The following is a 72,089-nucleotide window of genomic DNA, read 5'->3' on the forward strand; positions in this document are numbered from 1 at the left end:
AGCCTCTCATTAGCCAACCATTTCATCAAAGTGCCATCTTCAAACTCACAGCGTGTTGAACAAGGATATAATTTACTCTTATTAAAAGCTAAGAGACGAGAATGTGGTGATACCAAGCAGGCATTTACATACTGTTTTGTCATGCACTGGCCGCTGCAACAGGAAATAAATTGGCATCACGTTGACAGCGCAAGACTGAAGTCTGAATCTAAGAAAACGGAGCTGAAAATACCGTCATTTTCAGGGACAAAAATTCGAACTGTATAGAAACACTTTCAAAAACTGTTAGCGCAACTTCATCCGTAGTGGTTATTCAGATTGTGTATTCTGACATTCAGTGCACAAACACATAAACGCATGCTAACAGGATGCTAACAGGATGTGCAGTGCTCCTGCTGGCCTCTTTAAAACACGAGTACCACAAAGCGGCCAACAGTCAAAATGCTTCATACAGACAAGTCCATGAAGCCTACATAATAATCAGCTAACCATCAATACACATCAGTCCACAAAATACCCCAAACTTTTATATTAAAACCAGAAGCATGTTACCTAACATCACTTCTGAGAAAATGTGTCATTGTGCATTGCCTGAACAAAGACATAAGTCATTATTTCAAATACAGTGACGCCTTTAAAAACAAGGCAGTGTTCACAACCTTAAGACTTGGTTTAAAAAAAAAAAAAGGCATTTGAATGTAAATGACAGTTCTAATTCCCCTCACATACCTCTGAGATGTTGCGGCTTTATTTTCAAGCAAAACTCTTAATCCAGCAATGCTTACGAGCGACATTCAGTACCTGTGCTTCCCTCAGGGACGAGTGGAGTGGGAGGACACGCACAATTAACTAACTGTGGTTGTTGGTCAGCGTCAGCAGCTTCTGTGCCCTTAATCGATAGAGGCATTGTGATTTTTGCAGAGGAAAGTCATATTTATGGTTTGTTTAGCTGCCCAACCACAACACTAGCCCTTACATATCCCAGTGAAAAAGTCAAGTTGTTAAGACGGACAAAAGATGGGGCAGATAGATGACAGTGGTAAATGCTTCCAACAGAGAAAAGGGGGGGGAAAAAAAAAAGTGTCAAAACTACATTTTTCCCTTAGCTTACAAGAGCGTTAAAGGCTCTCTCCTCAGGACAGCATAAGTAGTACATTTCTTATTTGAAAACCACTGCAGTCCTGCCAGGAGTTAAATGTCAAAGCTAGAACCAATTCCAAAAATCTTGTATCATGCAACATTAGGTGTTACCTGCTGTAAGAACTCAATCATTTAAAAAAAAAAAAAAAATATTCAGCTGTCCTCAAATACATGAGGCAAGTGAAAGGATGACAGGTGGAGAAAAGAGAGAGAGGTAAAGAACAGGAAACAGGGCTCGGATGGTTTTCCTTACACAATTCTTTTTGTCACAGTTGGCTGAGCAGCTCATATTGGCACTTAAACAGGAAGTGAACTTCAGGCTCACTACTGGACGGTAAGAATTGCTTAACTACTCGCTCTATGTATAGGAAACCTCAGACCTTTCCGTAGTGGCACCTTAGGACGGTTTTTTTTTTGTCTCGAGTTTTTGGCTGGAACCTTAGGTATCTAAGCAGGCTCTCTTTCGTTCCAGGAGGTCCCTGTAAACAGAGGAGTTGAGGAAACGTGGGAATGAGTCTCTGTGCATGAGCATGTAGATCTGGAGCTGGGCCTCCTCGTACATCAAGCTGCTGGGCTCTGCCAGGCTCTGGTTGATGCCCTCCCTCACCCGGGAATCCAAACTGACCTACAAAACACAACATGTGCGTCAGTCCACCAGATTTTCAAACCAGATGCTCAGATTATGGATGGAGTTCTATCTGCTACCTTACACCAACAAGCATGCAGGAAATACATGTATGCAGGAAATACAAACCAAAGTGAAATTGGTTCAAGGGAAGTCACTGTAAATCTGACATGAACTCATGCGCACGCAACCCAAAATGACCCATTTTCCAGGTAGAAAGCCTTCAAAATGTCCAAGATGGACATCATGTTTCAGCTAGGTCTAAAGTGCATTTTTGAACCAGAATGACGCTACTTTTACTATGGACTGGCAAAACAGTGATAGGTAAATTTACTATGATGCCTCACTGATTAATTGGCACCATGCCAAATTCATTTTTGGCACTGTGCCAATTATGTCAGAATATCAGTCGCTGATGTTCAGTTTCTAACATGGGACCAACTTTAACCTGTACAAACCCTGTGTCCGAAATCGCTTAGGGAATTACTATATAGAGCGCTCACAGGTAAAATGAAAACATTTTCGGACACTAGTCCATCACGCTGGTGTTTACGTCATCATTACTGTCGCACAATTAAAACGTGCCAGATCAGTCGGCTGGTATGTTTTCAAAATAAGTACACACGTGTATTTTTGGGATAAATACATATTATACTGAGCGCATTTCCCCATATTAATCAATACAAAGTCCCTGCATCTTTCAGTTCTTTTAAAATCATGGCTGAATACTTTCTTTTTTGCCACTGCCTTTTAATTTGATTTCTTTCAGTGTGACCACAATGCATGATGGGATATATTGCTTTGGTTAGTGACCATCAGTTTTACACTATTCATGATGCATTGTGGGATACTTTGAGTGCACTATATAGGGTGTAAATAATCCTCACTAAGTTTTCAGACAGCACTACAAAGTGGTGTTCCCACTATACCAGGGGTTGGCAACCCTAGGCACGTGTGCCACAACTGGCACGCCGAGGAATTTCCAGTGGCACACTGACGATGATACACAAACCTAATTATTGAACACATTAAAAATGTGAACTGTCATTGGCTGTTGCATGGCGAGCCTGCTCTTTTAGCATGACTACACAATATAGCGCCCCCCCTCCCAGTGTTGCCAGAGACTGCTGACGTTTTCCAGCCCAAAATATGTTCAAAATCCACCAAAATGCACTTAAAACTGCCCAATCTGGCAACACTTCTCCCTCCCCATGTTTCTCACGAGATGGGCCCACTTAATGCAGCAGTTGCGCTAAGATGGCAAAGAAGCCGACAGTTCGGGCTTTCCTCTCCTCGTGGACCAAAGAATATGGGTTCGTTTCTCAGAGGGACCGTGCTGTGTGCACGTTGTGTTTTGAAAGTGTTTTGTGTCGAGCATCCAGTGTTAAATGTCATTTCGAGGCAAAGCACGAAAAGACTTTCCGAGATCAGACAGATAGGGACGAATCAATCTCACGCACAGTGTGCAGATATGGGAAGCAAGCCCACACTTTAAAAGTCTTTACCTCAGCTAAAAACAATGCCACTGAAGCTAGCTATACAATTTCTCACTACATACAGTAGCTAAACATGGAAAGCCATTCACAGACGGTGAATACATTAAAAGTGCCCTTCAACCAAAAACATTTAATACTGGCTCTTTTTGAAATACCATAGTTCACTCCGAGTTGCATATGCATGCTGCATGTGAAAATGTAATTCTACTCCCATTCCCTGTATTAGCTTATGAAGGAAAAACGAGCGAATCTGAAAAAGCCCTACGTACTTGCGTCACTTCAAAAATTAGTATTCATGGCCTCGCCCACCTTGGCTTGCGACCACCCACGGGAAGAAAGTTAGGATTTAAGCGTGAGGAGAGATAGAGCCCATCTTGTCAGTAGCTAACGAAGAGGACCTAACAGCAAGTTGAAAACATGGCTGAACAAGTTCGTGCCTGTGTTATTTGTGGCAGTAACACATCAACGTTGAATGTTTGGGGAGGCTGAGACCTCCCCTGCGTGAGTTACGAGCGTTCAAAGTCAGGCTGGAGTCGCCGACAGAAACGAAACCTAAGCGGAGCGCCACGGCTCGCCTTGGGGCGAATTACGTCCCGAGGCACGGGACTAGCCCGCCCTGGCAGCGCTGGTTCATTAGGGAGAGGGCAGAGGTCGCTGGCTGCCAATTTGGGGAGGCTCAGAGCTCCCCTGCCTGAGTTATGAGCGTCCAAAGTCGGGCTGGAGCCGCCGACAGAAATGAAACCTAAGCGGAGCAACGTTGCAGGATAGAAGAGCTGAAGAAGAAATGATTGGAATTTTTCTTTGGAACACCATCAGCGAAGTATAATGCAGCGTTAGTACTGTGTTCTGATCATTTCAACCACAGTGACTTTTCAAACTTCGGCGCCTTCAGTAGTGGTTTTGCTTCGAGGTTGTTTTTAATACTTGGATCTGTGCTGTCAAGACGATCGACCACCAGCTCACAAACTGTAAATAAAACATGAGCTTTTTGTTCGAAGGTTTTTGTTACAAAATAGCATGTTCATATTCTCCACGTTAGCATGCATGACATGGTCACAAGCTAGGCAGGGATGAGAGTTTTCCGCTTTTCGGCAGATTTCCATTTTTTCTGAGTAAAAAACGACCTTTTTATATTATGCCAAACCCGTTGAGAATTGTTTTTTCTTAATTTCGGAGGGTTGGGGTATGTTCCTTCATGCTGTTCAAACTTTATTAACTCCAACGATGTTTACACATTATTTGCAAGTCGCCATCTTTAGTCTCGTTTAAATCTCGTTGAATGTGATGTAAAATTCGTGGTTATCTACATTGTTATTGGTCAAAACCATAATAGCCAATCAAAACAGTTTTTACAAAGACACCCACATCCGCTTGTTCTGACCCACTGGAGGTAGCGTCACAATGCTGTTAGCCAATCAGAGGTAACACGTTTACTGATTGCTGTTAGCCAATCAGAGGTAACACGTTTACATGTCATGAATATTCATGAGTAAGAGCTGAAATCCTGTCGTTCTCCCACCACCCACTCCTCCACCAGACTAGAACAGCCTGAAACAGGAGAACCACAGCATTTTTTTTTCTTCACCAAAACCGGCTCACAGGGCATTCATTCATACTAGAGACCACCGCAGAATTAATGAAAAAACGATGCAATGAGACCTTTAAGGAGGCCTTTCTCTCCGGCTCGGATAGTCTTTTTGAGAGGCTGCCAAATAAAGAGACAATAAAATCAAGAATATAAAAAAAAAAAAAAAAAAAAAAAAAAACGACATGCCCATATCAGCCAGAACTGTTGAGCGACGAATTGATGAAATGGCAGAAAACGTAAGGGTGCAGCAAACAACTGGCATAAAGTGGGTTAAAGTGTATGAGGTTAATGGCATAAAACAAGTGCAATGGTGTTTTACATTTGCTTAATGCATTAAATATCCATATGCGTCTAAAATGTGTGGTGTCTAATTACACATAGTTAACAACACCTATTTGAATGGCACACTAACTAACAAGAACATTTCTAATTGGCACTACCTGGCAAAAAGGTTGCCGACCCCTGCACTATACAGTGCCCTATATAGTGAGTAGGAAGCGATTTCAGACACAGGGAAAATGTTCCCAACAAAGCTAGAACTATTGTTGATACAAGATAGTCATAAAATGAGTTTTTATTCTTTCTAATCTCTGAACATGCAGTGTTAACCATTGAGACCAGGACTCAGAATCGGTCAGTACACGTACAATGAATAGACGCTGTCGAGTGTTGACTCATTTCCGGTTCTGGACAGTAACTACATGGTAGTCATTTAAAACGAGTCCCTGTCTCAAGTCCTCTAAAACCAGCCTCAGTCCAACACTGTCGTGGATATTAAAAGTGGTAAATGTATCCTGTAGGGGCGCTATTGAGGTGATTATTCATTGATAGCTACTGGATCAGCCAGCGAAAAATATTGCGAACTTCTCAATGCCGTTTCTATGCATTCTGTAAACGGAGCATCTGGTACAAAAATCCTGTGGTGCGACACAGAGATCACTTACATATATAGTAACAAACAGTACAAAACAGATTGTTTTGATTTTAAAATATGATTGGCTGAGCCATGTTCAAAGCTGTTGTAAAATTGTATATGCACACTTGTGACCACATCACAATTACCAAGCTCTGCATTAAAGGAGAACTGAAAGCAAATTTATCATCAAAAGTCTCTCTCATTTTATTAAATACAGGAATGCATTTTTTGGTAGCTATTTTGTCACTGCTATAACAAGTTCTGAGTGTTTGAAATGCGCTATGTAATATCAGTCCATATGTCAAAGCAATGGCCGTAAACGAGATTCGTTGAGACCTGTGTGAGACATCGTAGGACGGAAGTAAAACTTACAGCGGAAATCAAAGTGACCAACATCTGCCAACGTTGTCAAAAGACGCATGCACCGTCTTTCGAATGCTGATGTAATTAAGCCGGAAGTTTTGTTTGTTTTGATAGCGATCTGGAAAGTTTGAAAAACGTAGGCAGTAATAGTCATTTAAACTCGTTTTTGTGCAATATTTCATTTGGAAAACAGTTTTCAAAATGGCGGCACTGACACCTGGCTGACACTTCACGTTTTGAAGTCTCGCACAAATCTCGAGAAGATCACGCGGATAAGCGACGCCTGCTGCGGATCAAACGAACCAAATTCAACATGGCTAAAAACCAAATAGGCCGATAAGTATAATATTTAAATTGCAATTAGTTGCCAATACGAGGTCACGATATAAGGTTACTAAAACCAAAAACGTAATTGAACACCACGTTAAGAAATAAAGCAAGTTTAAAAATGACTTCAGTTCCCCTTTAATGCACTAGGATTTAAAACTAGTGATTCTAATCAAGTCAAATCTGTCCGTTATGTTGCTTTACAATAATTGTTTATGGTGACATTAGTAATAAAATAAAATAAAATTCATTTATCATATTGCTTTGAGGCCACAGGGCAGCGTAACAACTCTCAAAGGAAAGCACCATCTGCCCTTTTCTACATGCATGAGCTCATCAATGCCCATGACAGGCTAGGACCAATGTAATGGATGGTGAGGTATAGGCCAAGTTTACATTAGACCGTATCTGTCTCGTTTTCTTCGCGGATGCACTGTCCGTTTACATTAAAACGCCTGGAAACGCCGGGAAACGGGAATCCGCCAGGGTCCATGTATTCAATCCAGATCGTGTCAGCTCCGGTGCTGTGTAAACATTGAGAATACGCGGATACGCTGTGCTGAGCTCTAGCTGGCGTCGTCATTGGATGACGTCACTGTGACATCCACCTTCCTGATTCGCTGGCGTTGGTCATGTGACGCGACTGCTGAAAACCGGCGCGGACTTCCGCCTTGTATCACCTTTCATTAAAGAGAGTATAAAAGTATGAAAATACTGCAAATACTGATGCAAATACTGCCCATTGTGTAGTTATGATGGTCTTTAGGCTTGCCATCCTTCCACTTGCAAGTGGTAAGTGACTTGCGCACAGCGGCTCAGTCCCGAATCACTGCTCGTGCACTACACTCGCTCTATGCGCTGCGCAGGGCCGTAGTGCGCACCCTCCAGAGGTCGCTCGCTGTTCAGGGCGGAGTGATTTGGAGCGCAGCCGCTGAGGAGGAAGCGATGAGCCGCACTGACACATTTCAACTTACATGCCAAATTAGTCATGTGATTAGCGTATCCGTGTATTGGCATTGCTGTGTGCACGCGAATCGTGTATTGGCGTTGCTGTGTGCACGCTAATCGTTTTTAAAAACGTTAATCTGATGATCCGCTGATACGGTCTAATGTAAACCCCACCATAGTATGGCATTCCTCCCATGTAGAGAGCACGGCCAGTTTTGCGCTCTTGGACACCCGGGCACTGATCACTGTGGCATTTTTGGGATTCGAACTTACAATCTCTAGATAATAGAGCCCTTGACCAGGCTGTGGAGAGCAAACATTTTTAAGTCTTTTTCTAAATAAATCATTATTTTGTAACATGTTAAATTTCACAGTTCAATGTCGACATATTTAATTTTAGTTCCCCCCCAACACCTCTTACGGGCTGAAAGTGTAATTTTTTTTTTTACTATATTTGGGAGATTTTTTCAGTAGCACTCTTAATTTAACCATGTTACCCCTGTACTTGTCACTACCAAACTCAAACCATTCTCCATTTACCTTGAGAGAAAGTGAGGCCACAGCATCAGAGCATCATTCACATGAGGGAATCGAGAGGAGATTACTAATGTGAGATTGGGGAAGGGCTTCTAGGTGTCCATTAATATCATAGTGTTTAAAAACACCTCCACAGCAGTCAGTCAGTCACTCTAGATTCACATGATTGGATCAGAGAAAAAGTAAACTGTACTTTTGTGCATTTTTGAGAGATAAAACGTAGCAGTGTATTCCGATGTTACAACACATAGTTCCTATACAAAATGTGCAATGGTTATTAGGTCTGTCTATGTAATAATTATTAGTCACGATGTCCTATTTAAACTGGAAACAGTAGGAATGCATCAAAGTTTCACTGACTTAAAAATACACAGTATAAATAATAAAACCTGCTGCATTTGTGATTTTCAGCTAGAGTTGAAAAAATGGCTTGGAATAGCAGTTGTAAATTTGTTTTGGTTACATTTTTGGGATGGTTTTGGCAACCCTGAAACTGTCACAGCCTCAAAATCATTCAACCCCCCCCCACTGTGAATTTATACTACAAACCTCCACATTTCAGTACAAGATTGTATTCAGTGCATCACCATGCTACAAACATGCTAAAATGCAGTATTAGGAATTTTATAGCACAAAGTAGCTTTGAAGAATCACTGGCCAACTTTTTCAACATTTATAAAAAAAAAAAAAAAAGTCAGAACGCTTGAGCTGTTGCCAGAGCTGCATTTCAGACGGTTTCTAATCCAATTTATATGGAAACAGAATATAACAATCACCAATTAGAGGCTTTGTTTACACCTACATCTTTGGCAGCAAGTTCTAATGAATGTGTCAGGAAATGAAACGATGTGCCAATAGAGCTTCAGTCTCCGTGATGGTGGTTCTATAGCCTTTACAGACATGCCAGTCAGAATAACAAAATACAGAGTCGTGTATTGACATCCTACCTCTTTTGGTGACAGGATAGATACATAATCCTCATAAATGATCCTTGCTTTCTCATCTATAGCTGTTGGGTTGGTTTCCTTCTTTAATTCCTCACAGGCTATCCAGAACATAAGGTTCTCCTCACTGTACTCCGACCGGAGGAACTGCCTAAAAACGTCTCTGCCTTCTGATGAGTGCATCATGAGCTCAAAGCTTCGTGCCCAGGCTACAACTTCATCCAGTGTGGGATGCCTTCAACATGGGAGGAAACAAACACACAGGCAATAAGGCTATAAATGCAACGTCAAATCTCTCATCTCATCTCATTATCTCTAGCCGCTTTATCCTGTTCTACAGGGTCGCAGGCAAGCTGGAGCCTATCCCAGCTGACTACGGGCGAAAGGCGGGGTACACCCTGGACAAGTCGCCAGGTCATCACAGGGCTGACACATAGACACAGACAACCTTTCACACTCACATTCACACCTACGGTCAATTTAGAGTCACCAGTTAACCTAACCTGCATGTCTTTGGACTGTGGGGGAAACCGGAGCACCCGGAGGAAACCCACGCGGACACGGGGAGAACATGCAAACTCCACACAGAAAGGCCCTCGCCGGCCACGGGGCTCGAACCTGGACCTTCTTGCTGTGAGGCGACAGCGCTAACCACTACACCACCGTGCCGCCCGTAACGTCAAATCATTATTATTATTTTTTTTTGGGGGGGGGGGGGGGGGGGGGGTCACATTGCATCCACCACTGAAATAGACCCCTGACCAATGTTAAGCTGAGAATTTAAAAAAAAAAAGGGTCACTGATTACTTACTGTTCTTCTGTCGCTTCTATGCTGTCCATTTTTGTACATGTTTGCTGCTCGGGACGTTCTCTACGCTCTTCATTCCTAAAGGGGAAGAACCAGTGGGGCTGAATAAAAGCACAGTTCTGTGAGGAAAACCAGTCAGTCAGTCAATTATAATCCAGGAAGAAAAAAGAGAACACATTATTTTCAAGTAATATTTTGATTTAATTTATCAGATTAAAATAAATAAAAATATGCATCCTCTAACAGATTGGCATCACACACGCCATTTTCATACAGACATGCACTACATCACACTTCCTGGCAATGCGGGTTCTGCATCACGCATGCATAAACATTTTACAGCAGTGGCTGGATGACAAAACCTTCATATTCATGTGTTTTTGTAGTGCTGGATTTTGTGCTGCTTGTGTTGAATAAATATTATTGATTTTATCTTTATTAGGTGATCTTGTACTTTTTATATTATACATATAAAATTTCATAAAAACAACAACATGTACTCAGTGATGTGATGCAGCTTGACACAAAGCAGAGCCAGAGTTACCGCCCTAAAGCCATATTATTTTCCTATTACAGCACTTCCCAAAATATTTTATTGTTCTTATGCCTCAGAAATTTACCCACGTTTAGAATTTTCAGGTTATTAATGAACAAGCTGTGCCTTTTTGTTACATTTAATAAACAAACTGTACATATGCGTTCAATACTGCTAACTGTACATACAGCCTTGCATACTAATCTGGTTCACTTCCCCTCTGTAAATATGCATTTAAATATTTACAAACGATCCATTTGTATACTGTAACGCTCCACTGTCCATCGCTATAACACATAGCATCACTATGCTGCAGTGCTGACTTCTGGCATTTATCTGTAAATAATTCTATATTTTGCACTTCTGGTTAGTGCTAACTGCATTTCATTGGCTTTGTACCTGTACGCTAATGACAAATTTAAATCTAATCTAATTAATGTTGTGGAGAGGAGTTTGTTCCCGGTACCATTTACATTATAGCAGCTATAAAAAACAGTCATTCCCTCAGCAGCCTCTCTTTTCCATTCTCGAAGTTAATAAGACAAATAAATAGGGTTGCAAAGGGGTGAAAAATTCCCGGAAAGTTTCCATGGAAACTTTGGTATGGGAATTTTGGGAATTTTCAAAAAAAAAAACAAAAACCCAAAAACAACACTGGAATTACGGTAATTTAGGGGAATTATTTAATTATTTTATTAAATATGATTCTGCATTTTCGTAGCATTCTTAACATATTTCTTGGCACAATATTTGCACATGAACAAAGATTTCCTGTCTATCGTCACAGGTGTGAAATGCCTCCACACATTGGATAGCACGCGTGGCATTTTTCTGTGAAATAAGATGACAAAACATTTACACTTAACATTTTAGCACATCTGATGTCCCATTAAACTAGCACTAACACATTTTGCTGTAGCTATGTAATGTTCTAATTATCTTGCATTTACATTTATTTTTACCAGTAAGCTAGCATTAAATTTAGTTTTCTTACATGAAATGTTCATAGGAAGCTTTCATTTAGCTTATCTGGTTTCCCATTAAGCTAGCACAATTTGCTGTAACTAGCATCACAAGCTAACTACTTCAATGAAATGGCACAATTCTAATTTACAAGTAAATTGGCACTAGATTTATTCTACTATACCTTTTCATTTTTACTTAAATACCATAACAGATAAAAAAAAAAAATCCTCAAACATCCTCAAAACTTACTTGATGGCATGTAGTCCTTTGTCTGTAATGTGTGATCTCGGTAGTTTGTATTTAAAACAGTTCTAGCTCTTCAGAATTCTAGAAGTTATTGTGCATGTGATAGAGGGCTGCAAAATGCATGTAAGGGGTGTGGCTTCAATAGCTTCTGAGAAAATAACGTTTTGTCCATGTGAGTGAGTAACAGCGTGCTATGCACAACTTTATTCCCATAAATCTGCCTCTTTTAACCAAGATTATGCTACAATATTTTTTCTACTTACTTAATTGACGTCCACTTTCAAAATTCCCAGTCTTTTCCCAAAAATTCCCATGGAAAGTTTCCACCTTTGAAAATTCCCGGAATTTTGCAACTCTACAAATAAATAAATACCCCCAACAAATTGGAAGTGCTCTGTCCTAAAGACTTTCCCTTCGTAGAAAACTCCCTTCATACGTGCATGCACAGACGGACTTCCTTGGTCTCGCTTCATACAGTCAAGCAGTGATTCCATGTGCATTTGCTCGAGAATCCCCTCAAATTAAATAACTTCCCTGCCACAGAATGGCCTGTTAAGATATAGAAATAAAAACATGCATTACAATGGCCAAATTTCAAAGGGAAATAAATTTCACCGATTTTATGAAACCAAAAGGCCGTCTACTTTTAATTCACAAGAATAAAACTTATGCCATTTTACAGAAAGGCTAATTAAAAATCCAGCACAGGTTTTTTTTTTTTTTTTGGGGGGGGGGGGGGGGGGATATCAGTTACGAGGAAGATTTTTATTTTTTGGGCATTAAGATAATTTGATGATTAAATAATTATTTGATTCACATGGCTGGCCTGTGAAACATAGCCTAAAACTTTTCCTGATAAATTTGTGATCAGACATGTGGGGGCCACATTTCCCTTGAAAGTGAGGCTCGTTAAGCTATACGACATGTTTCTTTTTGGCATGATGTTACAGGCCCAGGGATGTACTGAAAGGCTGGAAAGAAATCCTACAGCTGCATCGAACAGCAGCAGTGCTGAAGAATGATTTCAGTTCCACTTATAGAAGTGAATGGACCATTTAGCTATGCTAGGGTGAATAACAGAAGGCAAAGCAGTCCTTCCCTTCATCACACAGGTAAGCCATTGGCTACACAATGATCCATTCATCTAATGAACATGGCTTGAGTTCAAGGTCTGAATCAATGCCCTGAAGACACAGGAACAGGAACTCCGGATATGTTGCTAATGGCCCCAAGAGCTGCAGGAGTAACGATGGGGCTTTCAGACAGATTTTCACTTTGTGCTAAAGTGTCTTTAAAAGAATTTTAACTAGAATCTCCAAAGGGTAAACAATTCCCAGAAAAAAAAAATATCAGTATGAAAAAGATTATAAAACACCCCCAGCAACTTTCACTCACTCAGCTAACTGATCTGATAATTCCCAAAGCCATTCAAGACTTTCTATTTTGGTTTCATGGACAAGAGAGGCTGCCTTTCATTTCTCAAAGTCTCTATTGTGCAAGTATAATTGGGCTTGCTCGCCAAAGGGGTCCGCACATGCTGAGAGCACTCTAAATATATAAAGTGTTCCACACAGCTGTTTTGCATGTGATGTAGGGACAGAAATAGAGGCCTACACAGCTGATAAATACAGAGCATAATAAGGAAATGGTTGTGGAAACCCGACCTTATAAACACAGGTTTGCCCCCTCCTTCTTAATGTTTTCTTTATTTCTTGTGATGTGTTCACATGAGTGAAGGGATTAAAGTGGAAGGGGGGGGGGGGGGGGGGACCTGAAAATTCCCCTATCATTGGAAAATAGAAAAGGAGCTCGAAAGATCTCTAGTCTGTCTAAAAAAAGAAAAATGAATTAAAATTAAAAATAGAAAAATATAGTAAATATAGTTTAAAAAAACAAACAAAAAAAAACCCAAAACAGAACTCCATTTAGAAGTACAGCCCCCCCCCAAAAAAAAGTTTCTATTTTAACTAAAGCAAAAAATGGCATTGCATGAGCATACATTAGGTAGCTATTCATTACGTCCATGGTGGCTTAGGACTGCCAAGAAACATTGCATTTGCATGCTTTTCTTCATCTGTGATTCATTTTAAAAGTTACAAACTGAGTCAATGACCCAGATGTGAGTAGCTAATAGCACAAAGATTAGATAACAGATTGCCGTTAGTGGACTAACATGCATGACATGGATGCGTTTGTAAAAATCAGCAGAATTTCCCAGGTGCTATGAGAGAAGAATATTTTAAATTGCCCAAAATGTATTTCCGCATATGATGATCCAATTTTCAAATCACATCTTTTATGAAAATAGAAGGTTTCAAAGGACAAATCTTCACCAGAGAACAGCCTGGTGAATAGCTTAACATCCATGTTGAATCTGTTCACACTGAAAACCATGTACAAGAATGAAGCACCTCAAGAATGGCTTTAAAAAAAAAAAGCTAGCTCTTTCTAGCAGCTACAAACTGACTTTTGCACAGTACTGTATTTCAGAGGAACAGAAGAACTATTGTTTATCAGTAGTATTTACTGTAGGTTGCACTGTTTTTGCTTAAAAAAAATTATATCTCACAGTGCAGGTCTGTTCAAACATGTGACTAATCAGCATTTAGTGTAGGAGTCACATAGCGGGCATTAATTCATAATTGTGTATATACTACGAGTTCAGTTTCTGGCAACACACAGGCCAAGTAATGATTAGTACACTGTAAAAAGTTTTGTTTTAACTTAATTTTAAAGGCAGCCCAGTTACTTTTTTTTTTTTTTAAAGTTCACTGACATTCATGTAGTAGGTTAAACTGGTTGCTTCATTGTGCCAACCTACTATACGTGTTTCAGTGAACTCAATTTTAATGCAGCCCCATTACTAACTAAAAGAAAAGTTTTTACAGAGTAGGATACCTAGAACACTTAAGTTTTCAGGGTCCACTGTCCAAAACCAGGTAGAGAATTAGATTAATAGTTCATAAATGATAGCTTTGAAAAATGGTACAGTATCAGGTACACGGCTATATATTTGTATGAAGACAGTAGGTACATTTGGCCTTTGGAATTAAATTATATTAAAAAATGCGTGATACTATGCAAGTCTTGGGTATTAAAGGAAATACTACCAAAAATGTAGCAAACAAAAATTATTAAAAAAAAAAAAAAAAACAACAACCCACACCCATACACACGTAAAGAGGTGGGCAGCAAGAGAACAGTAGGTTCTTGAAGTTGAGGTGTTGGAAGCAGGTAAAAATGGGTAAGTGTACGGATCTGAGCAACTTTGACAAGGGCCAAATTGTGATGGAGAGATGACTGGGTCTGAGCATCTCCAAAATGGCACATCTTGTGGGGTGTTCCCAGTATGCAGTGGTTAAGGCCTCTGCATGCTCTTGCGACAAGGCTTTCGCAGATAGCTTTTCGCAGACAGTTGTAATTTATCATTGAGCGGGGAGTAATAGGCGTGCGCGATGTTATTCACCGCCACAACGCAAGGGGGCGCGAAGTCGCTAGGAGTAGTTGGTGGGTGTGGTTAGTGGAATGTTTATCCTCCAGTTACTTATAATGACTAGAACTGGAGTCGTATAGATGTACGTACTTCCTCACTTCCTCGATCAACCGCTCTTCGTGCTGCTCCATCTTCGCTCGTGTTTTTAAAAATGGCGGTCGTGAAAACAAACCAAACCGGGAAAGTAGGGAAGCGGAAGTGCGTGTACAGCGTATGTAGAGTGGACCAATCAGAGCCCTCTTGTCTGCGAGGCTTCTGCGGTGGTCACAATTTTTGGGAGGTGCGCACAGGGCGTCTGCAAAGGGGGGGGGGGGCTTCGCAGACGCCATCTGCGAGGACTGCATTGTCAGCATAAATTGGCCTTTAGTACCTACCAAAAGTGGTCCAAGAGGACAACTGGGGAAAGAATCACGGGTGGTGTGGAAGGTTCATTGATTCACACGGGGCACAAAGGCTAACCCATATGGTCCAATCCCACAGAAGAGCTACTGCATCACGAACTGCTGAAAAAAGTTAATGCGGACACCTTTGTTTTAGCCAGCACATCAACAAGAACTGACTGTTCTCTTGCTGCCCAATATATTAAAAAATATCCCACCCCTTGATAGGAGCCATTGTAATGAGATAATCAAATGTTATTTCACTTCACCAATCAGTGGTCATAATGTTATAGCTGATCGGTGTATATACAGTGTAAGTGGCTTTATTAATCCCCAAATGGAATTTGCAGCGTCGTAGTAGCAAATACATTTCCAGTAAAACGGTAGTCAGTAACGAGAAGGTAATACCTATGAGAACCCTGAATGAAGCTGCTAATATTTCTAAATCTCCATTTATGCAAATGCATACTTGTGAACTATTAATTAACATTTACATTCGGGGTGCATCAATACAGATATCATATCATATCATAGCCCAATACCCTGCTCATTTACTCCTACAGGAAAAATGCTCCGGTACCAAGATCTGAAAACTGTTCTCAGTGAAACTATCAAGAGGAGGAATTACTGCATCTTCCTAAAGCAATCTTAAGCTTAAAACAAACCCATACAACTCCTCAACACACAGCAGCAAGTGAAGCTGAAGTAGTCTACAGACAACACTAGGTGAGGGAAAACAGCTCTTAGTGTGATGTTCTTGACAAACAGCCAGTATTGTTATTGACAGCAAGGGATTCAAACACATTGAAAACAAAAACGTACCTTATAAACAGTCATAGCAGCCCAAGAGTATGAAGACGCATGCGAGTGCATTTCATGGCAACTATTTTAACCTGGGGCAACGTAAACAGATCTGAAATAAAATGTTCCTTCACAAACCTGAGTAATACCAAGTAGATTACTCATTTCTGCATCAGTATAGAGGATTACCAAAAACAACAAACACATACATGGTCGGGGAAACCCCCCTAAGGGTATTGATGCATCCCAGTTGGAATATTGTGATGCCCTGCCTGTACTGAAATGATATCCAGGATTCGATTAGAATTAGTAATGATAATAATGGCTCAAATACCAGTGGAAGCTGCAAAGCACCACGATAGCTACAATATACATAGCAATTAATAGTTTAGCATCATTTGCGTATCTGGCTTTCCCCCCCCCCCGTAACAGGACGTGACATACCAGAGGCATTTACAGCAGCCGCACCAGCACAGACAGCAGGTGTTCGGTCTCGGGTGCCCAGGGGCTTGAGGGGGTCCTTCAATGTGGGCCTGCTGCTGTTTCCTCATCTCAACTCCACTCACACTCTGCGGCTAAACAAACAGCAGGACAACCTTTGGTTAAACATCACAACACCTCATGTTAACTCAATTAAATCTTGCAAAAACAAAATTTGATTTTAAATACAAAATGTGTAAGTTTAGTATTACAAATGTTTGATTTTTTTTTTTTAAACTTGGAACCTTAAAATATGGAGGTGTTTTTTTTTTTTTTGGGGGGGGGGGGGGGGGGCTTTCTGGTCTAATTATAATGCAAGAAAACTTTAGCGATGTCTGTCATTGACAAGTTAATGTGCGATACAGGAAAAGGCATGATTTGCAAATCTGAAAAAAATTATTAGTCAAGTCAAATGATTGGGCATTGAGCTTTGGGAAAATGGCCAAGACCAAGAAAAAAAAAAGTTTAATAAAATTTTATATATATATATATATATATATATATATCCAACTTTATATTTCCTACTCCCCCACCCACCCCACTATATTTACCAAACGGTAAGAACTGAGCTGGCCAAGAAATACTTTTATCATGGATGTATTGTTTTAAATAGATTAAGCTTAGTGTTTGTGCATTTGTTACTAATTTGAATATTTGATATGTACATACTGTGGATATTGCAATTTGATATGGATTATAACTAGTTTCTTTTTTAGTTTCTATTTATTGTGTGTAGTTGGGCTCCTTTTAATAGAAGCGTATAGCCACTGACTAGACTACCCCGTTTTATATATGTTTTATATATATATATATATATATATATATATATATATATATATATATATATATATATATATATATATATATATATATATATATAAAAAAACTCTTACTTCAACATGCACAAAGGCTGCTGATCCAACACTCTGGTTTGTGCAGGTTTCCTTACAGCACCACATAAGTTTCAGTTTCATGATGCTGCTTTTTTATTCCATAGGAAGACAGACATGCACGATACTAATCAAATTAAACTGAAACTAGTAACATCAGGGGAAACTGCTGAAAGAAATCCTACTGGCTAGCAGGACTTCAAAAACAAAATATACGTTCTGTTTAAAGCTACAAACACGAGTTGTCTCAGAGAATACTTTAAAATATGCTTAAACAGGAAAGTAACGGTCTATAGTCTAAAGTCATGGTAGCTACTGGACAGACAGCTGCGTGAACATGTCTGAACAGGAGCACTTATCTGAAACACAATGTCTTAACAAAACCTCTTAGCCGTTAAAACAAACATCTCGAGGCTGAACTGCTGTAGTTTTCCTGCTCCTATAACTTTGTAGTCCTGCACGCAAAGTGGAAGCTGTCTACAATTCAAAAGGACCAACACATTTTCTCTTATGATTTGCTGTTAGTGCTGCTCTCTGTATTTCACAACATTTCTAATTGCCGCACACTTGCAAGCTTGTTTATTTATTCATTTGGCTTCCTGATGAGAAATAACATAGTCGAACGAAGTCAAAGTTAAGTGTTTTAATAAAAGACTCCGTCATGACTTCGTGGCAGTGATGAGATTTGAGCTCAACCCTTCAACCACCAGCCTACTGAGCTACCCCTGTCCATCCTCTTTGGATGGTTAATAAACAAACAGTTTTACTTGAAACCTTGTGTGAAAGAGAAACCATTCACTGTATGGTCCTTTGTGGAAATTTTAAGGGTCCTTTCAAAAAGACAAATAATTTGGGATCGTTAAAGCTGATTCATACCGACACATCACATCAAGCATAGCGTGTACATGCCACACACACATTCAAGCCAAGTTTACATTAGACCGTATCTGTCTCGTTTTCTTCGCGGATGCACCGTCCGTTTACATTAAAACGCCGGGAAACGGGAATCCGCCAGGGTCCACATATTCAATCCAGATCGTGTCTGGTCCGGTGCTGTGTAAACATCGAGAATACACGGATACACTGTGCTGAGCTCTAGCTGGCGTCGTCATTGGACAACGTCACTGTGACATCCACCTTCCTGATTCGCTGGCATTGGTCATGTGACGTGACTGCTGAAAAACGGCGCGGACTTCCGCCTTGTATCACCTTTCATTAAAGAGTATAAAAGTATGAAAATACTGCAAATACTGATGCAAATACTGCCCATTGTGTAGTTATGATTGTCTTTAGGCTTGCCATCCTTCCACTTGCAAGTGGTAAGTGACGCGCATACCCAATATGCACTGAGATCTCACACACACAGTGGCTCAGTCCCGAATCACTGCTCGTGCACTTCACTCGCGCGCTCTGTGAGCTGCGCAGGGCTGGAGTGCGCACCCTCCAGAGGGCACTCGCTGTTCAGGGCGGAGTGATTTGGAGTGCAGGATGCCTGCAGAGCCGAGCGTATCCGTGTATTGGCGTTGCTGTGTGCACGCGAATCGTGTATTGGCGTTGCTGTGTGCATGCTAATCGTTTTAAAAATGTTAATCTGATGATCGGCTGATACGGTCTAATGTAAACCCCACCTCAATCTGGCAAGAGTTCAGGGTTAAGGGGTTTACATTTACCATTTTTTTCTAAGCTTGCAAGTCTCATGTTACCAATATGTTGCTAGTCATTCAGTTTAAATGAGCGACTGAGATTTTATTTTATATATATATATATATATATATATATATAAAAAAGCAATGGCCTGTCATGTAAAGACAACCTCAAAACAGCTCAAAAATTTCAGATGTGTGACAGAACCACAGAGAATGTGTCTGCCATACGAAAGGTATTCAGCTCAAATAACTACATATACATACTGCATGGCAATTTCTACAATTACACAGTGGTATGCAAAAAAGTTTAGGCACCCCTGGTCAAAATTGCTGTTACTGTGAACATTTCATCTTCAACTTGCTTAACTGATCTCCAAAAGGCATAAAGTTAAAGATGACTCATTCCCTTTATATTTTAAGCAATTTTTTTTTATTTTCATCTTTTACATTTTCAAAAATGACAAAGGAAAAGGGCCCAAAGCAAAAGTTTGGGCACCCTGCATGGTTAGTACCTAGTAACACCCCCTTTGGCAAGAATCACAGCTTGTAAACACTTTGTAGCCAGCTAATAATCTTTCAATTCTTACCTGGGGGATTTTCACACATTCATCCTTGCAAAAGGCTTCCAGTTCTACAAGTTTCTTGGGCTGTCTTGCATGCACTGCTCTTTTGAGATCTAGCCACAGATTTTCAATGATGTTTAGGTCAGGGGACTGTGAGGGCCAGGGCAAAACCTTCAGCTTGTGCCTCTTGAGGTATTCCATTATAGATTTTGAGGTACGTTTTGGATCATCATCATCATCATCATCATCATCATCTTATTGTAGGACCCATCCTCTTTTTAACTTCAACTTTTTTTTTTTTACAGATGGTGTGATGTTTGCTTCCCAGGGTCTCCCCAGGTTTAACCACCATAAATTTAAGACTTTAAGACCTTTAAGACCACTTAAATGAGAATTAAGACCTACATCGCACCCATTATGCGGTCGTAGAACACCAGATCAAATTCCCAATAAAGACAAATGTTTCAAGTAAAAATACTTTTATTATAAAAAAGTTGTATACTTAAGTCATGCTTGTCAAATCTTCACATTCAAGACAAAAAAAGGCTAAACCTGGAAGAAAGGAGCACAACGTAGGGTCCAAGTCATAGCCTTAAAAAGGTACACAAAAATGCAGTAGCCATACCAACACATTAATGCCAAAAGGTGTGCACTCACCAGTCAAAAAGCCAAACTGAGGGCCTAACACGAGGCCTAAAGAACGGTCTCTGAACTAATTATGACCATGCACCCAGAGGTGATACTTAAAATAAAATAGTGATGTGGATGTATTTTGTTTTGATATTTTATTAAAAAAAAATAAAAATAATTCACAACACTCTAAACATACAAACTCTTAGTTTCCCAGCACTTGCTTCAACCATTTTACATTTTGTACCCTTGTAAACGAGGGAGGGAGGGAGATACAGAGGGGCATAGATAGATAAGAGACGAGGGGGATAGATGGGAAGAGAGAGATTTAAAAAAAAAAAAAAAAAAAAAAAAAGAGGTAAACCTAGTCTCTTAAAGGTGCACAAAAATGCAATTGGCATACCAATACATTGGTGTGCACTCACCAGTCAAAAAGCCAAACTGAGGGCCCAACTCAAGGCCTAAAGAACTGTCTCTAAACTAATTATGACCATGCACCCAGAGATGATAAACAGACAAACTCTGTCTTAGTTTCCCAGCATTCAACTTGCTTCAACCATTTTACATTTTGAAGAATAAAAAGAAATGTAAATACTCCTAGTAAACAAGGGAGGGAGGGAAGACAGATGTGGAGGTGGATAGATAAGAGACACAATGAGATAAATAGATAGGAAAGAGGTATACAGATGGAGAAGAGATTGATCGGAGAGCGCGATAGACAATATAGATAGATAAAGTGGTAGACAGACATGGATAGATAGGAGAGAGGAAAGATAAAAAGATAGATAGAATAGTGAGATATAGATGGATAGGACAGAGTGGTAGACAGTTGAGAGAGAGAGAGACAGACACACACACACACCCCGACAGATAGATAGGAAATAGACAGACAGGAGCGAGCGATAGACATATACATAATATATGAGAGAGAGAGAGAGAGAGGTGCCAGTAGATCACAATAACATGAAATTACAATAGTACCTATAGGTTTCTAAGCTGAACACCTTTGGCAACAATCTCCTCATCTATATTCTAAGTTCAGCCTGTTTTTCTCTGTGGCTCCCATAAAGTTAAGCAACATAACACGAGTGGAAACCTATGATAAAAGTTATAACAACTGTGATAAACCTATGATAAAAATTATAACAACTGTACCTACACCTACTTTAATTAACCAAGCTTGATAAAAAGAAAAAAAAACACTTACTTTTTCGAACATTACGACGAATCCACCACTTGCCTCGTTAACGTCTTTGACCAACTCCTTTGTTATACTAGTGCATCTCAAAAAATTAGAATACCATGAAAAAGTTCCTTTTTTTCATAATTTAATTCAAAAAGGTAAACTTTCACATATTCTATATTCTTTACATGTAAAGTGAAATATTTAAAGCCTTTTTTTGTTTTAATTCTGATGATGGCGGCTTATAGCTCACGAAAATCAGAAATCCAGTATCTCAAATTATTAGAATATTCCCTAAGATCAATCAAAAAAAGGATTTACAATACAGAAATGTCCAACTTCTGAAAAGTATATTCATTTATACACTCAATACTTGGTTGGGGCTCCTTTACCATGAATTACTGCATCAATGCGGTGTGGCATGGAGGTGATCAGTCTGTGGCACTGCTGAGGTGTTATTGAAGCCCAGGTTGCTTCGATAGTGGCCTTCAGCGCATCTGTATTTTTGGGTCGGGTGTTTCTCATCTTCCTCTTGACAATACCCCATAGATTCTCTATGGGGTTCAGGTCAGGCAAGTTGGCTGGCCAATCAAACACAGTAATATCATGGTCAGCAAACCATTTGGTAGTAGTTGGCACTGTGGGTAGGTGCCAAGTCCTGCTGGAAAAGGAAATCAGCATCTCCAAAAAGCTCGTCAGCAGATGAAGCATGAAGTGCTCTAAAATCTCCTGATAGATGGCTGTGTCGACTTTGGACTTGATAAAATACAGTGGACCAACACCAGCAGATGACATGGCACCCCAAATCATCACAGACTGTGGAAACTTCACACTGGGCTTCAAACACCTTGGATTCTGTGCCTCTCCACTCTTCCTCCAGACTCTAGAACCGTGATTTCCAAATTAAATGCAAAATGTACTTTCATCTGAAAAGAGGACTTTGGACCACTGAGCAACAGTCCATTTCTTTCTCTCCTTAGCCCAGATAAGACACTTCTGACATTGTCTCTGGCTCAGGAGTAGCTTGATATTAGGAATGCAAAAGTTGTATCCCCTTTCTTGAAGATGTCTGTTCGTGATGGGTCTTGATACACGGACACCAGCCTCAGTCCACTCCTTGTGAAGCTCTCCCAAGCTCTTGAATCAACTTTTCTTGACAATCCTCTCAAGACTGCGGCCATCCCTGTTGCTTGTGCACCTTTTCCAGCCACCCTTTTCAGTAATGACCTTTTGTGGCTTACCCTCCTTGTGGAGGGCATCAGTGATCATCTTCTGGACAACAGTCAAGTCAGCAGTCTTCCCCATGATTGTGGTTGTGTGTACTGAACTAGACCGAGAGATACACTGTGTTCATACTGTTTTACTCAAACTCGAAATGAAATATTCTAATATTTTGAGATTTTTTTTGTACTGTATGCCATACTGATTAAAATAGAAAAATGCTTGAAACATTTTAGTTTGTGTAGTGAGTCTATAATATATAAAACTTTCACTCTCTTAAATAAACTGATGGAAAATATTGAACTTTTTCACAATATTCTAATTTTTTGAGATGCACAGTATAAGGAGCAAGACCAAATTTTGTTACACAAGACGTTTTGTTTTTTTCAACAGGAGAATGTTGTAGCGACTTCTGAGTCTGGGAACATAGCCTTAAAGAGTTCGCTTATGCCCTCAGTCGAGCTGTACGAGTGGTGTTCCGTAATTATTTTTAAAATCCAGAGCACCTCTGATCGAAGTGTCGGGGTTCCACCGACACCCATCATGCCACTGCTCGGCCCTTGTGTTGTTGCTAGCCTTGCCAATGCTGTCTGGCTTGCCTGATGCTGCTAACATTCGACAGTGGTGCTAGTGCCAACTCCAGGTGCATTCAGAGATTGAACCGTGCAGAACTGAGCAATGGGCTGGTGGCGGTGGAGGGCAGATGCAATGTGCTTTGAGCTCTTCATGCGAGACTCTAAAGCGAAAATGACCTATAGTGGACAACTTGAAGGTCTTTCGACAAACACAGCATCTTGCTTCAATGTCGCTTCCAGGAACCTCCCTCACCCAATCACGATATATTTCATCTGAAAGCCACTGCTGATTAAAACGACACTTCCCCATGCTGCGATTCGTGGAGTCTCCTCTCCACCACGGACTCCGATGGTTGCGCCGGCGCGAGAATGTATCAATATTGTTTCTTTGCGCATACTCCAAGAAATTCACTGATGTTACGCAAAACCCACGTTTTCACATTGTAGAATAGTATGAGTAAATTTAAGACCCGTGTTTAAAAAATTAAGTCTTAGGCAAAGCAATTTAAGACTTTTTAAGGCCTTAACTTTGGAATATTAAATTTAAGACTTAAGACCCCGCGGCTACCATGCTTCCAGAATTCGCTGGTATTTATTCGAATCCATGCTTCCCTTGACCAATGAAATGTGCCCTGTGCCACTGGCTGCAACAACCCCAAAGCATGATCGATCCACACCCATGCTTCAGAGTTGGAGAAGTGTTCTTTTCCTGGAATTTGACACCCTTTTTTCTCCAAACATACCTTTGCACATTGTGGCCAAAAAGTTCCATTTTGATTTCATCAGTCCACAGGACTTGTTTCCAAAATGCATCAGGCTTTAGATGTTCATTTGCAAACTTCAGACGCTGAATTTTGTGGCTAGGATGCAGGAAAGGTTTTCTTCTGATGACTCTCCCATGAAGGTCATATTTGTTCAGGTGTCACTGCATAGAAGAACAGTGTACCACCACTCCAGGGTCTGCTAAACCTTTCTGAAGGTCTTTTGCATTCAAACAGGGGTTTTTATTTGCCTTTCTAGCAATCCAACGAGCAGTTCTTTCAGAAAGTTTTCTTCATCTTCCAGACCTCACCTTGATCTCCACTGTTTCTGTTAACTGCCATTTCTTAATAACATTACAATCTGAGGAAACAGCTACCTGAAAACACTTTGCTACGTTCTTGTAGCCTTCTCCTGCTTTGTGAGCATCAATTATTTTATTATTCAGAATGCAAGGGAGTTGTTTAGAGGAGCCCATGGCTGTTGATTTTAGGGACAAGTTTGAGGAGTCAGAATTTATCCAGCTTTGAAATCTGCATCATCTGACCTTTCCCAACAAAGAATTTGAACAAGCCACAGCTCAATACGCTAATTAAGGTCTGGAACCTTGGCAAAAGTTACCTGAGAACTCAAATGTATTGGGGTGCCCAAACTTTTGCATGGTGTTCCTTTTCTTTTTTTCCACTCTCCAATTGTACAAAAAAATACACAAATTTTGCAGAAAACACTGAAAAGAAATGTCGTCTTTACCTTTATGCCTTTTGGTGATCAGTTCATCTTCTGCTCACTTAACTATTCACAGCAACACATTTTCAGTAAGGGTGCCCAAACTTTTGCATGCCACTGTACTTGTCCTCAGTAATAGGAATACAGTGCAGCATTCTGTACATATCCATGGATAACCAATCTACCCTCTTGTACAAAATACAAGACAGACAAGTCTTCATCCATTTAAAAAAAAAAAAAAAAAAGGGGGGGGGGGGGGGGAATGCAATTCGGTGGAATCCATCATCGTGTAAAAGACATTATGGTCTTACCAGCAAATCCATAATGTTGCCTTCAAGTGCATTTCTCATAGTGATCCAAGGTCAGCTAAAGTAAGCACCTTTGTGTTGTGCATAATGATATGATCAAACATCATTAAAGGTAGGACATGCAAAGCATTGACAGTACCAGTTAGGCATTGGAAAATATGCATATTAATGCAAAACACGCTGAGGAACTCCTTTGTTTATGCCTGTTGTACTCTACTTTTGGAAATATGCAAACAAGGAAGCTTTCAGTGGGTTGGAGTAAACAAAACTAGGAGTGGTTCAGAGGGCATGTTTGGTACGTTTTAACCTGTACTTGCAGGCTGTAATTTTTTCCCCCCCTAATCTATGTGGTGTAAGAAATGTACAGTACCTTACAAAAAGTCACCAATGGACAAAGAGCCTCAGTGTACTTTTCTAAACCATGGCTCAACATTTTGGGTGTGGCTAATTGAATTAGCACCATGAGTTTTGGGTTAGCATACGTCGCCATGATTTGGAAGTGATTTCAAATCCAAGTCAGTCTTTTTTTTTTTATATAAAGAGACAATTTAATAAAGCAGAGTGCATAGATTGTGCAACTTTGTGTACACACACACACACACACACACACCCCAGATCCAGAGTGAAGCTGCTGTACATCCAGACATTGATATGGAACACCGGTCAAATGGATTCATCCCTGGCATCTAGTTACAGGAACTAGATTTTACAGCATCTTTATGATGTGAATAACCCAATTTAGTTACAGACTACCAAGGAACTAAGCAAGCTGTAAAGTAAACAAAAATAGGACCGTTTCATGCCTTCTGCATTATTTCATGGCTTACTGCATCATTATTTCCAATTAAGTCAGGGACACAAGCTGATCAAAAACACAGAAAAGCAAAAAGACCTTATGAAAGATGGATCTGTATTTAGTTGATGCCAGTCTATTCACAGATTCATTCGTTCATCTTCAGTAAGCACTTTACCCTAATCCAGAGACTCATTGACTCCTTTAGACAGAGGCAATTATGAGAAGCCAGTTCACCTACCAACAGAGAACATGCAAAACTCTGTACAGACCATGCCCAGAGCTCAGGATCAAACCTGAACCCATGGAGCTGTGAGGCACCAACACTACCTGCTACACCACTTTCAATGACATTAGTTCAGTCAAACAGACACTACACCCATACACAGAGGTGTTTAAGTAAGGTGGTGCACCACAACTAAACATGCCTTAACCAGGGTTTTCCCCAAAGTGTGGATACACGGTGCTCCGTTGTGCTGTAAGGGCCTCTGCATGCTCTTGTGACAAGGCTTTCGCAGATAGCTTTTCGCAGACAGTTGTAATTTATCGTTGAGCGGGGAGTAATAGGCGTGCACGATGTTATTCACCGCCACAACGCAAGGGGGTGCGAAATCGCTTGGAGTAGTTGGTGGGTGTGGTTAGTGGAGTGTTTATCCTCCGGTTACTTATAATGACTAGAACTGGAGTCGTATAGATGTACGTACTTCCTCACTTCCTCGATCAACCGCTCTTCGTGCTGCTCCATCTTCACTCGTGTTTTTAAAAATGGCGGTAGTGAAAACAAACCAAACCGGGAAAGTAGGGAAGCGGAAGTGCATGTACAGCAAATGTAGAGTGGACCAATCAGAGCCCTCTTGTCTGCAACGCTGTCTGCGGTGGTCACAATTTTTGGGAGGTGCGTGCAGAGCGTCTGTGAAGGGGGGGGGGGGGGGGGCTTCGCAGACGCCATCTGCGACGCCATCTGCGAGGACTGGGTTGTCAGCATAAATTGGCCTTAAGACGTCAGCACCGCGCGGTCACTTGCACACCCCAAAAAAACAAATTGAACAATGCAGAGTATTTTCCACACCTAAATACCTCTGATTTCCCTCTGAAAATGAGTTTTAACTATAGAACTAGAAAGATACTGCAATTTATTTTATATATAATAAATAAAATATATAAACAGTATTTCTATTCAAAAAAACCTTTCTATATTAAAAGTTTTTTGCTGCATGCATGCACTGCCATTCACAACACCATGTTCTCGTCGCTGGTCACTAGATGGCGGTGTTGTGTGTTTTGACCTTGATTCTGTTCCTGGCATCCTGGAATTGGAAAATGAAGGTGTGCTATATTGTTTAATATTATGCATTTTTTGTTGTGCAATATTTAATTTTATTTCTCTGAACTGACTGGTTCCAGGGTTTTCTTCATTTCAAATGTAAATTTTCCCCCCTTGCATATTTGACCAGGTAAAACAGCAAATGTTGAACAGTGCCTAAAATCAACCCTAGAGGCCACCAGAATGCACCATCTTAAGTCCCCAATTTCAAAATTTTCCAGGGGAACATGCCCCAGAAGCATCTAACACTGCTCTATTTATTTTCCCCTTGGGGAAAGCCCTGTTAAGACACATTCTACAAATTTTTGAAGCCGTGCTCAAGGGATGATCCCCATTCTTCCAAAAAGCTAATCTCTCAGCTGATATTTGGATTATGGTGGTGGAGAGCACTGTTTAACTTTAGTCTAAAATCTCCCACAAGTGTTCAATTGGCTCAAGATCTGGGGCCTCATTTATAAAACTTCACGCAGGATTTACGCCAGAAGATGGCATGCGCACGAAACTCAGAATGTGCGTGCGCACAGAAATATTCTGATTTATAAAACCGTGCGCATGCACGTTCCACGCCAATTTCCCTTTATAAATCACAATCCACTCTAAGTTTGCGGCACCTGTGTGTGCCTCAAGACACACCCACAATTGCCTATAAATATTCAGCGAAACACCCTTAATGAATATTGATATCTGTGGACAACATGCCCAAAACAGAAGGAAAGAAAGAAGCGCAACTTCACCGACTGTGAAGTTGAAGTGCTAGTAGATGAAGTGGAGCAGCGTCGAGCTGTTTTGTTTGGAGGCCATAATACAGGAGTTACAAATGCGAAAAAAAAAAAAAAAAGAAACACGTGTGAATGGCAGGATGTGGCCGATGCGGTCAATTCTGTAGCTTCACAAGGCCGTACTATGGCAGAGGTTTAAAAAAAAAAAAAAAAAAAAAAAAAAGGAAAAGGGGGGGGGGGGGGGGGGGAAGGGTCCAACATAAAGGTGGACGCCAAGAAGAGGATTGCGGCACACCGCTAAAGCGTCTGTGCAACGGGCGGGGGGGAAAGGGGAGCCGGAGCTCACCCCACTGGATCAAAAACTGGCTGGCATTATAGGGGAAACCCTCCTGAGTGGAGTTGTGCGTGAGGAGGAGGGCGACACCGATGCTGGACCACATGAACCAGCCGAGGACTGGGGTATGTAATTTTTTTTGGTTGTGTATCAAGGAACCACCTCACATTGCACATGTGCCCCCTTGTTTGAAATGGGTGTGAAATTAATTGAAACGAGTCTTCATCCAGAAAAAGTATTTTATTAACAAAAAAAAAAAAAAATTCCCTCGCAGTTGCTGGGTGTGCCAGTGAGGCCAGCAGTGTGTTGGCTGTGGCAGCGGAGGTCCCAAGGACGTCCACGGCCTCCGATGCATGTGCATCCATGCCGAAACCAGCCACCAGCACCCGTGTCCTAACAGATGCAGTGCTGCAGGTGCAGCGGGAACATGTGGATCCCGTCCGCGAGGTCGCCCGGGAGTTAAAAGAAATTAAAAAAAAATGAGTTGTCCGCATTAAATGCCAGCATTAAAGAATTTCTTAAAAAGTAATCATTTGTTTCCATACCCAATTATTTACAAGCGGCGCATCACCTCCTCGCGCTGGAGCATGGCTCCTGCGTTTGGGTGGAATGCCTGGGGATAGGGATCGGGGTCGAGATCAAGGTTGACCTCTTCAGTTTGCAAAGGCACGTTTTGTAGCTGTGCCACATTGTGCAGTACAGCACAGGCCCTAACAATCCTACAGACCTTTTCAGGTCTGTAACATAGCGCTCCCCCCGTGGCATCCAGACAACGCCATCAGGAGCCCGATGGTGCGCTCCACAACAGCGCGCACCTGGCTGTGGCGCAGGTTGTAAGTGGTCTCCTCAGGCGTTTGGGGGTTCATAAATGGCGTGAGCAGCCACCATTTCAGCGGATACCCACTGTCACCTACAACATAACTGAATGAGTAAAGGGTTGAATATTTAGAAAATGGTCTAAGAATGGTTACAAATACTTTCAGGATTTACACATTAAAAATCACCTGCACCCAGACAAGTGCACAAAATTAAGGATTATAAAATCTTAAGTCAGTCACATTTTTGATGCACGATGTTATGTTAAGTGTTAAACTGTCATTCTCCTCGTTTCCTTCTGAGGTCGCATTTTCCGCGTTTCCCTTTTTTGTGCGCGTACGCATGCGTCAAAGCTTGCGTGGAGGTGCACACATTTTACCGTCAAGTTCACTTTTTATAAATACCGAAGCTTGCGTAGAATGTGGCGTACGCATTCTTTTGTGCGTACGCATCGTTTATAAATGATGTCCCTGGTGAGTGTGAAAGGCATAGCATATATTTTTACACCATTTTCAATCTCGTCAAACCATTCAGTGATCATTTGTGCCCTGTGGATGTGGGCCAAGTTATCCCGCAAGTCCCATCAGCAAAGTTTCATCACATGATAAAAGGTGTTAAGTCAGAAGAACTTTGAGCAGCTTTGCAGTGAAGGGGTTGCCAGAGTGATCGTATTAAAGTTTGGCCAATTTCTAATAACATTTAGCCTGCAAAAATTTCCTTTGAAAATGCTAGGTTGTTGGAAGTTGACAAAAAAGTTTAGATTGCCTTGAGAGTTATATTATGCCAAATAAGATTTACATAAGAAAATATCTGGCAACCCTAGCCAATGTGATACTTGTGAGAGTCTGGCTGCAATACAGCCAATCAGCAGAACTCACCAACATATTAATGAGCCCACCAAAAAAGGGAATATAGCTTGTTACATCCTTGGACCAAATCACAAGGGTTGTTAAAGGTGCATTTCACCCCAACCAAACAGTCACATACCTTCAATTTAGACATGGAGAACAATTTAAAAATACTGAGTAAATACATAGTCACTTTTAATACCTATAATGTATCAACACTGGCAACAGCGATGATGCCAAACACCACACAAGACCATGAACTTAGCAACGTGGACTGTGGTGTTTTGTGCATTGGAGGATTGCTATTGGGAATAAAACTGAGGTCATATTTTGGCTAAGCTTGTGTATACTGACACCATATTTGGTGTATTTGTTTGTCACAAGCTGGGACTACTCTAGAAATGTGCATGTTCTTTGGCGACTGTTGCTTCAACTATATTTGAGCTTGTTTCCAGGAAGTCTGAAAAACGTCCTTATTACTGCATACGGTCATACAGCTTTGCATGCGTTTTGGTACCTTTATCCTGTTTTCCCTAGCAGTCCCCATGGAAGTGTTTTGTGTTCTTGTGCACTTTACTGTACACACATTCCAGCGCAGCAAGTGATGCCGAACAAAAAGCACAGTGATGGCTGACTGCACAGTGTTAGCACCCTCGAGACAGATGTTACAACACAGCCCATTTGAAGTACAACCCTAAATCAGAAAAAGCTGGGAAGGTACAATGAAATTAAAACTGGAAACAGTGGCTTGTAAATAATCTTTGACCCGTACTGCACTCAAAACAATACAACGGCACATTATTTGATGTTTTATCTCATGGATTTTACTGCCATTTTTAAACACTTATTTCAATTTTGATTCCTGCAACACATCTCAAAAAAGGGTGGGGGTGGTAAAGCATTTACCACTTTGTAATGTTGCCATTCTTTCTCAACACTTCAAAGATGTTTAGGGACTGAAGACACCAAGTGATGAAGTGTTTCAGGTGTTATTTTGTCCCATTCTTTCTGCAAACAGGTCTTAAGGTATGCAGCAGTACAGGGTCATTTTTTTTTTTTTGTTTCAAAATTTGCCTCACATTCTCTATTGGCAACAGAGGGGACAGGCACCCTATTCTTCTGCAGCCATCCCTTTGTAATGTGTGCAGAACGTGGTTTTGCATTGTTTTGTTGAAATATCCCTGGAAAAGATGTCTTGAAGGCAGCATACAGTGCCTTGAAAAAAAGTATTCATACCCCTTGAACTTTTTCACATTTTTCCACCTTAGAACCACAAACTTAAGTTTTTTTTATTGAGATTTTATGTGATAAACCAACATAGGAGTAGCACATGATTGTGAAGTGAAATGAAAATGATAAATGGTCTTAAATTTTAAACAAAAATCTGAAATATATGTGGTGTGCATTAGTATTCATCCCCCTGTCCTCGGATACCTCTAAATACAATCCAGTGCAATCAATTGCCTTCAGAAGTCATCTAATTAGTTAAGAGAGTCCTACTGTGTGTAATTTACTCTCGGCATAAATACACTTGTTCTGTGAAGGCCTCAGTGGTTTGTTAGAGAACGCTGAAGAACAAACATCATGAAGACCAAAGAACTCACCAGACAGGTCAGGGATAAAGTTCTGGAGAAGTTTAAAACAGGGTTAGGTTATTAAAAAAAAAAAAAATCCCAAGCTCTGAACATCTCAAGAAGCACTGTTCAATCATTCAAAAATGGAAAAAAGTATGGCACAACTGCAAACCTACGAGCGAGCAAGGAGAGCACTGGTCAGAGAAGCAGCCAAGAGGCCCATGATCACTCTGGAGGAGCTGCAGAAATCCACAGCTCAGGTGGGAGAATCTGTGCACAGGACAACTATAAGTCGTACACTCCACAAATCTGGCCTTTTTGGAAGAGTGGCAAGAAGAAAGCCATTGTTGAAAGACAGGCATAAGAAGTCCCGTTTGCAGTTTGCCAGAAGCCATGTAGGGGGGACAGCAAACATGTGGAAGAAGGTGCTTTGGTCAGATGAGACCAAAGTTGAACTTTTTGGCCTAAATGCAAAGCGCTATGTGTGGTGGAAAACTAACACTGCTCATCACCCTGCATACACCATCCCACTGTGAAACATGGTGGTGGCAGCATCATGCTATGGGGATGCTTTCCTTCAGCAGGGACAGGGAAGCTGGTCAGAGTTGATGGGAAGATGGATGGAGCTAAATACAGGGCAATCCTGGAAGAAAACCTGTTGGAGGCTGCAAAAGACTTGAGACTGGGAAGGAGATTCACCTTCCAGCAAGACAATGACCCTAAACATACAGCCAGAGCTACAATGGAATGGTTTAGATCAAAGAATATTCATGTGTTAGAATGGCCCAGTCAAAGTCCAGACCTAAATCCCATTGCGCATCTGTGGCAAGACTTGAAAATTGCTGTTCACAGACGCTCTCCATCCAATCTGGCTGAGCTTGAGCTATTTTGCAAAGAAGAATGGGCAAAAACTTCAGTGTCTAGATGTGCAAAGCTAGTAGAGACATACCACAAAAGACTTGCAGCTGTAATTGCAGCAAAAGGTGGCTCTACAAAGTATTGACGCAGGGGGGGATGAATACTAATGTACATCACATTTTTCAGATTTTTATTTGTTTAAAATTTTGAAGACCATTTATCATTTTCATTTCACTTCACAATTATGTGCTACTCTGTGTTGGTCCATCACATAAAATCTCAATTAAAAAAAAACAAAACAAAAAAAACTTAAGTTCATGGTTGTAAGGTGGAAAAATGTGAAAAAGTTCAAGGGGTATGAATACTTTTTCAAAGCACTGCATGTTGCTTCAAAATCTCAATGTAAATTTCTGCATTAATGCTGCCTTCAAAGAAGTGCAAGTTACCTTTGCCAAGGGCACTGACAACCCCATACCATGGCAGACCCTCGCTTTTGGACTTGTTGCTGGCAACAGTCTGGATGGTCCTTCCTTTTGGTCTGGAGCACATGGTATCCACCCCACACACACAAAAAAAACCAAAACCCAAAAGACCCACGATGCTTCCGAGCCCAGAGAAGTCAACGGTGCTTCTGGACACAATTAATATAAGGTTACCTTTTTGCACAATAAAGTTTTAACTGGCATTTGTTGATGTAACTCTGTATTGTAGTGCTTGACAAAGGTTTGCCAAAGTAATCCCCAGCCTATGTGGTTATATCAGTTACAGATGAATGCTGGTTCTTGATGCAGCGCCATCTGAGGGATCAGAGATCGCTAGTGTTCAGCTTAGCCTTCTGCCATTACCCTTTACACACCGAAATTCCTCCAATCATTTAAATGATATACACCATAGAGGGTGAAATATCAATCTCTCTAGCTTTCTTTGAGGAATATAGTTTTTAAACACTTCAATAAATTTACACATTTGTTGACGAACTGGAGATCCTTGGCCCATCTTCGCTCCTCAAAGACAAGGCCTTTCCTGGATACTGATTTTGTACCAAATCATGATTACAAATCACCTGTTGACATCACCCGTTTCAAATCATATCGTGCATTTCGACGTCACTCATTAAACAGGGAAGGAACGCCAAGTTGAGAAGACTACCTCAAGGTGACGTGCAGGAATTTCCAGTTTGGGTTTTACTGGTTGGAGGTTGGGAATTACAAGTTGCAACCTTGAGTTGAATGCAGCATTAGCTGAAGCATTTTTTTTTTTTTAGTGCCGTTCCATACAACAAAAGGAGACTCTGGGGGAATTAAATTACTGATGCAGTGGCATTTCATATCACAAGACATGGTGCCAATTTACTTTGGGTTTATTTATTTAGTGCTCATCAAGTTGTGTAAATATAGTATCAGCACCATCTATAGCAGATCAGGCAAACAACGGTTCTTGTAAATATCCTTTATTTAAATATCCTTTAGACAGATTGTACCGTTACTGTTTTTCCCCATCTACACTCTTCAAAAGTCCATTCTATGAAACACAAGTCTTTGAAATAATTTGCATCATTTTTCAATTGCATTATCCAAGAACTAAAAAAAGTTCTTGGATAATGCAATTTGGGGGGAAGAAAAGAATCTCGTTTTTTTTTTTAAGTCATCTCACTCAACTTGTGTAAACCAACTGTGAATACACAGAACTTTCCTCACAAAGTTAGTGACAACTTTTGAAACCAAGTCACCAACTTAAGTAAATCATTTCTAATTGAGGCCTGAAGAGAAACATATGTGCCTTATGCTGGCCTTTTCCTAACAAAATTATTCATTCATCAATCTTCAGTAACTGCTTTATCCTGGTCAGGGTTGCGCTGGATACAGAGCCTATGACAAACACTGGAGGCAGAGCAAAAATACACTGGGTCTAAATAAATAAATCTGTATTGTGGCCTGTGAACAACAACAACAACACATACAACTAAAAGTTATTCAAACAATTTAAAAAAAAAAAAAAAAAAAAAAAAAAAAGATTTCCCTTGCAAGATACAGTGGATATTAAATACTACACAGGTTTTGCGAGGTGTATGTATAAATAAAAACAAGCCACCAAGACAAATCATGCCAGATCTTTTTCTACCTTTGTGTGGTGTACTATAAGCATAAAGGCGTTTAAACAAAGGCTGAGTTAAGGGGTGTGCACACTTATGCAACAAAGCCCCCCCCCAAAAAAAACCCCAAACACTTCCGTTTACTTTTCCCTTTAAATTTTGTTGGTTGCGAGATCACATTAAAAGGTGGAAAAACAAACAATCGGTCATGATTTTATCTGGGTTTCAATTTTTACATTTCAAAAACCTGCAATTTTAACAGGGGTGTGTAGACTTTTTATATCCACTGTATAGGATTCGTACATAGATAAAAGGAGCCATTAGACTTAAAGGTAGACTACCCTTCAGATGTTTCAAATTTAGGTCATAAAGAATTTTCCCCCGACACCCAATTATTTTTGTTTAGTGGACTGAAAGCTACTGAATTCGAATCACAGACTTCCAATTTTATTAGGTTTGTTTTCCCCTAATAGAGCAATTAATGAATTTAGAGCCACATGGCCTTAAATTCTCCACTGTTTTTTTTTTTTTTTTCCTGCTTCACCATGACCTAATTCAAGATACTTTGTCATGCATCACGTGGTGGGCTTTCCCTGTTCGCACAAGGCATTGTGGGATACAAATTTGAAACAGGAGAGAAAAAGAGGATGCGAGTGCGCGAATGAAACGTGAAAGCCCGACTACAGCAACGGAAAGCGAGGAAAAAGATGTTATGTTGCGAAGGAAAGGAAACGCAGGACCAAACTAATAAATATTGGCGGTCAGCGAGCACCTCTGTGTGATCAGCTGTTTGTTCAGCGACAATGATGTCATGTCAGTGCACGGTCAAAGGTAAACCTGTGCATGCGCACACGGATTTCCTCTGTCTGCTTGACTGTACGATTTCATGCACGTTATTTGCTCGAGAATCCCCTCAAATTAAATTACTTCCCAGCCACAGAATGGCCTGATATTTTGTGAGATATTACAGAAATAAGCATAGATCACAATGACCACATTTCAGAGGGAACCAAATTTCACCAATTTTATGAAATCGAAAGGCCGTCTCGCTTTAACGTTTGGGGAAGGGGGGGTGGGGGGAGTTTGTCGTTTTGCACCAAGGTCATGTGAACTTAAATGTGACTGATAGAAAACATGAAGGTAAGCCACAACAGTACGGGAGAACTTTGCATGATTATGTTTGATAAAATCTCAAAAGACAAAACATGCATTTGAGCTTCCTGAATTGAGATTTAAAAAAAAAAAAAAAAAAAAAAAAAGAGAGTGGGTGGTTTGGAGAAACACGATAATGCCTAAATAGTGCCGTTGCCATCATGGTTTCCCTACAGTGACAGGGTGTCTACAGGTTTGTCCAAGTTAAATTTAAGACTTAAGACTTTACCATGTTCCAAAAAAAATTAAGACCAAATCTAAAGTCATGCAAAAACGTACTCTTTTGAAAAAAAAAAAAAAACTATATAATTTAATGTAACTTATTGTTCTTGTAAACATTCACCAGAAAACACTATTCTAGTAGAAGTACTTCATTTCTTTTCCTTGACAGGCATTCACACACTCAGAACACAATATAAGGATCGGATAAACTTGTAACTATGTGACAATCAGAATGCAGTCACAACGTTTGAATCCAATCTAACAATGTGAAAATGTGAATGAAGTCACACACACACACACACACACACACACACACACACACACACACACAGAGAATCCAATGCAACAGGTTTTTTTAATTATTATTTTCTCTGCTTGGGGAGTCACACTGTAAGCAGAATTGTTCAATTCCATCTTTGGTCAAACAACAATGCAGAAAACAACAGTTAAACAATGTGAACGCACGTACACCTGAAACTTCGGCTCACTCACTTGAAAGGTATGCTCACTTGCACTTCTTAAAACGATACCCACACACAAACAATACTATTCTCTCACATGCACGCAATAGAATATATTCTCCCTCTCTCTCACACACACACACAATATTCTTACATCTTGCAGATCTATCCTCTTCTCCATGACCATTAGTGGTGGCAGCGCTGAAGTCGGATATTTGAGGCTGATGTCCGCAGCCTTTAGCAAAAGCAACGTGCTTGGCGCTCTTCATATGAGAGTCCACCGCTCTTATCCATTGTGCCCAACTTAGTCTTACAGCCACCACGAGTATTTTGCATCTTGCAGCCAGTTATCATTAAATTTACATTTACCCATTGTGGCTCGGACTACCCTCCATCAACAGATCAGGCACTGAGTGGTTGTCAAGCACGCGTGTGTCTAGCAACCGGTGGATTCGGAGCCTGCGCAGTATAATTGTGAGCATCAAAAATGATTAAACTTTTTCCCCATCCAAAGTGTACCACATTTTAACGATATGACTGAGTAAAATCTCCATAAATTTAAGATTGAAAATTTAAGACCACGGGGTTTGAAATTTAAGACAATTTAAGACTTTTTAATGACCTTATTTTAGGAAAATTAAATTTAAGACTAAGACTTTTTAAGGACCCACGGCCACCCTGCAGTGATCACTTCCGTCGCACACAAACCAGATGTGTGAAAATAATCTATGGATGGGAAAATTTGTTAGTAAATCATTTGCAAGTTCAACATACATTCAGAATAAACGCTGATGCGACTAGAATTAAAGCTCTTCTACTTCCTACATTACCATACACCCATGTCTCTACAATAATAATAATAATAATAATAATAATAATAATATTATAAAAAAAATGAAGTTAAGACTTTCAAAAGATGCACAATAGAAATAAAGAATAAAAAGGGACAACATAAACCTAGGCCTTCCTGTTTACTCGACACACAACGTGATTAATCAAGCCACAGTACCACATTAGTGATTAATAACTACGACCAAGCAATAGCGGCGAACTCCGGAAAAATCATTCTACAAATGACGCAGATACAATCTTGTTTTGAAAACATCTTTCTCCATTGTATTAGCTACTAACATCATTGGATGAAACTGATTTCACCTCTCTCTGCCAACACAGCAGGATGAACGTGTCACTTTGATAAAGGCAGATCGTGTATATTGATGATGTAACAGCTACATTCAACGAGTGCCAATTAATTCATTTTCAATTACCTTCAAAAAAAAAAATTCCTCTGTATTTTAGGGGAAGACAAAAGGTCTTCTCTACTCCTGCTTGGACACTCAATCCAAATTCCCTACAAGATAACCATGACAAAATAACTAATTTAATTGAGATTTTAGCAAGGTAATGCAGATTAGTTATGACAAGTAGCAACAGCATAAATTATTTCTTTCATAGAGTAGCACAATAAATATTTAGGAGTGTTGTAAAAAGAATATTTTCATAATTGATTCATCAGGTGATATAAAATCAACAGAAAAAAAAAAATCACCTTAAAATGTGGCTTGTAAACGAGAAGTTCTGTAAAAAATACCATTTGACATTTTCATTTACTTCAATTATTTCATGTGAAGAAAAAAAAATCTGAACATTTCACATCTTGTTAACGGGTGTACACACATGAGCTTGTCACGCGTCACTTTGTAGCCAACAGTTGATTGCGAGGTTCGTTCACATACAGTATAAAGTGAATCGCTTGTTGCCCATTGCTTCCAGGCTTTCGTTTCTAGGGATCCCTCTTGTGCATTTCCCAAACTAAATATTTGAGTGAAACAAGCATTACCTGGCTAATTCACTACAAAAGACCATAAATATCTCAGTGTATACATATGGACAGAGCTACGCTTCAGCTGTGATAATTCACTCATGTTTAATTTATTTTAGTTCACTGATAGCACAGTTCAAAGCGGACCTTTTTATGGTTTCTGTAACACTTTGTTAAAGCACATTTTAGACTGTTTGGCAAGTTGAGTATTGAGGTATCCAGTTAGCACAATAGCTACCTCTCTCCCTTGTCTTGCAACAAGAAACTAATTTACTGCATTCTTCCCATCACCTACAGCTTTATAAAGAAAGACGACTAGCTAAACATTTCACCAAAAAACAACAAATCTGAAATCTATGAGCTAAATAATGACATTTTGATGTGGTTGAAGTGGTAGGAACCAAAGTCATAGACGTCTTCTTGTAGTAAATGTTTGGGGGACCTCAACGTTGGAGTCATCCATCAGTCAACATATCTGCATCCTTCATTCCCATTTGTAGCTGCCTTAATTGCATCGCCTTAGTTTGAGAATAGTGTAACTCGGTACCCGCCTGCTTCGCGCCACCAATGGTTATTTCCCATGTCATCACTACAAGTCACTGAATTTTATTGACATTCTTTGGTCTCTTCCTGTGTGTATGCTCCTTTACTCCATTAGTATTCTCCTCCAAGTCAAAGTCCCTCCCATACCAGGGCCTGGTCTTCCCAGGCAGTCTCCCGGTCCTAGTACTAACCAAGCCCTTGAGGCGCATTGGGCGGCGTGGATCTCCGTTTTTATAGCCTTCTGCCTCTCGCCTATTACATAGCTAGGGTTACAGTCCTCTGGTAACCACAAGAGTTTGACTCCCTACTTGCATCTGTATGGCAGCATGCCTCACCAGATGGCAGTTGGGACCATTTTTTATGATGGTCTTTGGTATGACCCGACCATGAGTAGAACCCGTGATTGCCTGCTTGAGAGGCAGACACGCTAACCACTCGGCCAGTTCGCGGTGTTCTCCTCTAAACAAAGGGCTAATCTCTAATGATTATATCAAAACATGGACAAAACACACACACACAAAAAAAAACCTTTAAAATTTAAGTGAATTGATTTAAATTAAAAAAACCCACAAGATACTTAATTTGTGCATGTATTTGCATCTTTGTCTATCTACACTGTACTAAAACACATGCACATTCATTAATTTCAGCAAGGCATTATTAAAACAGGTGAAACATTCATAGTTTAATGAGGCTGGTTAACTGCTACACTTAGAGTACCAATCAAAAGTTTGGACACTTTATAATTCAATATTTTTTTTCCTTTATTTTTATTTAAAAAAAAAAAAAAAGGACACTTCATGTCTTAAAAATAGTCATTTCTCTTTACTTAGTTGAGCAGTTCTTGACATAATATGGATTACTACAGTTGTGGAATAGGGCTATTTACTGTATTTTTATAATTTACCATTTACTGTTTGATCTCAAACGCATTAAGGAGGAAAGAAATTTCGCTAATTAACTTTTGACAAGGCACCTGTTAATTAAAAAAAAAAAAAAGCCTCCCACTACCTCATGAAGCTGGTTAAGATAATGCCAATATTATGCAAAGTGTCATCAAGGTAAAGAAAATATGAAACATCAGAAAGCCAGACAATATCTCATTATCTCTAGCCGCTTTATCCTTCTACAGGGTCGCAGGCAAGCTGGAGCCTATCCCAGCTGACTACGGGCGAAAGGCGGGGTACACCCTGGACAAGTCGCCAGGTCATCACAGGGCTGACACATAGACACAGACAACCATTCACACTCACATTCACACCTACGGTCAATTTAGAGTCACCAGTTAACCTAACCTGCATGTCTTTGGACTGTGGGGGAAACCGGAGCACCCGGAGGAAACCCACGCGGACACGGGAAGAACATGCAAACTCCGCACAGAAAGGCCCTCGCCGGCCCCGGGGCTTGAACCCAGGACCTTCTTGCTGTGAGGCGACAGCGCTAACCACTACACCACCGTGCCGCCCCGCCAGACAATATAATAATAATAATAAATTCCTTTCAGGTGTTCGTGTCTTTCTCTTTCAAAATCTTCCGTATTTAATGAAGCAAACCTGGCTGCCATGTTTGCTTACAAATTGTCACATTCGCTCGCTAGCACGGAAGTCTTATGTTCCTGACGTGCGACATCGTGTTGTCTTGTCAACCATGCAATATCAAACCATATTCAATGCTCATTCTCCACTGGGTAGGGTGACATAATACTTACATGTAGGATAAGCGATATGCTAACAATATTGCATACTATCGAACCAAATGAATGAAAGCTGCTAGAAGGGAATAGAATACATATGTTATTTACCAGCTGGGAGGTCCGTATCGTGAAATACCGTGACTGAGGTCTTGAAAGTACTGACCAAGGTCATGGTATTTCACCATACAGACCGACCTTAAGCTGGCAAATAATATATAAATTTTCTTTACCAAATTCTAACAGAAAATGAGAGCACCCGAAAGGGAAAACCGAGCCGTCATTTTGAATCCTCATTCACGGCTGTAATACAAATTGCAACCTCCTCGGTATACAAGTGCACTTCCATGGCAGGAGAGAGAGAGAGAGAAGGAAGGAAGGGGAAAAACAAAAAACAAACAAACCACCACATTTTGCCACCTATGTAGTCCCCCATTTATACAACAACATTGAGTCATTCAGGATTCAGCCATGTTTTTGCTCAGCATTAGCAAGTTACAGGTTTTTAGCTCTCTCTTAGAAATTTCTTTTAGACATTATTTTGAATACTCATTCACAGCTGTAATGCAAATGGCTTCTTCCTCGGTATACAAGTGCATTTCCATGGCGGGGGGGGACCTACATTTTGCCGCCTACAGTATGTAGTCCCCTATTTATACAATTGAAGTCATTCAGGATTCAGTCATGTTTTTGCTCGGTGTTAGCAGCAGTTACAGATTTTTAGCTTTCTCCTGCAATGTTTTATTTTATTTCTTCTTCCTCAGGGTAGTAAAACTTGCTTTCGCTGTGAACACTGTCGTTATCGCTATCCATGCTGTAAAATTAATGCTATTCTCCTGAGAAATGCAAAAATAAGTGTTGACAAAAATTGCTACTATGTTTGTTGTTGTGAACAAGCGAGTCACCAGAGGTCCGTAACCGGGGTCCATAACTAGGGTCTGTATCGTAGGATATGGACCTGCTTGCCAGCCAATCAGAGCGCAGGATTTGATGGAAACTGGACCGTGAAGAAAATAAATTTTTTTATTCCATTGAAGAAAAAAAAAAAAAAAGTGTCCTGTATGTATAATAATTCCTGATATTCACTTTGCTTTTGGCGAATCGTTATTAAATGCTACTTTTTTGACTCTGTAATGCAGACATCCCCTACACTGTTTAATTTTCTTAGTACATATACACCATTTCTTAGTATGCACAATACTTATTTTTAACCAATTTTGCGTCAACTTATCAAATCACCACCCTGCTTTTGTTTCACCTTGAAGTCGATTTGCTGACTCCAGGCACTGAAACCTAAAACAGTCACCTCCAAAGCTTTGGAGTTGATTATACACACTGAAAATGATTTAGCTTGTCTCCATACACAGCAAGCAAAATTTATCTAGTAGTGGAGTGGTTCAGTTAGCAAGACAAATAGCAGATATGTATTTTGCACTTATTTTGTACATGTCAGACCAGGGTTGAACAAATCAGCGCTTGAAATGCAGTTACGATAGCGTGCAGACTCAGGAGGAAGAAAGGCACAAAAATAATCACCTTGCATTAGTTTGTCTCTCACATCTGGTCAACATAAGCACTTCTCATGCTGCAACAGATTATCTGATAAACGTCAGTGATACTGTAATGCAGTTAGTTAGTTACCGGTTATTTAGTTAAGAGTTCTGTTGTAGGGTTAGTGAATAAAAATGAATTGATTATCAATTAATCCTTAGTTGCAGCCCAAGACACTAATATAAATAACGCCTACTATGTAATAGTGTGTCCTGTACCCGGGTTCTACCACTTTAGTGCGTTTTGAAAAAGCACCGTCAGAAACTCAGAGCAACATGTGTTCAAGGCCCAGTTTCACTAAAGCATTGTAAAGTTAAGATGGTCTTAACTGGTGGAGAGGACGTTCAGTTTAATGCTTGCTTGAACATTTTAAGAGGATCTGTGTGTTGTGACGCTTTCAGAAGACTCAGTCCAGTGTGTGGAACAAACTGAGTTTGTATGCCATTTCACAAAAACGGATGCGATTTCCTCCACAGCCCTGGTGTTGAAAAGCACAGTTTTTATACAGGAGGACTTCATTCCATAAGCTCACAAAGGATTTTTTTTTTTTTTAAACATCAATGTGCAAAAACCTACCATGCAAATTAGCAGCTCTCCATCTACAGATCAGGCAGAAACCTCATGGCGATACAGTTGAATGTTGATTTAGGAATGGTGCCAGGATATAAACGCACTGGTGTTCTCTCGTTTCTCCTCTTACCATCACTGGTTGAGGATGCTTGAAGAGAAGGGGTGGTAGGTAGAGGTAGGTTTGCTACACCTGCTATTCACAGGTAAATCCTCTTCTATCAAGGGCAAGGTACACCAGGATAAAACATCTAAAAATAAGAAAAAAACGTTACTTGTGTGCAAAAATGAAACAAACAAACATTCATGTTAATTAACAATACAGATGCTTTCAGTGATCAATATCCAACTGACTGAACTAGGATGTGAAAGAGGACAGCCCTTGTTGTGGGCAATTCCATGTAAATGTCAACCTCACCATGCAAAAATAAAGCAACATGTAATACATCAAAACCACTCCCAGAGATATCACCTAGGCCTGTATTTTACAGATGTGAATAAGTTGAACCAATTTGTAACCAACCTAATGTGTCACTGTCAGTCTTTCTTTCTTATAATGTAAAACCCAAGCTAAAATCAACTATGATCATGTACAATTCTATATTATTGCCACAAGCCACAGAAATGTATGCTAAAATCCACAAAACAATAGCCATCCTAAATATTATTTAAGAACTTTGATAGTTTTAGCTGATATTTAGAGAGTTTTTCAAAGGGTTATGGTGGTTAAATTGCTGATGTCTATTTCAGACGTGGGTCCAGGTTCCTAAAGGTACTGCAACACAATGATCCTTGTTCCACACTAGAGCAGACATCATATTGAATATTTTAACTTTAGCTTCTTTTTAGAAATGGGATCTTGAGCTCAGAAGACATTTGTATGACTTCGGGTTGCACGTTTAAAGGGATTTTCTTGATTAACCGTTTTAGAAGAAGTAGAAGAAGCAGCCTGTGTCACATGTACACTTGTGCACAGCAAAATTCCTCCTCTGCATTTAACCCATCTGAAGCAGTGAACACACACAAGTGAGCAGCAAGCACACACACGCTACAGTACCCAGAAAGCAGTTGGGGATTAGGTGCCTTGCTCAAGGGCACTTCAGCCATGATACAGCAGGAGAGGAAGTGCTATTCACTCACTCTTCTCCCCTCACATTTTTTCTGCCAGTCCCAGGAATCGAACCAGCAACCCTTTGGACCAAAGGCTGCTTCTCTAACATTCAGGCCATAACTGCCCCCAGTTGCTGACATTAATGAACTGATTATTGATTACACCCCACCCACATTACTGACACTGAATATGCAAATAACACATTCCTCAATAAAAGAATTGTATTGAACAACTACCTTTACCATTAAAGGACCCATGGCATGGTGGTTTGTTGATGCTTTAAACGGGCTCGTGGAGGTTTCCAGATGTTATATCCGCAGCCTTTCTCGAAATGAACCCTCGGCACATAGATATAGCCTCCTGGGAGAAAGCCCCATTTCAGCGCTTTTCCCAGTGCGTCGTTTTGCTAATGAGAAGCAGGAGGCGGAGAAGGGTAGAGGGTGGGGGCGGGTCTTATTAATATTCATGACATGTAAACGTGTTACCTCTGATTGGCTAACAGCACTGTGCCGCTACCTCCAGTGGGTCAGAACAAGCGGATGTGGGTGTCTTACTATGGCGAGAGAGAAGGAACAAACCGCGAAGGGAAAAATACCGCGCGCTGACGTCATTAAGGTGCGACGCGAGGAAATAAAATAAATTCAGTGGGTGTCTTTGTAAAAACTGTTTTGATTGGCTATTATAACAGAGCATGCTGTATGCTTTTTGGTTTTGTAGCGCAGAGTACCTGGCTAACTGCAGGAAGCGGTTAGCTGCACAGCTAATGTAGCCATTGCAAGGCTAACGTGGCACCGATTTTAAAACACGGCAAAACGACTTAACAGTTACACACTTACTTGTTCGCTGTTTGTGGCTGATGCAAAACCTGCCCTGTACTGTCCTAAGTTGTGGAAACATTCATCAGGAAAATGCTTCCGACAAACATACACCACTTAGGTAGACTCAACGGCGTATTATTGAAGTAAATAAAATTAAGCCACTGCGTCTTCAGGGGCTCTCCCGTCGGCAGTAAAAACAGACTCTTTTCTGTGTTGTCACATCCATGTACAGCGCAATTTCCATGTTTCGCTCGCTTAGGTGATGCCATGTTGTTGTGTCCTCTATGGTCTCCTCACTACAACTGGGCGGGCAATTCATACAGTGGGTGGGAATCCAGAGGGGGGCGTGGGGATCATCGCCCTTGCTGACATAGTAAAGGGAAGAGTTTATCAATGCGCCGTTTTGATGCGCCATTCTCAAATGTTGGGCATAGTTTGGTTTACACATTATGAAATTTCTAGCCACTGGGGTGACTTAAGAAGGTTAGAGGAACTCATTTTAATGTTAAAAAACCTCAGAAAGTGAAAATTTCATGCCATGGGACCTTTAAACTTTTAAGCATATGAACAATAATCACATTTGCGCAGGTACCGGTATAATTTAGCAATAGGCTTATGCAACATCTTGCGTCTGAAGATTAGCCAAATGGGCTATTTGGCCACATATGTTGATAAAATCAAAACATAATGGCAGTCCAACAGTTGGTTGTGATACATCGACCATCCCTGCTTTCTGCGTATAGTTCACCCAGATGATTTGCCTGGATGGAATGGCATGTAATGTAGTATCTAGGCTCAAATAAATAAATAAATAAATAAATAAATAAATAAAAAGTTAGTCCACAGAAATCTTCACAATCAGTTCTACTTAGTAGCATCATGTCTTTAACGCTTAGGTCACATTAGTTTTATGATTGTTTGCTCACTGGTCATCGCAATTTCCCCTAGCCAATGCAACAGTAACGGTTGGTTGGAATCCACTGGAACTTTTGCCTCTCAGTAAGGTTGAATGTTGACTTTTTAAACGAAACCGTATATAAGAGGACTTGTTGGTAGGTATGAAACCTAAAAGACATTTTCATAGTCCTTACAATGCATGCTTTCATTTTTTTCATGTGCCATCATAGTAGGCCCATAGACAGTAAAAAACTTACTTGCTGTTACGAAAAATGTGCGAAACTTGCAATTTATTCCTTTACTTTGTAACGCTTGATTGTTTGCCAATAAGAATTTAGTCAATCATTAACAGCCCTAGTACGAATTCAAATGAACAAAGGCAATGTGGTTGTACTAATAAAATGTAAGCAATAAAACATACTGGGGCATGCTATTGTAGGAAAATAGTCAAATGAGGTGGCGTGATGGGAGTTACCAATATGAATGTGGTTATTTCACTCAAACAGCACATTCTGAAGTGTTTTATTCCTCTTGCCACAGACATTTGCCAACGATTACAATTTTTCATTAATGAACAAATTGAGCTTTTTAACCCTTTATAGTTACGTTTAAAGCTGTGGAGTCAAGTTTCAAAAGTAACACTTGCACCATGTTACAGTGGATAAACAACTATTACCTCATCAGTCTTCTTTTAAAAAAAAAAAAAAGGCTCTTGAAGATAACATTAAAACAATATACAGCTTGCCATATTACCAAGAAACCATAGAGTGGAAAGCCATCAGAAAGTATTCTATCGAGGTAGGACAGCAAAGCACCGACACTGTAGAGCAGGGGTGTCCAAACTGATCCATAAAGGGCCATGTGGCTGCAGGTTTTCATTCCAGCCATGCAGCAGCACACCTGATTTGGCTTATTCAATCAACTGACACACCCACCCTTTAATCAAGGGTGGGTGTGGCTGCAAGTATTTGACTGTGTGAAGACAGTTCAGTTGATTGAATGAGCCAAGTCAGGTGTGCTGCTGCATGGCTGGAATGAAAACCGGCAGCCACAAGGCCCTTTATGGATCAGTTTGGACACCCCTGCTGTAGAGCCTTCCCCAAGGCAACAAACTTCATATCAACGATTATATACTTTTAGTCCTTGAATGCATAATGAGATTAATTGGATGGCCACCTTACAAGTTAAATCCCTGAAAGAGCAGTAACTAAAGCTCCAGTCACACTACAGCTCGCAACACTTTCTGATGGGTTATCGATGAAAATGAGTTTTGGTGGTGATATACAGCCGAGCTAAAAGCTGTAGTCACACAGCAGGCAAACACTTAACTGCCACGCCTTTGCACGCTCAAGTGGGACCCTGTTCATGGGACCCAGTCATTATGGGAAACACCTGATGCTAATTTGAGCGCAATCAGCACGTGTGTATAAGGACACAGAGGCTTTGCAAAGTATTATCGTCACGGTCACATTTGTTTCTAGTCATATTTATGACTCTGCTTTCGGTTTTGTAAATATCATACCTGCTAATAAACCCTCTTCCTACACTTAGACCCGTCTGTCACCCCATACCTGACAGAATACTTGCCAAGTCTCCAAGTACATGCAGTGTCCTTATATGCATGTACTGATTACACTCAAATCAGCATCAGGTGTTTCCCTTAACGGCTAGGTCACAAGCATGTGCACAATACACACCGAAGGATCCCAGAACGTAAATGCACTTTTTCAGTCTTGGTGAAGTTTAGGCTATGCTGAGCCTCCCGTGTGCATTAATCACACGGAATCGTAACAAACGCATCTCAAGAAATTAAACAAAAAGTTCCCAGAGCTTCGGAAATATTCCCAAAGCATTCGCCACTTAGTTTCCCGATGAAAAACAAACAAACAAACAAACAAAAGCCACCAAATTTCAATGCATGCGTTGAAATTTTTTACAACATTTTTAGCCACTCACGAGGTGGAAACACACAAAGAAAAAAAAAAACCCTCATGAAGCTCAGAGAACATTTGCCATGTACTGCACAATTGATGGCGACGCTACCAATTTTTCATCGCCAAGTATTCACAACCCCATCACGAGCTGTAGTGTGACCAGGACCTAAGAAATGATAACTTATTCAAACAAGTGCATTAATACAAACCTGTGATGGGAATTCTTGTCCGAGAAGCTGTTTTAGAAAAATAAATCAACATCTGACTGCTCAGAATGAACCCTTACAGAAAAAAACCCACATGAATTTCCCATGTGGTATACATGGTATCAGATCTTATAACATGTGTTACCATGTAGAGCACATGTGTAAAACATTCCCACATGTGATTCACATAAAATTGGGCCAAAACCACGTTTCCCCATGTGCAAAACACATTTTCCACATGTGAAGTTCATGTGTTTTTTCTGTAAGGGAAGAATTCAACAACGCTGTAGTAGAACATACTGTAATTAAAGCAGAAAGTGAAAAGGTACGAATACCAACCCTGCCTCTAATCCCACTTTACCACTCAGCTTTTTGATACAAATTGAGTGGTGCGTATTGTAAATTTCTAAGGAAGCGTAAGACCATGTTGGCTCTCTCTTATCTGCAGGGGAAAAAAAGGAAAGAAAAAGAAAGGAAATATCCAATTTAAAAAAAAAAAAAAAAAGTGTCTAAGAGGTGAAATCCCCATCATCAGATCATCCTTCACATGAAGAACTCTAACTCAGTTCAGGCCCAAAGTGAAGCAGAACCCAACTTGGTTCATCTTCAGTGCTTCTGTAAGAAAGATTATTCATTAATTTGGTGTGCATCATTATCATCATAAATCATCAGTCAGGTCTGAAATAAACAGCTGATAGAAAGCAGATAGGCGATGAAAAAGGAAGGGGACTCTTAAGAAGAGATAGTGGGCGGATAATAGATAGATAGATAGATAGATAGATAGATAGATGCGTGGGAAAACGACAAGGGCTTCAATATTTTTCACGCAAAAATAAAGCCACCCTTCAGTGTAGTCCTCAGCGTGTATGCTGAAAGTGAGCGAGAAATCAGCAGCACTCGGTGAGGAATAATTGCAGCCCTGCAGGATGTTTGTGTAATGTGAAGGTGTGTATTGCTGAAGCTCTCTCTCTCTCTCTCCTCACTTTGCAGCTGTGAAAAGATTTGATTTGTGCATCTGAACCCAAGTCACTGCAGGTAAAGAGGGGAAAACCCTGGACGGACGGAGACAGACACATCTCTTTCAGCTCGTAAATAACCTGAATTATTATGCAATTCTGTCGTTTTAGTTTCAAGCACACGACAAAGCAGAACCGCGTCTGGTTCTGGTTCAGGACACGGCTACTTTTCGGTTAGCTAGCCGTTAGCCGATTCAAACACGAAGCGAAGGGCGACAGCTAGCGAGCGGTGCTAGCCGCCAACAGCTAGCGGGACATTTTCAAACCGGTAAAAAAGAACATTTCCTCGCCTTACCCTCTTCTTTTCCCGGCGTTACTCTTCTGAATGGTTGACTTTACGGTTGTTTTTGACCGATATTCGCGGTGTCACGCGGCGAACGCACGCCCTGCCGCTTTATCTCCATCAGCGCTCACCCTGTGTTTTCTGCCAATCCGCCCAACTTCAGCACCGAGCCAGTGGGGAGCGCACTGCGCATGCGCCGCGCGACTCCAGCTGTCAACGCGCACGGACCCGAAAGCTGCAGGGCTATACGTCCAAAACCGCATACTAGCCTACTAAATAGTACGGTAACTATAGTAACCTCTCAGTGCCGTAGCCTACTGTTTAGTGCGGTAGTACGCTGTGCATGCTCACGCGCACAGTCACGACAAAGGCCATGCAGAGAAAGTTCCTTTAGTGGATCTGATTTCCTGGATGTGCACTCACATCACAGCACTCATGAGATGTACAGGTAGCAGGGGGTTTTTTTCTTTATATATTTGTATTTCATACTTTGAAAAAAATACTTCAAACGGTAATGTGCTTTGTAGTGTGTGTGTGTGTATGTATGTGTAGAGTTCAGAAGATTATCTCATCTCATCTCATTATCTGTAGCCGCTTTATCCTGTTCTACAGGGTCGCAGGCAAGCTGGAGCCTATCCCAGCTGACTACGGGCGAAAGGCGGGGTTCACCCTGGACAAGTCGCCAGGTCATCACAGGGCTGACACATAGACACAGACAACCATTCACACTCACATTCACACCTACGGTCAATTTAGAGTCACCAGTTAACCTAACCTGCATGTCTTTGGACTGTGGGGGAAACCGGAGCACCCGGAGGAAACCCATGCGGACACGGGGAGAACATGCAAACTCCGCACAGAAAGGCCCTCGCCGGCCACGGGGCTCGAACCCGGACCTTCTTGCTGTGAGGCGACAGCGCTAACCACTACACCACCGTGCCGCCCTCACAAGATTATTATTATTATTATTATTATTTTTTACATTGGGCGGCACGGTGGTGTAGTGGTTAGCGCTGTCGCCTCACAGCAAGAATGTCCTGGGTTCGAGCCCCGGGGCCGACGAGGGCCTTTCTGTACGGAGTTTGCATGTTCTCCCCGTGTCCGCGTGGGTTTCCTCCGGGTGCTCCGGTTTCCCCCACAGTCCAAAGACATGCAGGTTAGGTTAACTGGTGACTCTAAATTGACCGTAGGTGTGAATGTGAGTGTGAATGGTTGTCTGTGTCTATGTGTCAGCCCTGTGATGACCTGGCGACTTGTCCAGGGTGTACCCCGCCTTTCGCCCGTAGTCAGCTGGGATAGGCTCCAGCTTGCCTGCGACCCTGTAGAAGGATAAAGCGGCTAGAGATAATGAGATGAGATGAGATTATTTACATTTTATAAATTTAGGTGGTGTGCAAAACGTATTTCTGACCAGAGGCGATTCTAGAGTCTGCTGTGGCCCCAAGCAAAAATTTCCAGGGGGCCCTTCTGACCAGTGTTCATCACCAATATGTTATAAATAATCTGACACCAACGAAAAATGTATGAAACCCAAGGTTTTTTTTAATTCCAAATGTGAAAATACAATGGTAAAGACCAATAAAAAACAAAATCACAACCTGCGCATCTGTTTCTGACAACTCATTGGATTTATAGGAATTACCTCTATAAATCAACAACAAACAACAACATTTTCCCTTTAAATCTTGCTGCAAACAAACAAATAAACAAATACCATATTGTCTAACAGCAGCAATAAGTTAAAAAAAAGCCAGTTAGATGAAATATCTGGTATATATCTTTTATAGCTGCTTTAATTCATTTTTAGAAGGAAAGGAAGCAGAATAAAACATACATTTTATTGCTTCATCGACATCAATCTCTATGCACATTTATATTTATAAGCTGCTCATGCTTCTATAAATTAAGAACACTATTAAAACGTGGAACGTTGGTTTGTGCTTTGGTTCCTGCTCTTGCAATACACCTTGGATGTCCACAAGGAGGCGCTCATACATTATTTGCTAACTTTTGCTCCACTCATTTCAAGACTCATGAAACACGTTTATGATCCACATTAAACTCTGAATTGGATGGAAAGACATTCTGAACTCCTGAAAGTGTTATACGATTCAGCTTAAATTATCTGTTCGTTTATCAGGGAATAGGACTGGCTTCTTAGCACAGATCATGTGTTTTGAAACCTTATTTTACTGAAAATGTATTCATTCATTCCTCTTTAAGAAATGCTTTATCCTGGTCAGGGTGGTTCTGGAGTCTATCCCAGGAATGCTGTAAAGGAAGCAGGGACACACTGAATGAGATGCTAGTCACATACTAATTTGCACATGGGGCAATTTAACATGGACAATCTACCTATTTGCATGGTTTTGGGAGGTGGGAGGAAACTGGAAAACCCAGAGGAAACCCACATGGACACAGGTGAAATTCTGGGCAGTGATACTCACATTATGAAAAACCCGGCAGACTCATTCATTTTCTATACCACTTAAGAAGAACAACAACAACTTTATTCATCACATGTACACTTGTGAAATTCCTCTCTGCATTTAACCCATCTGAAGCAGTGAACACACACATGCACACACACATACCCAGAGCAGTGGGCAGCCATGCTAACAGCACCCGGGGAGTAGTTGGGGAGTAGGTGCCTCACTCAAGGGCACCTCAGCCTAAGGCCACCCCACGTTAACCTAACCGCATGTCTTTGAACTATAGGGGAAACCAGAGCAGCCGGAGGTAACCCGCACAGACACGGGGAGAACCTGCAAACTCCACACAGAAAGGCCCCTGTCGGCCACTGGGCTCGAACCCAGAACCTTCTTGTTGTGAGGTGACAGTGCTAACCATTACAGCACCATGCCGCCCATGGGTCACAGGGGAAGCTGGAGCCAATCCCAGCTGACATTGGGCAAGAGGCGGGGTGTGCCCTGGATGGGTCACCAATCTAACACAGAGAGAGGAACAGCCATTCACACTCACATCCATGGGCAATTTAGAGTAGGCATGCAAACTCCACACTGAAATCAATTATTGCTACCAAATTCCTTTTATAATATAGTTTCCAGATTTATATTAAATCTTAATGTCTTCCAGTGGTGGCACTGTGGTGCCTTTCTATAGTTATTTGAGTATTTCATTTCTTAAAATTTGTGTGATCCTAAAAGAGTAGAAAATGTTCCAAGTTTGATTCCGTGCTCCTATAACATTAGCATGTGGATAAAATAACTGTCTGTTTGAGGAGAACAAATTTTTCCTTTAAATAATTTAATTTACCCCTTCTGTCTAATTTCTAATTCAATCACTGTGTTAGAAACAGATTGGCTATCTATAATGAGATATCAATCAGGTGAGCGGTCTGTAAACTACTGTATTATATGACAGGTGTCAACCAGGGAACATTGCATTAAGAAGAATAGACTATAAAAGTGTCACATTACGTCTTCAATGGCTCTGTTGAATGATTTAGATGTTACTTATATTGCATTGGTTGCTTATAGCATATACATCTTCCCAGAAGAGAAAAGTCTGCAGTGCTTTCGTGGAAATGTTAGTTTCTAAATTTCTACTGCAGTACATATTATTGATTGCGTGAATAAAATCATTATCAGTAACTAGAAGCACTCCATTATCTGGTAATATATTTCTGATTATGTTTCATTATCATGTTAAATTAGTTTCCATTGAAAGCTAAATTGAAGTGTAAAAAAAAAAAGACCAAAAAGCATGAAATGAAGTTTTATCATCTGACAGAGGGGAAGTTTTATTGACTCTAACAGGATTCTAGTTATCTATTTATTCACATAATTTGATGTTTCAGGCAAATGTCTTTCATCAGTAAAGTGCTTCTGAGGCTGTAAGGTATGAAAACCATGTAGAAATTTATACTATATGTATGTATGTATGTATGTATGTATGTGTATCTACAGTGACAGGAAATTAAAAAAAAAGTGTTTTGTTTTTTTTAATACAGTTCCAGTGCATACACTCACTGGCCACTTTAATAGGAACTTGTTCCTGATTCGAAGATCTCTGTTCTTGGCTGGCAGGCGTAGAACCCAATGTGGTCTTCTGCTATTGCATGCTGAGATGATTTTCTGTTCACCATGGTTGTAAAGAGTGATTATATGAGTTGCTATATCCTTCCTGCCAGCTCAAAACAATCTGGCCATTTTCCTCTGACCTCTCTTATCAACAAGACATTTCCACCCACAGAACTGTTGCTCACTCAATGTTTTTTTGTTTTTTGCACCATTCTGTGTAAACTCTAGAGACTGTTGTGTGTGAAAACCCCAGGAGATCAGTAGTTTCTGAAATACTCAAACCAGTCCATCTGCACCAACACTCATGCCACAGTGAAAGTCACAGAGATAAAAAATTTTCCCATTCTGAAGTTTGAAGTGAACATTAATTGAAACTATCTGCATGATTTTATGCATTGTGCTGCTGTCAAGAGATTGGCTGATTAGATAACTGCATAAAACTGCAGGTGTATAGGTGTGCCTAATAACATGGCCAGTGAGTGTTTGCTTATATATCCATCCATCCATCCATCCATCCATCCATCCATTATCTGTAACCACATATCCTGTGCAGGGTCGCGGGCAAGCTGGAGCCTATCCCAGCTGACTATGGGCAAAAGGCGGGATACATCCTGGACAAGTCGCCAGGTCATCACAGGGCTGACACATAGAGACAAACAACCATTCACACTCACATTCACACCTACGGTCAATTTAGAGCCACCAATTAGCCTAACCTGCATGTCTTTGGACTGTGGGGGAAACCAGAGCACCCGGAGGAAACTCACACAGACACGGGGAGAACATGCAAACTCTGCACAGAAAGGCCCTCGTCGGCCGCTGGGCTCAAACCCAGAACCTCCTTGCTGTGAGGCGACAGTGCTAACCACTACACCACTGTGCTGCCCTTGCTTTTATATATAAATAATGTGTGTGTGTGTGTGAGAGAGAGAGAGAGAGAGAGATAGATTTACTTTTTGATCCCAAGTTGGGAAATTTTGTTGCAGCAGCAAGTTATCAGACATGTGAAAAGAAAAAGACACTCTGTACAATATAAAATAAAATTTTAAAAAATGAAAAAAGATTCCAAGAACAGGAGTTTGCATGTTCTCCCCGTGTCTGCGTGGGTTTCCTCCGGGTGCTCCGGTTTCCCACACAGTCCAAAGACATGCAGGTTAGGCTAATTGGAGGCTCTAAATTGACCGTAGGTGTGAATGTGAGTGTGAATAGTTGTCTGTGTCTATGTGTCAGCCCTGTGATGACCTGGCGACTTGTCCAGGGTGTACCCCGCCTTTCGCCCGTAGTCAGCTGGGATAGGCTCCAGCTTGCCTGCGACTCTGTAGAAGGATAAAGCGGCTAGAGATAATGGGATGAAATGTGAAAAAAAGATTCCAAGAACAGGAGTTTGCATGTTCTCCCCGTGTCTGCGTGGGTTTCCTCCGGGTGCTCCGGTTTCCCCCACAGTCCAAAGACATGAAGGTTAGGTTAATTGGAGGCTCTAAATTGACCGTAGGTGTGAATGTGAGTGTGAATGGTTGTTTGTCTCTGTATGTCAGCCCTGCAATAACCTGGTGACTTGTCCAGGGTGTACCCCGTCTCTCACTCATAGTCAGCTGGGATAGGCTCCAGCTTGCCTGCGATCCTATAGAACAGGATAAGTGGCTACAGATGATGGATTCTAAGAACAATCAACTATACAATATACAGATAAAAGTGTAACTATAAAAAATATATTTCTATAAATGATAAATGCACATTCGATGTCTTTTGACTTACATGAACAGAAAAATTATGAAGATATGTTACTATACAAAGATCTGTTTAAAAAACAACAAATTGATAGGGTGAAAAGTTACACATCACAAGTTATCAATATTAGTACTTTGTATCGAAGCCATTGTTGGCAGTTAGAGCTCTGAGACATCTACATTCATTCATTCATTCATTCATTATCTCTAGCCGCTTTATCCTGTTCTACAGGGTCGCAGGCAAGCTGGAGCCTATCCCAGCTGACTATGGGCGAAAGGCGGGGTACACCCTGGACAAGTCGCCAGGTCATCACAGGGCTGACACATAGACACAGACAACCATTCACACTCACATTCACACCTACGGTCAATTTAGAGTCCCCAGTTAACCTAACCTGCATGTCTTTGGACTGTGGGGGAAACCAGAGCACCCGGAGGAAACCCACGCGGACACGGGGAGAACATGCAAACTCCGCACAGAAAGGCCCTCACTGGCCCCGGGGCTCGAACCCAGGACCTTCTTGCTGTGAGGCGACAGTGCTAACCACTACACCACCGTGTCGCCCGAGACATCTACAATAACAAGTAATTCCCTTCTTGCAGCTTTGGTTCATTCCTCATGGCAATTCATCCATCAATTTTCCAAGATTTCCCAAGGAATTGGCCATTTCAAAATCTGTGGCTCGGCCATGTAAGCATCTTCTTCTTCTTTTTTATTTGGGTTAATTTGGCTGGTTTTTTTTTTTATGTTTGTCTGTCTGTCTGTTTGGTCTTGCTAAAATGTCCATCTTTCAGCCAGACTCAATTTCTTGGCTGATGAGATTAAATTCTCCGAGGTCCTGGAACATCACTCTGATTGTATTTCCTTAAATGACCTGTAATGCCACAGTACAATTTGCAGAGATGCAGCCCCAGATCATGATGCTCCAGCTTCCGTACTTCACTGTGGTTATAGTGTTCATGGGATCATATGCACAACCCTTCTTTCTCCAAACATGATAAATTGAATTATTGCCAAAGCATTCGATTTATCTTTGGTCTTTTGTTCCAAAAGTGTTCTGATTTGGAAATTTTAGACACATCTCTGTGCTTCTTTTTTAGCAGAGGAGTATTGCATTGGGTGTCGGAAAGAACATGATTACAGTGTAGTTCATTGCCTATTGTACTCTGTGTCACTGCTGTTCCTGCTGCTTTCAGGTCATCCTACAACTCCTTTCTAGTGACTGCTGGCTTCTCTCTTACCTTCCTTTTCATTAGTCTGGGACTGTACAGACTTCTTGCATGGCATACCTCTCTGGAGATGATTGGTTGTATTTCCATGAACTTTCCACCTGCATATTATTATTAACCATTTGTATTAAAGGTCCCATGGCATGAAATTTTCACTTTCTGAGGTTTTTTAACGTTAAAATGAGTTCCTCTGACCTTCTTAAGTCACCCCAGTGGCTAGAAATTTCATAATGTGTAAACCAAACTATGCCCAATATTTGAGAATGGCGCGTCAAAACGGCTCATTGATAAACACTTCCCTTGCCTACGTCAGCAAGGGAGATGATCCCCATGCCCCCCCCTCTGGATTCCCACCCACTGTATGGATTGCCCGCCCAACTCAAAAGTTGCTGTTTGTCCTACCAAGCCTACTGCGCATGCGCGAAGCCTACTGCGCATGCGCAGAACACATGACTACATTTTGTAGTGAGGAGCCCATAGAAGACAAAACATGGAAATTGCGCTGTACATGGATGTGACAACACAGAAAGGAGTCTGTTTTTACTGCCGACAGGAGAGCCCCTGAAGACGCAGTGGCTTAATTTTATTTACTCCAATAATACGCCGTCGAGTCTACCTAAGACGGTGTATGTTTGTCGGAAGCATTTTCCTGATGAATTTTTCCACAACTTGGGACAGTAAGGCAGGTTTTGCACATCAACTGTCACTGAAGCCTGGGTATGGGCCAAGCATCCCTGCCGCATCAGCAACAAACACCAAACAACTAAATGTATAACTGGTCGTTTTGCCGCGTTTTAAAATCGGTGCGTTAGCCTAGCAATGGCTACATTAGCTGTGCAGCTAACCGCTTCCTGCAGTTAGCCAGGTACATGGGCTCGAGTTGTACCATTTTTTTTTAGACAGGGCGGACGGACCAGGGCATTCGCCCGCCTGGCCGTGCCTGACGAGGAGCGCTCTCGGCCGGCTTGGGAGGCAGACGGCAGTCCCTCCTGGAAGTGCAGTTTTACCATGGGCCTCATGCGGAAAAAAATGACAAAGTCCCACTGCTCAGTTTTACCATGGGCCTCAGGTGGGAAAAAATGACAAAGTCCCAGTTTTACCATGGGCTCGGGTTGTACCATTTTTTTAGACAGGGCGGACGGACCAGGGCATTCGGCCGCCTGGCCGTGCCCGACGAGGAGCGCTCTCGGCCGGCTTGGGAGGCAGACGGCAGCCCCTCTCCCTCCCCCCATGGCACGCCCCCACCGTCTACCCTTCCCCGCCTCCTGCTTCTCATTAGCAAAACGACGCACTGGGAAAAGTGCTGAAATGGGGCTTTCTCCCAGGAGGCTATATCTACGTACCGAGGGTTCATTTCGAGAAAGGCTGCGGATATAACATCCGGAAGCCTCCACGAGCCCGTTTAAAGCATCAACAAACCATCATGCCATGGGCCCTTTAACACCATTTGTTTGCTCTTTCTTATGGCTCTCTAGCTTTTCCATTTGAATGTTGTTTAATAATGTTGTCCCTGGTAAATACTGTTAAATGATTATTTTATATTTTTTGTTTTTGTATTTGCTAAAACAGTATTTGGTGATTTTTTTAAACAGGTTGATTGTTGTAAAGCAGTTGTTTATGCGGACTTTCTTCATAAAGAATCTCAGTGTGATCACATGAAAAGGAACTTTTGTTGCTACTGTAAGTTCAATTCAAATTCATCTATATTTATTTAGATCTAATCAGTGTCTGGGGTGAAATATCTCAGAAAATGTCAAAACAAAATGAACATGTATTATTATTATTATTATTATTATTATTATTATTATTAATAAAACTCAGTTAAATTGAATGTTGTACATAATTTTTAAACATTTTTATGGATAATTTGATTTCTCTGTGCTTATATAGATTCCTAGCTCGTGCCTGTAATTGACTATAAGCCTGAGGAAAATCAATCTACAATATTGTTCATATTGAGCAGACCAATTATATGATAATCTAAAATAATCAGTGCCCTTTGGCACTAGCAAACTCACAGTAATCAATTTCTGAGTTACATGCGTTTATTTTATTTTATTTTTTTGGTCCCTAATGCCAGTGTAAGCCTGAGGAAAATCAAAATTAAAAATATTTACTGAAAATCAAAAAGGGCTCAGGATGGCATGGTTGAGCCACCAGGGCCAGTTGACTGGGGCCTTTCTATGTGGAGTTTGCATTTTCTCCTCATGCCTACGTGTGTTTCCTCCAGGTGGTCCAGTTTCTTCCCACGGTCCAAAGACATGCAGATTAGGTCAACTCATTACTCTAAATAGACCCCTTGCACTGACATCACACTTACATTAGCAACCGTTGCTACCCTTGTCCTGGGGGACAAGCGAACTTTGTTTACATACTGAAGACAAGCGATATTGAAGATGTCAGACATCTGTAGTTTGAAGAAAACTACAGCTAAAAAAGCTTTACTACCAGATTACTTGGATAATAAAAGTCAGAAAGAAGCAAAGGATAGCTAAACATGGAAATTAGAGTTTATTAGTGGTTATGATCCATACAAAATTCCTCAAAATGATTGAAGTAACAATGTACATTTTTGGCCTACCGTTACCGACATAGATGTATCTTATTGTTTGTTGGAAGAGAACAGCAGGGAGGACTGCGAATCGAGTGGCTGTGGTTTGTTACACTCGATACTAATTCTTGTAGCTTCCTAGCAACAACTGCAAAGACACGTACAAAAAGCCTAAAAATTCCTATTTACCCAGGCAAAAATGATACAGAATTTATCTTGTCTTGTTCCCCAGATCTTTTACCCAGCCACATATAAAAAGTTGTAGGCCTCCATGCTCTTCCAGGTTTTCATCTGTTTGTCTGTGTAGAACGATGTCTGTGGCACCAGGTAGTTTGAGATGTCAGGGAAACTCAAGAGATGGATAATTTTCACTAGCTCTTTGTATAACGGTGGCCAAATCGGTTTGCCTGACCAGCACTTCATTCACCAGAAGTAAACTCGCAAGCAAAAGTCACATGACTGAATACAACCTATATTCTATTCCAGGTTAAACACTCACAAAGAATGACCGAAAAACCTTTAACTCCGTGGATTGTCAGTGAAGAAAATGGCAAGATGGTGGCCACACGCTGTGACTGTATGGCAGGCCTTGGAGAGAGCTGTTCTCACATAGCATTGTTGCTGTGGGCTATAGAAGCTGGAGTGAAACAAAGGGATTCTCTGACAGTTACAGATAAAAAGGCCTCCTGGGTTCTTCCTCCTGCTGCTGCAAAAAAAAATGTACTGCTCCTGGATCAGAGATATTTCCTTTCTAAAGAAATGCCCAAGTCAAGTTCCTAAGCCACAAGCAGAAGTTCAAGACAAAGTTCCAGGGAGATGGTAATACCTTTTATCCTTTTCTCTATTTGAACAATTGGAACAACCAAAAACAGCTTAAAAGTGAACCATATTTAAAACAGATTAAACCTTGTTTAAAGGAAAGATGGTGTCTGGTTGTCCCCCAGGAGAAATTATCACGTGATGCATGACATCACGTGCAAAGGGTCTGTTGCCCATAGTTGTGAATGACTGTCCGTCTCTCTGTGTTAGTCCTGCGATAGGATTGGTGACCTCACCCAAAGTCAACTGCAACCGGCTCCCCGTGACTTGCAATGACTAAGCGGTGTAGAAAATGAATGAATTAATGAATTTATAGCCAGCAAAGATTCTAGTACTTTGATTTTCTTTGTCTTTCTGGAGAAATTGTTACAGTAAAGGTTCTAATAGTTGTACTTTGTGACTATATACTGTAGGACACAGTTATAAAAGCAAGTTTTTAATAATTGTGTTATTTGTTATCACCCAAATGAGGATGGGTTCTCTTTTGAGCCTGGTTCCTCTCAAAGTTTTTTCCTCATGTTGTCTGAAGGAGTTTTTCCTTGCCACCGTCACCACAGGCTTGCTCATTAGGGATAAATTTGTTAGGGATAAAATTAGCTCCTATGTTTAAAATCTATAATTTTATGTAAAGCTGCTTTGCGACAATGTCTGTTGTTAAAAGCACTTTACAAATAAACTTGACTTGACTTCTGTGTCGAATCACACAACAATGTTTCTTCACCAGAGAAGCTTCCAAGTAGATCCCTTTAAGAAGCTTAAAACTCTGAATTATTAAAGTAAACCTTTAAGGAACCCCCTTTTTTCTAAGAGTGTACAGAAAAATTATTATAGAATAATAGTTTTTGTGATGGTCATTCCTTTTAATTGACTTTTAATGTTTTTTTTTTTAATAATAGCACTTTAATCTGTTAAATAGCCTGAATCACTCACAAAGACCAATGACTATTAAACACTCCAGAGGGCTCTGCTACCACTGCATTAATAAGCTATTTCACAACAATGATCAGTTATTATGTTTTCACATATATTCACACCTAGGGGTAATTTACTGTAGTATTAGATTGAGATGTTTTTTTTTTTTTTTGGATGTGGGAGGAAATCCAGGAGGAAAGCCATGCAGACATAGAGAGAACATGCCACATAGACTGTACCTCTAGTATCCCCACATAGTCAAAGTCCCTCCTGCACCAGGGCCTGGTTTTCCCAGGCAATCTCCTGTCCCAGTAATAACCAGTCTTTTGAGGTGCATTGAGCAGCGCCAATCTCCATTTCTATAGCCCTCGGCCTCTCGCCTATCACATAGCTAGGGGTACACTGGGGAGCTAGTCGTCTGGTAACCGCGAAAGTTTGACTCCGTACTTGCATCTGTATTGCAGCGTGCCTTGCCAGATGGCAGTAGGTACCATTTTTATGATGGTCTTTGGTATGACCCAACCGTGAGTAGAACTCTTGATCTCCCGATCGAGAAGTGGACATGCTAACCACTAGGCCAACTTGCGGTCATCTCCACATAGACAGTACCCCAAACTCCAGGTCAAACTGGGGACCTTGGGGCTGTAACACTCTGCCACCAGCTGAAAGGTAATTGCAACTGAACACCAGCTCAATCATTATGACCAAGATTGTAGTAAAAGTACAGCAAGGAAGGAACATGGGCTCCAAAAGGGCATCACTGATATCAGCTTCCACCACTCTTATCTCAGGAACAGACAGTGCATGGCCTCTGCTTCACAAGGTATCAGTTAGGAGATCCACCACTATGTTAGATAAAGTGGAAAACATGGAAATGTGCACTTTCTTTTCTTGATACAGTGCATTACATGTCAATGAATATTGGGTCTATAGACATGCAGGGCTGAACTATCCTTTTTCAGACACAGTTGTTCTCTTAGGCTTATCAAAACCTCATTGTCCATGTGAAGTTTGGTCAATGGTAGGGATTTGATGGTGCGCTGAGGCAGTCTATTGTGAAGCTAATTGTCAGTTTTAAGCAATTGTGGAATGAACTCATTGATACAGAAAACCTTGTCAATGGGATTGCAGTGGTAGGCAGTTTCCATTCTGGTTTGTTCAATACAATTTTTTGCTGCCAGGTTGTAGAAAGTGAAGCCATATTCAGTTTCCCTGACTAAGGCCGAATCCCATTTCACCCCTTGGACCAACCCCTTGGCCCTTCCCCTCCATTTTGCGCGTTCACGTGAAGGGGTAGGGGTATCCCAATCCCAGTTAACGTGGAGGGGTAGGGGAAGGGGTAGGGCTTCTGTACCCCTCCAAACGGAGATTTTCCTGGAGCTGACTCCGAACGAAGGGGTTTGAGTGATTTCCCACAATGCCATGCGGATTTCAGCGAGATTTCATGCGGATTTCAGAAAGATGGCGGTTCCCGCGGCGAAAGATTGTCATAAATGTATTTTCTCCATTATTTACGTGTTTTAAGTTGTTATCCAGAGGAAACACGCCGCTTGATTCGCTTTCGAGCTGAGAATGAGCAGCGATTTCTGAAATCCAAGCTGCTGCTAAAAAGCTTTGGGAGTGAGTATTGTTTTCGGTTGCTTGACTGCGTACGTTTTGTTCTGTTATTCTCGCTTTTATTGTTTACATGAGTGTTCTGACACCTCATTCTGTCGGATGTGGTGCACGAAGCGCCAAAGATATCCCATTCAGTGGTGTTAGTTAACAAATCACACCCTGCCAGCAGAGATTTCTGGTTCTGCCTCTGGCTCTGACTGTAGCGGCTGGTCGCAGCCAATGACGCATTTGGTCGCGTTTTGCTAACGTAAACGCTGACGGAGGTACGCGATGACGTATGCGATCGTTGAAGGGCTATCCCAATACGTAGGGGTTGAATTTCAAGCCCTATCCCTTGTAGCTCAGTTTCAAGGGGAAGGGCCAAGGGGGAGGGGAAGGGGGAGGGGTAGGGGTAGAAATTAGAATTGGGATTGGGCCTAAGACTCCACAGCTGCCTTCTTGCCTCCTTACCTGAAGCAGTATAGTAAAAACTGCAAATGACCGCTGTGGCAGTGGGGGCATGGTCGAGTGTCTGTTGTGAATGGTGAGGTGGTAGGTTGAACCAGCAGGTAACATGTGATGAGGTGCACCTGTGTCAAATTACTGGTTGTTTATTAACCTGTCTCTCTGTGTGGCTTTAAGACAGTCAGGAATGAGAGAGAGCAGTGTCACCCTGCATGTGTATGTTTACATGTTGAGCTGCCATTAAAAAGTGTCAAAATAAAAAGAACACACCTGTTCTGAAGGCTGCTTCCAGTTCCTCTGTTCCCCCAAAAGTCTGAGAATTGTTACACTGGTGCCGAAACCCGGGACTGAGGAATGAACACCGCCATGGGATCCAAACCAGTCCAAGAGCTCCTCCAAACACTTGCCGACAACCTCCAGTGCCAGCAGCATGCCCTCATCACACTGTCTGTTGATCAGGGCCAGTGCTTCCAGGATCTGCTCGAAGCCCAGGCAGAGGACTGGCAGGTGATATGGAGCTGGATCCAGTCTGCAGGTGCTCCAGCCATTGCAGGACAACCCCGATGCCTTCATCGAGCTGTTCAAGCGTGTCGCAGAGGCGAGCTCATGGCCAACCTCACAGTGGGCGGCCTGCCTACTGCCATTGGGGGAAGCCCAACTCATGGCTCAACAGCTCCCGGCCACCAACATGCTGGAGTACCCCCACCTGAAGTGACCAGTGGGTCGGCCGTGGCCCAGAAAAGCAGCACCAGTGCTTCTGGTCACTGGCTTACGGTGAAGTGGGCCAGCCGTTTGTGTTCTCCCCAAAGCTCTGGGATGCCTGCTGACAGTGGCTGCTGGCCGGTGAGTGCGACATCGAATCCATCATCGAGTGAGTGACCCTGGAGCAGTTTGTTGCACAACTGCTGAGTGGGACATCAGCGTGGATCCGGTGTCACAGAATGACATCACTGGAGGAGGCGGTCCAACTGGATGAAGATCATCTGACAGCATTTTTGGGAGCAGGCTGTGACAACTTCCTCTCTCTTTCACTCACTCTCATTTTCTCCTTCTCCCTCTCATCACCCCTCCCCTACCCCAGCTCCACAGAAATGGGGGTCAATTCCCCCGAAACCCATTCCCCGCACTTGTGTCTGTCCTCGTATTTCTACTCTCCCTTCTCCTTCTGTGTCTGTGCCACCATTAACCCTGTCTCTCTCTCCACAGATGACCTCATCCATACCCACCAGAACAGAGAGCGAGCCCAGGTAGGTCTGTAGGTGTGGAGGGAAGGCAGGGAAGCAGTGCTTCTGCAAGGAGGCAGGGCTACTGATTTGCATCTCTGATAAACCTCAGGCTTCCCCTGATTGAGCAGGGGTGTACAGGATAGTCGTGATTATTCAAGGGGGTACACATCAGGCTTTGGTGTATTCAGGTTGTAATCAGACCTCCATACGTCAAAGCCTGACTCAACGCGGGTCACTGGGAATTGCACATTTGGTGAAGGTTAAGTGTATGCATGGTGATATACACAAATAGCCGCTAATGCTCATCACTATTCAATTCTGGGGAGAAAAACATAGCGTAGAGGCTGCAGTTAGTCCGAGCCTCACTCACCCACTGATCCTGGGAATCGATTGTCCTTGGTTTAAAACATTAATGAAACAGAGAGTACTGGGTGGGTGGGTCCTGCAGTAGTATGTCACAGGGGGATCCCGCCATAACGTTAGCCGGGGAGGCAGTCCCAGGACCGTCCACATCAGCATCGCATCATGATGACACAGAGAGTCGGGAGAGCCCTCCTACCTCTCTGGGGAGTCCCTTAGATGACTTCCCATTGGAGCAAGCATGTGACCAGTCTCTGAGACATGCTTTTGACCAAGTGAAAGTAATTGATGGCCAAATCCTCCAGCCTAACATTGCGCTTTCCTTCCTGTCCTTTTATATTATTAAGGATAGGCAGTATTAAAGGGCGGCACGGTGGTGTAGTGGTTAGCGCTGTCGCCTCACAGCAAGAAGGTCCGGGTTCGAGCCCTGTGGCCGGCGAGGGCCTTTTTGTGTGGAGTTTGCAGGTTCTCCCTGTGTTCGCGTGGGTTTCCTCCGGGTGCTCCGGTTTCCCCCACAGTCCAAAGACATGCAGGTTAGGTTAACTGGTGACTCTAAATTGACCGTAGGTGTGAATGTGAGTGTGAATGGTTGTCTGTGTCTATGTGTTAACCTTGTGATGACCTGGCGACTTGTCCAGGGTGTACCCCGCCTTTCGCCCGTAGTCAGCTGGGATAGGCTCCAGCTTGCCTGCAACCCTGTAGAACAGGATAAAGTGGCTACAGATAATGAGATGAGATGAGATGAGGCAGTATTGAGTGGCGCAGAACACAGATGACACAGTTGTTGGTCCTGAAGAGCTGCAGGGAACTTTTATTCCATGCGGCTCATCATAATCCTATGGCTGGGCATTTGGGGCAGGATAAAACACTAAATCATCTCATGGCCCATTTCTATTGGCCAGGGATTCACAACGATGTTTGCAGGTGGTGTGCGACATGTTGCCAATGCCAGCTGGTAAATCCAGCGGCCACACCAAAAGTGCCATTGCGCCCATTGCCACTGATAAAGATCCCCTTCGAAAGAATTGGCATGGATCTCATTGGGCCATTAGATCAATTTGCACGTGGGTATCGCTTTGTACTAGTTATAGAGAATTATGCAATGTGATATCCGGAAGCAGTGCCGCTCCGCAATATCTCAGCACACAGTGTTGTGGAGGCACTCTTCCACGTTATCCCCCTGAGTCAGGATTCTGAAAGAAATCCTGACTGATCAAGGCACTATGTTTATATCTCACACACTGCACGAATTGTACAAATTATTGGGGATTAAATCAGTTCATACCAGTGTTTATCATCCGCAAATGGACGGGCTGGTCGAACAATTTAACCAAACACTTAAGAACATGATTCATAAGTTCATTCACGGGAATGCTAAAAATTGGGACAGGTGGCTCAATCTTCTGTTGTTTGCAGTGTGCGAGCTCCCACAAGCCTCCACTGGGTTTTCCCTGTTTGAATTGCTGTATGGGTGCAAGCCCTGTGGTGTTTTAGACATCATTAGAAAAAATTGGGAGGAGGGGCCTTCTCAAATCAAAAATGAAAGTCAATATGTTCTTGACCTGAGAGCAAAATGCCATGCACTGAGGTCACATAACCCAGGAGAATTTGCTACAGGCCCAAGAATGTCAATCTCGCTGGTACAACAGAGGGGTATAGTTAAGGGAATTTGCACCAGGAGATAAAGTCCTCATTTTACTGCCCACCTCAAGTTCAAAATTGCTCGCCAAGTGGCAAGGGTCCTTTGAGGTCACAGGGCGAATTGGGGAGGTCGACTATGAGATCAAATGGCCAGATAGGGGTGACAGGTCAAATTTACCACCTCAATCTCCTCAAACCATGGAGAGAGGAGGTTCCTGTGGCTCTGGCGATGGTAGTTCTGGAGATGGGACCAGAGGCAAGTCTAAAAAGTGCAGCCCAATTCACCCTGGTCCCCTGTGGAGACCACCTCTCACCATCCCAGAGAGCACAGGTTGCAGGAGGAATTTTGTTTTTGCCCCTCTCTGGTTGCAAACAAAAGATGTGTTTTTGCCCCTCTCTGGTTGCACTAACCTCACAGAACACCACATTGAGACTTACCCAGGGGTGGTGGTGCACAGCCGCCCGTATCGGCTCCCTGAACACAAGAAAAATGTGGTTCAGGACGAACTCCAGGTTATGCTTAAGATGGGAGTAATTGAGGAGTCGCACAGCGACTAGAGCAGCCTGGTGGTCTTGGTTCCCAGACCACCGGGCTGTAGACTATAGAAAAACCAACGCGGTGTCTAAATTTGATGCATATACGATGCCTTGCATTGATGAACTGCTCAATCAGTTAGGCATGGCTCGACACTAGATTTAACAAAGGGATATTGGCAGATCCCCTTGACTCCATTATCCCACGAGAAAATGGCCTTTTCCATTCCATTTGGCTTTTGTCACCAATTTGTCACCCTTCCTTTCGGGTTATTTGGGGCTCCAGCGATGTTTGTTTCAGCATCTCATGGACCGAATTCTCCGTCCCCACAATGCATGTGTGGCGGCCTACTTGGAGGACATAATCATTTATAGTAATGATTGGGAGTGGCATTTACAGCATCTTAGGGCAGTTCTGAGGTTGCTGAGGCACGCTGGGCTCATGGCAAACCCGTAGAAGTGTGCAACTGGATGGGTGGAAGTATGGTATCTGGGCTTCCACTTGGGTCATGGGCAGGTGCATCCCCAAACTGATGAGACTGCAGTAATTGCGGCCTGCCTCTGACCTAAGACCAAAAAGGGGGTTAGGCGGTTCCTGGGGCTTGCTGGGTATTATAGGCAGTTCGTGCCTAACTTTTCAGACGTCCCCAGCCCACCGACTGACCTCACTAAATAGGGGGGTGCCAGATCCGGTCCAGTGGATGGAGCTGTGCCAATGGGCTTTTGCTCAAGTAAAGATGGTTTTGTGTGGGGTCCTGCTGTTGCATTCTCCTGACTTTTCTTTCCATTTTGTTTTACAGACTGACACATCTGACAGAGGGCTGAGGGCCATTTTGTCCCAGGTGGTGGAGGGGGAGGAGCGTCCGGTGCTGTACATCAGCCACAAGCTCTCCATGCAAGAGTCCAAGTACAGCATGATAGAAAAGGAGTATCTGGCCATCAAGTGGGCGGTTCTCACTCTCCGCTACTACCTGCTAGGATGCCCATTCACCCTCTGTTTTGACCATGCCCTGCTCCAGTGGCTCCACTGCATGAAGGATGCCAACATGCAGATCACTCGTTTGTATCTGTCCCTTCAGCCCTTTAAATTCGAGGTGGTCCACAGGCCGGGTGGCGGATTACCTCTCCTGCCGGGGGGAGGGAGTCAGCTGCAGGCTGGATGGCTCCCTGGCCTGAGTTGGGTGGTGGGGGTATGTGGCAGCGGGGTTGTGGTCGAGTGTTGGCTGTGAATGGCGAGGAGGTAGGTTGAACCAGCAGGTAACATGTGATGAGGTGCACCTGTGTCAAATTACTGGCTGTCTATTAACCTGTGTCTCTGTGTGTCTTTTAGACAGTCAGGAATGAGAGAGAGAGAGAGAGAGAGAGAGAGCGAGCGTGTGTGTGTGTGTTTGTGTGTGCCTGTATGTTTACATGTTGAGCTGCCACTGACAATTGTCAAAATTCAATTAAATTCAAAAGACTTTATTTGTCCCCTAGGGGCAATTTAAAGGCATGCAGAGAAGTACAGTTAAATACATAAAAAATAAAAAGAACACACCTGTTCTGAAGTCTGCTTCCTGTTCCTCTGTTTCCCCCAAAAGTCTGAGAATTGTTACAGCCGCTTAAACCTTTAGAAAGTGATCTAGAACAGTTTAGCTTTGATGAACATCCATGGACCTTCTGGTTAACAGGAACAGATCTATGGAGATTTTATCAATGTATTGGGAATACAGAGAGAATGAACTATCAAATATTATAGCACATGGCATTTAGAATTCCTTATATTTACCAGGGGATCTGTTTTAGCTTTTGGGAAGTGTGATTCAGGGTATAAAACTGGCCACTGGTTTAGACTTGGACAAATTCCTCATAGCTGAGGTGATTTGCTGGAACTGCTCTGCATGGGTTCCCAGCAATGCTCCTTGAGCAGGATCTCAAACTATGTAACTCCAATGATTCCATGGTTTCTGTAACACTGAGTCAGACTCAGGGGTTAAGTGTGGATCTTTGTCTATATAAGTCCTAAAATACAAGTCCTGAAAAAATTAAAACAAAACACATTTGACATTTGATTTATTTTTCATTCAAAACTACATCCTTGCATCTAGACAATATGCATTGGTGCAAAATCAACATTGTGTATTCAGACATACAATAAATTGCCAGACCAGCCCTGAGTTCTTTTCAACCTTGTGATAAAAAACCTTAGCATCAATTAAGATGTTTACATGAAATTTTTTTCCCTTAATGGAACTTTTGTTTCTTTATGTGGGAATTTTTAAAAGGAGCGGATCCATCATGTATGACTGGAAAGGGCCCTTTTTTTAATATGTTCATCTGGTGCTTGCCTTTAGTTGCCCAGTGGGTGGTTTAAATCTCAACAAAATGTATTTTATAGAGTCTCTGTATTGGGATGGTCACAATGCTGGTAGAAGTATGCTCATCCGCAAAATGTGTACTCCCATTTTTGTTCTCGTTTTTGTACAATCTCAAATCAGAAAAAGTTTGTATGGTATGTTGAAATCTATGACCCGCCATGCCTACTTAGATCAAAAGGTGCAGGCTATCTGCTGGTACAGTACCTCGTATAGTGAAGGCTACATCAGGGGGCACAGCCTTTTCTTACAAAGCCCCACAGTTATGGAACAGCCTTCCAATTAGTGTTCGGGAATCAGACACAGTCTCAGTGTTTAAGTCTAGGCTGAAAACATATCTGTTTGGTTAAACCTTTTGTTAATGGTGTTTATGAGGTAAAGGTGTAGATCTGGAGGGTCCTCAGACATAGTGTTTTGGTAAACTGGGATGTATGGATGCTGTCAGTCCCCACTCGCTTGCTCACTCGAGTTTGTTGACGGTGTAGTGGCTGCTGCTTTATGTCCCGGGGCTCCCTCATGCCTGTGTTACCTTCTGGCTCTCCCCTTTTAGTTATGCTGTCATAGTTGCCAGAGTCCCTGCTTGTACTCAGTGCAATATGTATACTGTTCCTACTTATTCAGGTGACATTGGGCATACCCAGCAACCTGTGTTTTCTCTCCCTCTCTTTTTCTCTCTCTCTCCCCCTCCCCCCAAATCTGTCCCTCTGAGTTACATGTTGGTCCTGGGATCGAGATGCTGACCTCTTCTGCTCCTTGGACCTGCTTGATTCATCCTGGTGCCCTGTGTCTGGTTGGAATCTCATCGCATCGCTCCTGTGGAGGGCGGCCCCATGAGGGCAGTTGAAAGTCACACTTGGAAGACGCTCTGGACTCTTACAGTAATGCTTTTATGGCTGAGGACTACAGTTGACTTACTAACTTTAGGACTGCAGTTGTCATGAACAGTTTTGCACTCAAGTTTCCATCAATGAAGAATTTATAACATCAACGAAACTGACTTCATGTTAAAACTGTTAATGTTATAGTCATGCTGTCTGTTGCTGCCCAAATGAGGATGGGTTCCCTTTTGAGTCTGGTTCCTCTCAAGGTTTCTTCCTCATGTCATCTGAGGGAGTTTTTCCTTGCCACCGTCGCCACAGGCTTGCTCATTGGGGATAGATTAGGGATAAAATTAGCTCATGTTTAAAGTCATTCAAATTCTGTAAAGCTGCTTTGCGACAATGTTTACTGTTAAAAGTGCTATACAAATAAACTTGACTTGACTTGAAATTCAAATTAAAACTGAAAACAATGTTTTGTAAATAATCTTTGACCTGTATTAAACTCAAAACAATACAACAGCACATTATTTGATGTTTTACCTCATGATTTTTTTTTTAATAAACATTGAATTCAATTTTGATTCTTGTAACACATCTCAAAAAAGTTCAGTAAAGCATTTACATCTGTTTAATGTTGCCATTCCTTTTCACAACACTTAAAAGATGTTAAGGACTGAAGACACAAAGTGATGGAGCATTTCAGGTGTTATTTTTTTCCATTCTTCCTGCAGCAGTATGAGGTCATAGTCCTATTTTTCATTTCAAAATTCACCACATATTCTCTATTGGGGACAGAGGGGACAGTTACCCTCTTCTTCCACAGCCATGCCTTTGTAATGTGTGCAGAATGTGTTCTGCATTGTCTTGTTGAAATATCCCTGGAAAAGATGTCTTGAAGGCAGCATACAGTGTCTTGCGAAAGTATTCGTCCCCCTTGTCCTGTTGTGTTGCATTACAAGCTGGAATTAAAATGGATTTTTGGAGGGTTAGCACCATTTGACTTACACAGCATGCCTACCACTTTAAAGGTGCAAATTGTTGTTTTATTGTGACATAAACAATAATTAAGATGAAAAAACAGAAATCTGGAGTGTGCATAGGTATTCACCCCCTTTCTGAAACCCCTAAATAAGAGCTGGGCCAATCAATTCACTCCATAAGTCACATAATTAGTTGATTAAGAGCCACCTGTGTGCAAAGTGTCACATGATCTGTCACATGATGTCTGTATAAATCAACCTGTTCTAGATGAATCCTGACTCTGCAACACTACTAAGCAAGCAACATGACAACCAAGGAGCACTCCAAAGAGGTCAGAGACAAAGTTGTGAAGAAGTATGGATCAGGGTTGGGTTATAAAAAAATCCCAAACTTTGAATATCCTAGGGAGCGCCATTAAATCCATTATAGCAAAATGGAAAGAATATGTCACCACTAAAAACCTGACAACAGAAGGCCGCCCACCTAAACTTACAGACCAGGCAAGGAGGGCATTAATCAGAGATGCAACAAAGACACCAAAGATAACACTGAAGGAGCCGCAAAGGTTCACAGCGGAGATGGTAGTATCTGTCCATAGGACCACTTTAAGCCATACACTCCACAGAGTGGGGCTTTATGGAAGAGTGGCCAGAAAAAGTCATTGATCACAGAAAAGAATAAGAAAACATGTTTGGAGTTTGTCCAACAGCATGTGGCAGACTTCCCAAACACACAGAAGAAGATTCTCTGGTGAGATGAGACTAAAATTGAACTTTTTGGCCATCATGGGAAATGCCATGTGTGGCGCAAACCCAACACCCTGAGAACATCATTCCTACAGTGAAGCATGGTGGTAGCAGCATCATGCTGTGGGGATGTTTTTCATCTGCAGGGACAGGAAAGCTGGTCAGGACTGGAGGAAAGATGGATGGCACTAAATACAGGGCAAATCTGGAGGAAAACCTGTTTGAGTCAGGCATAGGTTTGAGACTGGGATGTAGGTTCAAGTTCCAGCAGGACAATGACCCTAAAAATACTGCTAAAGCTACACTGGAGTAGTTTAAAGGGAAACATTCAAATGTCTTGGAATGGCCTAGTCAAAGCCCAGACCTCAATCCAATTGAGAATCTGTGGCATAACTTGAAGATTCTGTACACCAATGCAACCCAGCTAACTTGAAGGAGTTGGAGCAGTTTTGCCTTGAGGAATGGGCAAAAATCCCAGTGGCTAGATGTGCTAAACTAAGAGAGACATACCCCAAGAGACTTGCAGCTGTACAGTAATTGCAGCAAAAGATGGCGCTACAAAGTATTGATTTTGGGGGGGTGAATACCTACAGTATGCACACTCCAGATTTCTGTTTTTTCATCTTAATTATTGTTTGTGTCACAACAAAGCAACAATTTTCACCTTTAAAGTTGTAGACATGTGTAAATCAAATGGTGTGAACCCCCCAAAAACCCATTTTAATTCCAGCTTGTAATGTGACAAAACAGGACAAACACTAAGGGGGATGAATACTTTTGCAAGACACTGTATGTTGCTCCAAAATCTCAATGTACTTTTCTGCATTAATGCTGCCATCACAGAAGTGTAAGTTACCATTCCCAATGGCACTGATACAACCCCATACCATGACAGATCCTGGCTTTTGGACTTGTTGCTGGTTACAGTCTGGGTGGTTCATTTTGTCTTTGGTCTGGACCATATGGTGTCCATTTTTTCCAAAAAAGATCTGGAATACTGATTTGTCTGACCACAATACACATTTCCACTGTGTGATGGTCCATCCCACATGCCTCTAAGCCCAGAGAGTTGACTGCATTCCTGGACACATAAGGCTTCCTTTTTGCACAGGAAAGTTTTAACTGGCATTTTGGATGTAACTCTGTATTGTAGTGCTTGACAAAGGTTTGCCAAAGTAATCCCGAGCCCATGTAGTTATATCAGCTATAGATGAATGACAGTTCTTGATGCAGTGCCATCTAAGGGATCAGAGATCACGGGTTGTGCCCTTACCATTTACGCATCGAAATTCTTCCAGGTCCTTTGAATCATTTAATGATGTTATGCACTGCTGAGAGTGAAATATGCAAATCTTTTT

At 41.7% G+C, this 72,089-nt stretch overlaps 1 protein-coding gene across 2 annotated transcripts; it reads right to left on the minus strand.

Annotated features, from left to right (window-relative positions):
• Positions 1-514: 514 nt before the first annotated feature.
• Positions 515-48,801, minus strand: rgs17 (regulator of G protein signaling 17). Of its 2 annotated transcripts, XM_060924830.1 has the most exons (6): positions 48,738-48,801; positions 42,470-42,711; positions 16,558-16,688; positions 9,696-9,770; positions 8,888-9,119; positions 515-1,765 (listed from the first exon to the last, which is right to left on the minus strand). In XM_060924830.1, the coding sequence occupies exons 2-6, from the start codon at positions 42,470-42,472 to the stop codon at positions 1,580-1,582; spliced, it is 627 nt and encodes a 208-aa protein (XP_060780813.1). In that variant the 5' UTR covers positions 42,473-42,711; positions 48,738-48,801; the 3' UTR covers positions 515-1,579. The 2 variants fall into 2 exon arrangements, with proteins under 2 accessions (XP_060780813.1, XP_060780814.1); XM_060924831.1 differs by lacking the exons at positions 42,470-42,711; positions 48,738-48,801 and adding an exon at positions 24,811-24,839.
• Positions 48,802-72,089: the final 23,288 nt, after the last annotated feature.

Source organism: Neoarius graeffei, chromosome 7, assembly GCF_027579695.1.
Source record: "Neoarius graeffei isolate fNeoGra1 chromosome 7, fNeoGra1.pri, whole genome shotgun sequence".
Taxonomy (NCBI): Eukaryota; Metazoa; Chordata; class Actinopteri; order Siluriformes; family Ariidae; genus Neoarius; species Neoarius graeffei.

Bases quoted from the DNA above. Each gene is read 5' to 3' on its own strand.
- rgs17 (XM_060924830.1), bottom strand. The intron at 9,771-16,557 runs GTATGTCACGTC...CTTCCCCTTTAG, and splicing joins GGCTGCTGTAAATGCCTCTG to GAATGAAGAGCGTAGAGAAC. The intron at 1,766-8,887 runs GTAGGATGTCAA...TGTGTTTTGTAG, and splicing joins CTATCCTGTCACCAAAAGAG to GTCAGTTTGGATTCCCGGGT.